We start from the raw sequence: 72,089 nt of genomic DNA on the forward strand, positions 1-72,089 counted from the left end.
GTTATGTTGACCATGTTGCTTTGAAGTCCATAAAACTTCTATAGACTGTCCAGCCAGCATCTGGGCAACCTTAAGATGAGTGTTTCTTGGAGCTGGAGAGATTCTGTGGTTTGCAACAAGGTCAGTTTCTATGAATATGCATAGGGATTGGTGTCCTTCAAGAACAAAGAAGAGGAGTACCTGCTCTTGCCAATGGCAATTACCCATTAGCTTCTGCTTGTAATGTGTTTAAGGAGTTTACAAGGTTAATCTACCACTACTCGACAAGCATGAGGCCACCTGGGGATTCGAGAAGGAATCTATAGAGACCTGATTAATCAGGTGCAAGGAGGAAGATAACATCTGGAATGGTGAACAAATACAAAAGCCAATGGTGGAGTGGGCCTGAAACAGTTGAGAATTCTGCAGAAATTGTAACTGAGTAGAGATTGCAGTTGAAAAAATCAGTCCTTTCTACACAATCTATTCCAAATTTATTTCTGCTGTGCAGAATGTAAAATGCTGGGCAGTCTCACTGTGTTCAATGATAACTTTTAAGTGTCCAACAGATCCATGGTTGTCTACTGTTGTTCGAAACAGCAATGAAATATATCATGAGGAATCCAATAGAATGAAGCCACTGCTTGTAGAAAGTTTGATATTGACTTTTTCTTTCTCTGTTTATAGAATTCGAAACATGTTATATTCTCTGAAAAGAGTCTGGAAAAGAGGTATATGTTTTTTTTTTTTTTTTAACGAATGATATAGTTTAATTTCTTGCATCCATAGGATTTAACTGGATGAAATCCTTCCCGTGAAATGGGTTAAAACTGGATTCTCACTTGCTAATCAGATCTTTGATGAAATATTACAAAGCATAGCAAAAAGGCAATTTTGACCGCATAATGCACAAAGAAGCTCTTTAACTACAGTCTACAGTAGGCAAAAATCCCATCAGCAAATCAAAGGAATCAAGTTTGACAATGATTATTTCTCAAATCGATCGACATTTTATTCTCTTTAAGTTTGAGATAATGGCCTTTTCCTTTTTCTATAATTTGCAAAAGCTCTATGATCAACAAACAATCTGCCTCCAAAGTCAAAAAGTTGCAACGAAAACATCCCAACATGCTTCTTCATGGAGGATAAAGAAAGAAAGGATGACAGAAAAAAGATCTAAAAAAGAAAAAAATAAATAAATAAAAGTGAGGCTCATAACCCAATGGCATGCCTTTGATTTACTCCCCCATTAGCCTCTATGACAAGTGGGTGAGTAATAATTTGTTTAAGGTAATTGAGAGCATAATTGTCAACGGTTGTGTACTCCTGCCTGCCTGCCCCCTTGAGGACTGCTTTGTGCCACTTTCGATACAGAAATCTTGATCTGCGATCACTTGTTTGTATACTGCAGCAATTCACGATCATAGTTTCTTCTGCCAAAATGTGTTGGCCAACTCACAAAACTAAAGATTAAGGTATATATTATTTTGAGTAATGCTATATAAAGTCGTGAAATGCGTAAGAGTCATGCAGTCGTTTTGAAAAAGAGTGAGGTCTATTATTAAAAAATTAATTTTTTTTTCATGTAGATCCTATTTTTATTCACTTTTTTTCATGTAAGTGATTACGCGGTACTTGTATACTCACGACTGCAACTTTCATTTCTTATTGATTTAACCAAATCAACTTTGAAAATTTAACACTTTTCAACCCAACTTAGCATCTATTGGCATGCTAGATGTTGTTCTTGGTATCGATAACATAATAAAAAAAAAGAGTACAACCCATCTGAAGGTTTGCCATTTTAACGTGGAAAGAAGATGGAAATCTCAGATTTGGAAGACCAATTGAAATATATTTAACTGTTTAGTTTTTATTGGGTGCCATGGACTGTAGTGCTCCATGTGCCATTCTAATAAACAATAATTCACAAAGGCAAAATCTTAATCAATGTTTTATGACTTTGTCCATTCCTGATGTGACATTTTAGAAAAATATTTGTCTGTCCTCAGGCTATTAGGGTTCAAATTATGTCTTTGACTAATCAAATCGATTTCTAGTAACATATTCCCTCTTAAATGACCTCTTCTGTCTATTCTATACCATTGAATTGACAATGACTTTGTTTTGGCTGATGAGATTGTAAATCTACAATAATCCATGAAATTGATATTCTATACTGAGTGTTTATACTGGGTATGGTGCTCAAATGCAAGTGAAAAGTTGCCTTGTGTTTGACAACAAAACCATTTTAACCCTCTGAAAGATAACCAGGGGGTTGGTGAATCTGTTCATGGAAAAGCAAAGACTAGAGGGAGTTCTTGGATATGGTTGGGAATGAATGAAAGAACTTTGACACAGCAGCAGAGAGAACAGCAAGTGCATGGATTAGTAATGGCTAATCTGCCTTGTCAAGTTCATTCATAATAAGGATTTTAGGACCCTAAAATTATTGAGGAGTTTTGATTTCCTCTGGAATTATTGAGTATTTAAACTGCTGGATTAATTTATTTATTCAAGAAAGCCATTTCCAAGTGTGTTTTATCTGGCCATCGGCTGGAAGGGCAAACTGATGGTGAACTGTACTCTCCATCATTTTGAGTGGATGTGCAGTCGACATAAATAGCAACATCATCATTCCATATGAAATCTATTAAGAACATTTCTTTACATTCTTCCAGATTACATTTTTGTAAAAATAATAAAAATAAATAAAATTGGGGTATTTTTTTCCTCTTTAAATGCTTCCCCATTCCTTTCATTTACTTGGCTTTGGCAAGAATAAATAGTTTAAAATTAAAAGGGAGAGTGAGGTCCCCAACAATCACCTGTGGTACCAACCTGCACAGTGCTAATAAAAGATACAAAAAAAAAAAAAAAAAAAAAAAAAAAAATTGAAGAAGAAAGAGAAAAGAAAGAAAATTGACCAAATATTTGGTCTGGTTCAATAGTCTCTTGGCCCACTCCAATGGGTAAGAAAAAGGCCAGGTGAGGCCTGAAGGCCATAGTTAAATTTACCCCTTTTACGTTTTGAGCTAACCTAAACCAACCTAGATTCAGAATCTACCCCTTTTTCCCTTGCCCTCCTTTTCCATCTCCCCCCTCCTTTATTAATGTTAACTTGCATAGGTTGATAACATTCTTAGAACACAACTCAGCCACAACAAGACCTCTATCCCCTTTCACCTCACTCCCTTTCATACATTCTGTCGGTAGGTAAAGGCATTCTGTTCAGAAATTAAATTCTGAGTACCACTAGAAGTAGTGTCCCTTCTTTCTCACCACTTGTCTTTCCCAATCCTCCCAGCCTGTCCCCCTTCTCCCTCCTCAGTCCCCCTCCTTCATCCATACTCCTAACTTCCTCCCTTCTAGTCTTTTCAGTATATTTATTTAAATCAGGACCCTTTTCCACCTCATTTGGATCCCTCGAGTGGTCGTTACTGGACTCTCTAGCATATCCTCCTCACAAGTGAATCTACCCTAAGCCAAGATCCATACTGCCCATCTCCACCTTTTTTCTTCATAGAACCATCCTCCATGTTAGGACACCCCCCACCATAATGAGAGATCCTTCTACAATCGAAGCAAATTCTAGGGAGTTTTTCATATTTAAATGGGATCCACAGACTCTTCCCCTTCACTGAGATCATCCTCCCTCTTACCAATACCTTTAATAGATCCACTTCCACATGAATCCTCAGGTACATATCCCATCCACAACCATCCTCACTAGTATCAACATTGATTACCTTCCCAATCACTCCTCCAATTTGCTTCCCACAATCCTTGTTCATGCAGGCCAAATGAAGGTCATGGAGCTGAACCCAGAACCTCTCTATAGCGAAAGATATTTCATCTGGCTGAATAAATCCATCATACAGATTAAGTACAATCAAACAGTTATCAAACAACCAAGGTTTTCCTTCCCAAACCCTCTGTTTATCAGCCTGTGTAGCAAATGTAATTACAAAGACATTTGATCTTACCTCCCGAAAAGAAGCAGGTCTAGAAACTCTCCATACTTTCCCCATAGTTGATTCAAGAACTCCCTTCCCTATGCTTTTTTTTTGTTGTCACCCTTCCCACAAGGTTCTTGTCCCCTCTGTCTTCCAATTCATTCGGAATACAATCATCCACCACAACTGCCTAGTCTTCTTCCTCAATGAGACAACTTCTCCCACTTCATTTCCATCTCCTCCATTGCACTCACTTTCCTCTCTGTCATGCCCAGGAAGAAACCAGTAAGTTTCTCTCCCATACTACCCCTCTGTGTCAACAGCACCCATTCTCCCTATGTCAACTCCCTTGGACCATTGAGAGAATTTCCTTCAACACCTGCTACCACCGTTAGTGAGATTATTTCAACCATTGGGACCATCGCTAGAATCTCAAAATTCTATTATAACTACCTCACGTGCCATGCACTTCCTCACTCCACCCCTTTTTTCTAGAGAGGAGAGAAGACTACTGTTTTAGTACCCTCCTTTCATGGTTAAAATATTTCTGTTAACATAGATGTGTCATTAAAAATAAAAGAGCAACAAGATAATGACAAAAAAGGAAACTAACGACAGGTAGCTACTGCCTTCTTAGATTAGAGATTTTCTCCCCAATTAGACACATCTCCCGGCATCGAGGATGATGCGGAAGATGGGCATACAATTACAAGGTGGTTGGCCTCTATCATTGAGTTCAACTAGCCTATTCATAACAATTTTGAATCATTTATTCGGTATTAATAATAAATTTATATATATATATATATATATATTACATATTAAGCATTTAAAATTATGTATGGAAGAGTTTAAAATATGAATTTATTGAATAGTTTTCAATAAGAATATGATGAAAATCTAAATAATTTCAATAAGCATATAAGTCATGTATCAGACCTTAATTGTCCTCATTTTTTTACCTTAAATGTTTGAGTAATGCTAGATTAGCCCTAGGATGTACAAGCTCCACATACTCTTAACTCTATTTAAAAAAAAGTAGAATCCACACTTAAAAAAAATATTTCATGTGGATTTTAAATTTATCCACTTTTTTCAAAGAGAGTGCGTGAGCTTTGCATATCTTAAAACTGTAAATATCATTTCTATAAATATTTTCATCTACAAAGAATATAAATTCCATGAAATTATAAGAACATGGCAACGATGGTATTTTGTGTACAATCACCCAATTTTATATTTCAACTTTTCCACCCCTTGTTAGTAAATACAAAGATGAAAAAGTTCATATATTTTTAGTTTTATCACATTTAATTTTGCACAGAAGAAAAAATCATTTATAGATACAATAGAAAAAAGAAATGAAATTAAATCAGTTGGAATCAACTAAAATTGGCGTGAAATCGGCTAGAATCGATCGATTGAATTAATTCAATGAACGTTTTTTAAAATATATTCAAATCAATTAATCAAACCGTTCTCTCAAACCTTGGTTATATAACTTATAAACAGGTTCATACAATGATACATACATGGGACAGAGCCGATAAGACTCAAGTCGTTACAACTTGATTCACAACTTTGATTCGTTGCAACCTTGAACTATTAGAAGCTTCCGAACAATTGGTCCAGATAAACTCCAGTTTAGCTCGATTCGAACTAAGTCGTCATGAACACAAAATTCTGATAAATGATACAACTGGTACAAAATTAATGAGCTCGACTTAGAGCATTCTCATTGGATTAGCTAAAAGTTAAATTTATTGAGTATTTAGCTATTAGAGAGCAAAATATGCTCATAATAGATTAGTTAAATTCTAAATATTTGAAATTTAGCCACATTGACTTTACATTTTTTTTCTAAATTTGAAAGTTACTATGTACATACATCAAATACATATTTTATTAATTATTTATCTCTCCCTTTATTTCTATCACATATTTGATCACAATTGGTATATTAATTTGAGTTAGTGATATATTAATTTAATAAGAATATGATTATTAATTAATATATAATAGGTAGAATAGTAAAATATGATAAAATAAAATAAATTAATAATTAAAAAAATTAAATATTTTTAAAATTATTAGTTATTCATTACTATATAATGAATAAATGTATAATCGAATGTGGAGATTTGATGTGAATAATTAAAATCAAATTCATCTTATATTATTTTATTGTTATATAATGAAATAATAGCTATTCTAATGTGGAGATTTATGTGAATAGAATATCCAAAAGTCAAATTTCTCTTACATTCATAAAAAATGTCATTTAACTTTAGCTAATCTAATGAGAGTGCTCTTATATGGCCTCATACAATAACTTCCTATTGATTATGAGAAATGATATTTACAGTCACAGAATATACAAGCGTCGTGCACTCTTTTTAAAAAAATTAAATAAATATGAAAAGATTAATTTTTTTAATAGTAAACTTTACTATTTTTCAAAAGAAGTATGCAATACTTACATAATCTATAATTGTATATAGCATTTCACCCTCAATCAGTCAGTCATCAAGCAGCCTGGTCATCATCACTGTAAGATTCATCAAGGGAAGATCGGGTTCGCATCCTCATGCGTCTAGGAATATACACATTGTAGTAATAGCTTAAAATGTTTTTCTTAGACTTTGATGGAAACTGCTTCGATGCTAGCTCCCAGAAGTTTTTTCCCCCCGATAGTGGGTTCTTTTTCACCAGAGATTCAAATCTACGTTGTTCTTTCAACGTCCATGACTTCGAAACAACTTCTCCCATCTCATCAAACTTCCAACTAAAAAATGCAGGACCAACTTCTGATTCCAAAACCAGCCTGCTTAAGAGAACATGGCGTTTAATGCAGTCAACAGATTTTGGAAAGGCACAAGAGCATGAGTTCCGTCTCCCCTTCCCAACTGCTTTCATCATGGTACTAGTTTCCTTGATTTGACTTTCCATGGGCCAGACTCGAGTGCCTAACCACTTCAAGTTCTCTGACTCGTTTTCATGGCGTCTCCACTCTGGAACTTCAGCCTGAAACTTTGACCCAATGGGAACAACAGGCCGTCTTGGAAGATGATCATCTCCAGAAATCAAACTCACTGCTGAATGGATGAAATCAGCCACAGATCGAGGTTTTTGAACACTATCAATGATCCCTACTTTTCGAGATTTCAGATTCGGGTCCTCTGAACTTGATGAATCTGAACTTTCCACCAAATCACTGATATCCATCAATGATGTGTCCTGTGTGGCTAGCTCTTCCACCCATCCGTCCATATTAATATTCAAGTGAGAAAGATCATTTCTTGTGGAACTGCATTTTGTTCCATCTTCCAGAGAGATTATATCAATATTCACGGGCCTCCCTTGAGAATTATCCTCAAAACTCAATGTACTGTGATCTGTATCAATATGTGAATTTAGGACTGTTTGCTGATTACAGCTTTCAGTCGTGTCGCCTGAATTTAGTGACCGCGAAACAGAAGAAAATCGGGTGTTTCCCAATTTTGAGAGGTTTTCAATATCAGATTCTCTTGGAGCCAACGAAGAAGCGACTCTCAACTTGGTACCTTCTACAAACCGTTCAAATTTCTTCTTTCTCTAAATAAAAGAGGGCAAAATTCGCTTTCTTACAAGGAATGACAAAAGTAAACAAGGATGGGCACTAAATTTGGTAGAAATAATTAATGGGAAAATAATGTTAATAAAAGGTTTTATAATAACATTATCTTTCTCTGGCTTATGTTTACAAAGTTTTGATATAGCTTTAAAGAGTTTTGCTACTTATAACTCAACACATAATGTCACTACTAACATATAATCCATTACACTAATAAAGAAAGTGAAAACACAAATACTTTTTTATATTATCTGATATGAAAAGTTTTTATATTTTAGTGGTGTGTTTGGTGTATCGGCTTAACCCAGGGCTCTGCATCTAGAACTCGAAAAATTGGGTTCTTCCGGGCAGAGATCCGCTCTGATTTTATTCCGATATGTATCTGAACTTCTTACTCCCCTCTATTCGGATTCAAATACGGTTATATAATGCAGGTCTTGGTATGTAATACTCGATACCTATAACCAAGTTTCCCATTTTACCAAAAGATTGCCTTATAAATGAATGACATATTTTCGTTGTGTTTATAGACCTCTTCTTTAAGAGGATCTTTTGACAAATTCGGTTACAATTTGGGTAACTGGATATCTTGATTTTTACAATTGGTCAAGGCCAGGTATCCACTCGGATTATATCGGATTAACCCAGACTGGTACCTGAATTTCATTATAAAATCATATACGAATCCAAGTATATATAACTAGTTACCAGGATCATCATCTAGGTTTCAAAACTACATCATTTTTGTGTTTGTAGCCCTCTTCTTTAAGAAGATTTTTCGACAAATCTTATTACAACCCGAGTAAATCAGATATCCAGATTTTTATAACCGGTTAAGGCCAGATAGCCTCCCAGGTTAACTCAAGTTGGTACTCGGACCTCAATATAAACCCGAATGCAGATCTATGTGAATACTGGTATAATCGGGTATCTGGCTCAGCATCAAGGTTTACAGCCCTAAAAGAACTAGCAAAAATACAAGTTTAATTAAGTTTGCAGCGAAATTAATGAGATAAAGAAGAATAAGCAATTTCATATTGGGAGCTTACCGGAGGAGATTCCCCATTACATGAAAACAAGAATTTCCGCACCTTGAGAGTTTGATTGCATAATCTTTTGGAAGAATATTGGGATGCTTTTGGATTGTGAGGGTCCAAGGCAAGTCCTTTGGTCCATGACAACATGTCTATACGAGAAAGTGAATTAGGCAAAATGCCTTTTTCAGTACTCCTCTTGTCGCAATTACTACAATTTCGCAAGGTTCCCATTTTAGCAATCTTCTATGTAATTCTTTTGAAATCAGTGCTGAAATCAGGACAAACAGAATCTTAGAGCATTGGTATTGGATTACTCATCCCAATCTTCAAAATTTGACTAACATGAAACTCTTTTACTTCTAGCCAATTACTAAAAACTTGAAATCTACGTTAGATTAGACATCATACTCTCTATAATAATAAAATATTCTTATTTTTTTATCATTAATATTTCTTTAATTAAATTATATAGATGAACATTACTTATATTATAATTTGTTATAAGATAAGATTATTGCATTATTTTGTACTTTATAAATAATTAATAAAAAGTTTACTTATATTTTCTCATATTATTATAACTTTTGCATGATTATAGATAGATGCACAAAATAATTTCTTAATTATTTTTATATTTTAAAAAATATTAAAAGAAAGATGATTAATATTATTCTATAAAAATATAATTAATAATAGGAAAATGCATCGTAATTCTAAGAATGAAGTTACTGTAGGGATGAAGTTATATTAGAGGGAAGAAAAAGGAAAACACAAGAAATAATAAACTATTAAAATGAAGATGCTACAGTTCCCTTCATAGTTCATACATGACTCTAGAGATGAAGTTACTGTAGCTCATCTTCTAAATGAATTGTGTTTAGCTAATTTAATGTAGCAGAAATTTAGTAGACATTCTTCAAAATATGACTTTCGCTGGCATTTGGCTAAGCCAATGCTAGTGCTCTTAGTCCACGCTTAACCAAACATTTTCAATTTTGTCTAACTTTCAAATATCAACTTTTGGCTCTATTCCAATTTTCAATCCAATCATTACTTAATCATTATCTAAATATAAAAAATAATATAATGTTTATAAGTTTCAAAACAAAAATACTCTTAAAGAAATTTTACTTCAATAACTTTTTCTACATATTCAATTTCACAAACGTCAAAACAAAACTTACTTAAAAAAACAAATTATTCAAAATTTTCTCTCACCATTACCTAAACTTAATTTAAACATTTTTTTGGAAACATTCACAAAATATTTCATAACCAAACATGGCCTTAGGGTTTAGGTATGGAGAAGAGCGGTTGAGGATTTCCTACAATTTGTTAATCTAAACACTTTTTACAATTCAGAAAGAGAAGCACGGTAGGAAAATTCAATGTATTTAATATTGAATTTCATATTGTCCATTGACAACATTTAATACTGTAGGGTATACATCTCTCCGAATTATAAAAGGTATATTATGTCTTGTTTCGTTTTCTTAAAAAGAAACTTTGTATCTACAAGAGAAGAAAAGTATTAGATCTACAAATAGATTTTATAAAAATAAATTTATAAACAGACATAGTTTGATACCTGATAAGCTATATTATAAAATAAATTTAACGTATCATATTAACCAATATCAATTTCTCTTTCATATAACTAGCTCGTTTTCGTAAATTAGAAAGAAGTTGCTTACCTCTTGGTTGGATGATGGCCTAGAATCTTCAAAACCAAGCCTCTCGCACCTCCCAAGTTTTTATTCATATTTCACTTTGTGTCTGTGGTTATATAGAGAACGGAAACCCTAGAGGAAAAAGCATTGAAGGAGAGTTTTAATGGGAAAGGAACTCAAGAGTCAAGATACTCCTGCCTTATCTATACTTTGAAATTTGAGTTAACAATTACCAAATAGAAAATGATACTTGTCACCTTCAAAGTTACTGTTTTGGTATTTTAATTTTAATTTTAATTTTTTTAATGATTAAGAAAGTGACTATTAATAAAATTATATATATATTTTCTTAATTATTAAAGATGTGAAAAAAATGTTTAAAAGAAAATTCAAATACACTAGGGGTGGCCCCAAGCATGGTTCTTATCTAATTAAGGTTGTGTTTGGATGTTGAAGTGAGTTGAGTTGAGATGATAAAATATTATTAGAATATTATTTTTTAATATTATTATTATTTTGAGATTTAAAAAAGTTGAATTATTTATTATATTTTATATTGAAATGATGAGTTGAGATAAGTTGAGAGGAATTAAAGATTCGAATGAAGCTAAATCCTTTTATATATGTGTGCGTTGGGATTCTGGAAGCTTCCAGTAAAACTAATTTCATATATATATATATATGCCTCAAGAGTTGATGTTATATTTATGATAAAAACACACAAAGAAATAAATTTTTTATTTTCATTAAATGAAGAAATTATATACTTGTGCATCCCAAAACTATCAAAAGTCCTCCCGTTTGCACTTTGCACCCTCTAACTATAAAAATTTGAAAAAAAATGCTTCTTTGACTAATAATGTAGACAGAATGGGGTTTTTATATTTTTATAACTAAAAAAAAAAAATTTATAATTGAATTTAAAAATTAAAAAAAAATTGGAAAAAAAAAGGGGTCACAATTTGGTCCCAATGTCATTACACTAAAAAATTTGCACATTGCATCTCAATCTAATTCTAACTGTTACTATGGATGGAAAATAGGTGTCTTGACTAGGGATGTAAATTCGGATGCGGATCTAGGTACCTGGCTATATCGGGATCCCATCCGAATTTATATTACAGTCCGAGTACTCGTCTGGATATCTAGATATACAAAATTTGAATATTTGATTACTCAAATTGCAACTGAATATCTGGATTTGTCAAAAAACTATTTTAAAAGAGTACACAGTAATCGCACTTGCATCTAAATAGGGACAGGTACAAAATTTGGATACTTGTCCAGATAAAATTCAATGAATAATTACCAAAATGAACCAAATTTCTCAACTTTCAGACTGGACAGGAAAAAATCGAATGCACAACCCAAGTCTTGACACAATCTCAACCTTTATGCTTTAATAAAAGGTGTAAAATATCAATTTTCTATTATTTCTGAAGTGTAATGGGACGTTTTGGTAGCTTGGAGTATAAATTGTAAAATTTTCGTAGTACGAGGGCCTGAGGCTGCAAAGTGCATGTATATCTGATTTTATAAAATTGATTATGAGATTTGTGAATATGAGACGTTACGTCGTTACCTCACATATATCTATACCTCATTAACGTCCTTATCTAATTATTTATTATTATCTTACCATGGTGAGATTTGTTTCTCTATTTCTTTTGTAAGTTATTATTTTGGAATTAAATTCTAAATTCTGTTGAGAGATAGTTCTTTTGTATCTTATGAAAGATCATATCTTCTGTAGAAGCTTTGGCATGATGCAGTAGCATTAATGGAGCTTGCTCATAAAGTCTGGGTGCATTTCTCATCGTTGTTTGGGGGTTTTTGTTGTCTTTTATAGCTAGAATGATAGTGAGATGAGATGGAATAATTTCAGATGAGTTGTATAAAATATTATTAGAATATTATTTTTGTTTTAAAATTTTAAAAAAATTAAATTATTTACTATATTTTGTATGAAAATTTAAAAAAAATTATAATAATAAAATGAGATGAGATGGATTAAAAACATTTCTATATTGAAAGAGGATCTAATATTCCTATAGTTTTCGTGGTTCTGATAAACTTCAACTACCAGCCGGTACCTGAAGTTATTATTTGGGAGATATGGCTTGCACACAATTCTGCAAGGTATGATAATGTTCTTAAAAAGGAAAAGCGATGGCTGAAAACCCAGTTTTCATACCAGCTAATAGGATTTTGCCATATAGGACATACAATAAATATCCATCTACACTCATATGCACCAGATTTCTTTTTTATTTTCCATCTCTTTCCCTCTTCTCTCTCTCTCGCAACTGGTGGTTACCTCTTCCTTGAGTATGCTCAACTGGGTTCATTGCCACACCTTTAGAGTTTGATAATTATGAAAATCAAATCAAGATTATTTCCAACAAAAACCATCTTTAGAGTTTTCATGACGGCAAGGAGATCTATGAAACACTGAAAGGGTTAAGGGTTCTTCCTATAACATAATTGTAGCTCTAACTATCATGAGACACTCAGAAATAGAGTTGTTAGAGTGATCATTATCATGATTAGATCAATTCTTCATCAAAATACTAGGAGAGATGAGCATTTTCAATCTCATGTTATTTTATTAGTCTCAATATTATGGAGCATAGATTATCGAAGATCTTTTTATAAATTAAAGTTTCATGTTAAAATATTTAACACGTGCAGGTATGAGTGCGTTACATACTATCTATGTTCACATTTATGTGAATACTTGTTCAAGATTGTCATATGGTTGTGTTTCGAGTGGATCCATTTTGGGAGAGATAATTGTTGCCATAATAATAGGGTGGAAGGTGGTGTAAGGAGGCTGTCATCGGACTGCATTGGGTGGTGTTGGTGCTGCTATAAAAGGGCTGTAAAGCCCAAAACAATGCCGGCGGTATTATTTTTATCCAAAAGAAAGGAGGCGGCTGGAAACCACATCATCGGAATGAGTCGAACTACTACACACTACTACACGTACGCGGCGGTAGCAAGAGGCTAAAAGCCCAATAGCAGCGACACAGAGAGAGAGACCAAAAAAAAAAAAAAAAACTCAAGATGTTAATTAAGACCCGACCCGTATAAGACCCATTATGGAACTAGGTCACGCAGCAATTGTCCGCAGTCTGGATCCTCGAGTTGACCCAGATCTAGATTATGATCCAAAACCAACCAAATGAGTACAATATTATTTTTATTATTTTAATATATATTTTTAATAAAAAAATTATAAAATTTTTTTTCTCTCTCTTATTATAGCTATTAGTTTTAAATTCTTAATTATTGTTTCTTATTAATTTTATTGTATGGTTGCCCATCTAATTGTTCATTTGAATGGAGTGAATAATTTGTATCAAAATCAGAGAAAATGATTGGTTGCCAAAATGTACAAAACCTTACTTGGCTTTGGACGGCAAATAATTAACTCCATAATATTGTGAATAATAATGGAAAATGATTTGTACAAAAATTCGAGAATGTATTGTTTGAACAAAGGTACAAAGCTAATTTTTTTTTTTTTTTTGATAATTTGATCCATGACATAATTAGTGAATTGGAGAGAACAATTTGTGTGTTAGACTTTACTCCTAGATGAAGAATTCTGATAGCACTACTCGTTTATCTACTAAAGTTAATGCTAGAGCAAATAATTTATATATCAGAGTTTTCTCTCAAAAGAGAATTCTGGTGATACAATTAGTTTATCCTCAGAATTTAGAATTGGAGGAAATATTTTATGTGCTGGGATTCACTTCCAAATGAGGGATCTTAATGACACTATTAATTCGTCAATAAAGTTTTGGGAATATCTCAAAAGAAAAGTTATAGAAACTAGTAAACAAAATATTTCCCATATTTATATTTTCTAATCTTAGGGTATGTGGATTTACACTAAAATAAAGCAAACCAAACAAATAAAACAAAAGATGCCATAAGGGATAAGGAGTTTCTTGAGATAATGCATATAAATATAAGTAGACATTTTTAAATGTAATGTTTTAGTGGAGATTTTTGCTATATATAAGCTGGTATGTTAACACATCACTTATAGCGGCATACATTATAACTAAAAATAAAAAATAAAAAAATAAAAAACCAATATTTTTTTAGCATGGTTGATGTGGAAAACTTCCACATTAGCAATTTCATAGATGACTTTTATGGTATGAATATAAATATATCGAATCCTGAGATTTGAATGCAGAAGGAAGGAGTTACTATTCTTAGGTAAATATCTCGCTATTTTCCTTAGCAGGAGACACCTCCAGCTATCGACGACGGTTACTATATTAATCCTGCTAGGGGTGCAATTTCCTGGCGGCAAGAATAGAGCACACCCTTGGTCTTCCAACTTATTGGACTTCCCACATGGGCCTTAATCGATACTATTGGGCCCGTCAATTAGGGTTAGAAAAGCCTCTCTAGTTATCCCACAAATTCACGTTACGTTGGCGTGGTAGGAATTAATAATTATGAATGGTTTTGCTTATCACATTGTCAATTCTGATTGGCGGTTCGTGCTCCCATGCCTTGGGGTAGTGGTAATGCCTCCGTGTCTGCTCCTGGTCATGTCACCAGATTGTGGGATCTATCTACAGTGATTTTGCTGTCAGTCCGCTTGCATTATTCCTGGAGTACTTAATCGTCGCTCCTCCTTTATAAATAACTTTCTCTCTCCTCTTTTATCCTTTCTCACTTCTTCTGCTTACTTATCTTCCCTTTGTCTGCATTCTCTATCAAAACCCTATCAAATATCCTTCGCGTCACCTATTTGGGTCAATGGCCCGCAGGAATTTTTCTCGACTTCCTTCTCGTGGATCTCCTTCTCCCCTTCCATCGAGGTCTTCAACAGCACTAGAATCTTCATCTCAACGTGACGTTCCTTATCATGAAGGTTTTGATTGGTCCTCTGTCCTTACTACGATCGACCTTAGGAAGTTAAGGAATTCATATGGAATTCCCAACTCGGTGACTCTTGAGGTTCCTCATCGTGGGGCTGTCTACTCCGAGGGCTTCGCTGAGAAGATAGCCCTTACTACTTATGCCATTTCGCATGGGTTGGGGCTCTCTTCTTGCTGGTCGGTACGTGACTTTCTTGACTTCTTGATGTTGGCACCAGTTAAGCTTCCCTCCAATGCTTGGAGAATTCTGATGGGCTATTGTGTTGCCTGGAGAATGGCCTTGGAGCCCTCCTGAGAGGAGTATCCCGATTTGACTGTTCGGGAGTTTATTGCTACACATGTTGTCAGGGCACTGGAAGGAAACATTTACAGTTTTCGTTCTAGTTCTAGATATCGTCTTGCGTGATTCAAAGGTCAGCATTCCAATTCCACATAGTGGCAGAAAAAGTTCTTTTTAGTTTCTAGCCAGGGATGGGAGTTCCTTGGTAGTGAGGGCGATAGGGCTGAATTCCCAATCCGTGCTAATTGGGGGAGAGTCCTTGATGAAAAGGTGATGCTGTTACTTTTTCTGACAATGGACTTCCACAGAAATTTGGTGATGCTACTTGCCGTGATTGTAGCCAGGGGTTTTCCTTGTGTCCACTTTGAGCCTACGACAACGACAACAAACCTCATGCCTCTTAATCCTAGCAGAAAGGGTCCCACCAGGTCAATTTCTCACTGCAGGAATGTCCAAGAGGACGTTATGGAGGTTAGCTCTTCTAGCGGGTAGTGCGGTATCAGAGCAAATACCTAGCACTTCGTGCACTTCTTGGCAAATTCTTTTGTGTCCCTGAGGGCGCGGGCCCAATAATAACCTACCCTTACAACCTTTTTTACTAGGCTTTCCCTCCGGATTGATTCTCGCACACTCATTCATGTATCTTTGTTAAGACGTATTAGGCTTCCTGTAGGGAGATGCACCTCAATAAAGGGGTTGAGAAATCTCGCTTATAAAGGACTCCATCAATCCTGGTGAACTGTCCGATGCTTCTTTTGATCATTTTCACCTCTTCCTTCTCTGTTGAGAGCTCTCCGGTATCTAGGCATCTTATCACCTCTTAAGCCCACTCTGGTTCCCCTGGTCTTACTTCAGCGACCTCAGTCCTGACAGTCAGGACTTCCACCACTCTGCTTATCACTTCCCGTGGTAGGACAAATTCCTCCATTCTTGAGGTTGTTCATGCCAACTTGTCCGCTATACTGTTATCCTCCATTGTTATTTGCTCAATGCCAAAATAACAAAATCGGTCACGCTTCTCCCACACAAATTGTTAGTACTTTTTCAAATTTTTGCCTCTAGCCGTGTATACTCCAAATACTTGGTTAACTATCACCTGGAACTCTGCTTTTACCTCGACCTCGGTGGCTCCCAGTGGCTTGGCTATCGAGAGTCTTGCTACCAATGCTTCGTACTCAGCTTTGTTTTTAATGGTTCTGGAAGTGAGTTTTTCCATGTAATGGCATTCTTGTCTCGAACTGTGTATTATGTGGACTCATATTCCCCCACCAGCATGGCAGGATGAGCCATCAATGAAGACTAGTCAGGGCTTTCTGATCGGTGTGGTCGACACTTCTTTGGGAAAGTTGGTAAATTTAGCGATAAAGTTTGCTAGGGCCTGGCCTTTCATCACGTGTCTTGTCAGGTAGTCGATGTTGAGCTCACTTAGCTCGATTGAACAGCTCACCAGGCATCCAAAGGCATTTGGCTTTTGTAATACCTTCTTTAGAGGAGTCTCTATCAGGACCTTGATGGGATGAGGTTGGAAGTACAATCGCAAGAGTATATTGGTTGTTACCAGCGCGAAGGCAAGTATCTCCATTCGAGGGTATCTTGACTCTGCCCCCAGTGGGGTGCGACTCGTGTAGTATACCGGCCTTTGAATTGCTCCTTCTTCTTTGACCAAAGCCATCAACAATGCGTGGGTACGTAAAGTGTGTCCCCTTGCTTGAGTTGGCTTAGTAGTAGAGGGCAGGATAGGCATTGCTTCAATGCTTGGAATGCTTGATTGCAGTCATCGTTCCAAGGGCGTACTTTGCATAAGACCCTAAAAAATGATTGGCACTTATCTATGGATCTAGATACAAATCTGTTCAGTGTTGCCACTCTATTGGTTAGCCTCTGTGTCTCGCCAATGTTTTGAGGGGCTTCATCTCCATGATCGCCTTAATTTTCTTCGTGTTGGCCTCTATCCCTTTCTCGGACACTATGAAATCCAGAAATTTTCCCGAGTCAACATTGAAAGCGCACTTGGCTAGGTTCAACTTCATCTTGTATTGGTGCAATACAGCGAAGGCTTCCCTTACATACTTTAGGTGTTGGGATGACTTTTTGCTATTAACCAATAGGTCATCAATGTATATCCCATACTACGCCCGATCTGTTTTTTGAACATTCGATTCATGAGCTTTTGCTATGTCGCCTTGATGTTCTTCAGCCCAAACGGCATGACTTGGTAGCATTACGGTCCCTGATCCGTTATGAATGAGGTCTTTTCCTCGTCGGCCAGGTTCATCTGGATCTGATTGTACCCTGACTAGACATCCATGAAACTTAGCCTACGTGTTCGGCCGTGGAATCAACAATCAAGTTGATGCGTGGCAGCGGGAAGCTGTTCTTTGGGAAGGCTTTGTTTAAATCGGTGAAGTCCACACACATCCTCTATTTGCCATTGAATTTCTTCACTAGTATAATGTTGGATAGCCACACGGGGTAGTGGACTTCTTTAATGAATCCTGCTACAAGTAGTTGATCGACTTCATTGGCTATGGCCGTGTACTTCTTCGTGTTGAATGATCTTCTCTTCTGGAGGACCTTCTTACTCTCGAGGTTGACACATAAGCGATGTTCAATGATTGCGTTTTCTATTTCGGGCATATCTTTGTGGGCGCAAACACGTCTCTGTGTTTGACCAGGAGCTGCTTTAGTCCATCTCGAATCTCAAGCTGGAGCTTGGTCTCGATTCGTGTTGTAGCCTCCGGTCACTCTAGATGTAATGTCACTAGCTCCAATGACTCATTTGTCTCTACTTGTTGTGAGTTTTCTTCATCCCGCACTTCTACATCTGTGATGACCCGAACTTAGTTAAGTTATCACCTATCTTTTAGTCCCCACTAATTTTAATCTTTAGGCCAAGCAGAGAGGAGGATTTCACTTAGGAACATGGGTCTTATTTTTGTTCTTAGTGCATTGGGCATCCAAGCCCACAAGAAGGCCCCAGCAGCCCATAGGGTTTTCAGCCACTAGAGGGGATTTGGGTTTAAAACCCTAGTTAGGGTTTAGGGTTGAGAATGGAGGCACCACATGATGGGAAAAACCTTTTTGTTTCCCTAGAAGCTGATCATTTGAAAACTTAGGGAAGTGGCACCCTCGATTAGCACACTTTGACACTTGGCCAACATGCACATAAGATTTTAGAAGAAGAAAATAGATTGGAAGAGGAGAGAAGGCTCAACACAAATTGGGCACACGCCATTCTCACCATGCACACGCCACCTATAGGATTTTGGCAAGTTCTAAGAAAGTGTGTAATGATTAGAAAAAGGAAGAGACGCATAGGTAAGGCACACACACTCATCGAGATTCTAGAAGAATCTTTATGAGAGGAAGAGCAAGAGATGGGGAGCTAGGACAACACTCACACGCCACTTGCCACATGGCAAGAATGCACATGCCTAAGAGGTCCAAGTCTAGGTTTAGGGTTTCATCAAAAGACATATATGCCCCAAAGGTTCAATGAACATGGACGACAAAGTAAAACACACCCTAAGGGCATTTAGAGTTTCAAAATTTTAGAGATATGACAAAACCACATGTCACTCATGCGTGAGGATCACTTGGATTTCCCAAGGAAAGGCAATCATGAAGAAGAAGAAGAGGAAGGGGTTTCGGCCAAGGTTAGAGGATCTGTGACATTTGGCACTCATGCATTCAAATCTTTGAGATTCTCTATGACATAGGAAAAAGGGGCTAGCATGGAAAATCGAGGAATTATATAAAGAGAAGCTTAAGAGGTCGACGCCCAAGGGGCACACCAAGGGGTCACTCTGCCACTTTTCATTTTCAAATCACTTCTCTGTGTGTGTGTGTCTATCTCTATCTCTGTCTCTCTCTTTGTCTGTCTCTCTTTCTTTCTCTCTCTCACACGACCACGCTAGGAGGAAGCCCACTTCCATATTTTCTCGCATTTTTCTTACCAACCAAACACTACGCATGTCTCACCCATCTCAATCTAACCAACCCCATAAGTGAAAGGATGAGGCCGAGAGTCCATCCAAGGCTGTGGAGCTCGTATGGTGAGAATCACTTGAACTTTTACTTAACCATTTCACACACACACACATGGCCACGTGAAATGGAGGGTGATGGAGGACTCGGGTCTAAGGGTCTTCCCCTGACTTGGAGAGGGGCACACAAATCAATTCATGTTTGGCCTTGCAAAAGTGTTGTTTAGAGAGCTAGGGTTTATCGTTAAGGGGAGAAACTGAACCTTCACTAGCACATATGAGAGGAAATGACCTCGTAAAGGGTGAGAGAACTTGGACCACTATTAGGGTTTCAAATTAGAGTTTTCCTTTAGTGAGAGTTTCAACCAAGGGAATGATGAGTACCATGCATGGCACGCACCACAGATGCACACCACTAGGACCAAGCCATAGTGAACATGAAAGGGCAATCGATCTATGGCAACCCCTTAATGTCGAACACGTGAGAAGCTATAAAACACAACACACACCTACTCTCAAGTTAGAGTTTCGTTGTCTAATATTGTTTAATATATTTTCAGCTTGCTAATTGTTGACTTTTAACCTACTCTCGGATAATATTTGTATGTGACGTATGAACTTTGCATTGTTTGTTAGTATTGTATTTTTATTGCTTGTTAAATCAAATAAATAAAGAGATCTTTAGTATATCATGCTTTGCATTCGATTTCACGTGATTCTTGACATATGAAGTTTATAATGTTTCGGCCATATATAGTTGACATGATTAGGAAATTGTCTCTTACCATGACAAGCACCTATTGTTATTGCCCATGTTTTGTGACAAGTCAACTGCATGTTCTAATGCTTTCAAGCCGTAACAAGAGATGCTTTGATGTCTTGTTTGATAACATGACATGATTGCATAGTACCTGACATCTACATGTTCAAGTTACACATGAAAGAAAAAGAGTCTCAATTACATGTCACATGCATTTCGGGGTTGTGCATAGTTTGTAAAAGAAAAGTTTGTACATGTTTTGTCACGACCCCAAATGTTAGGATGGAGGAATATTCTAATGGAACTTCTCTCTCTACTTTGGAGTGCATAAATTGGAAGTGGTAACCACTGGATTGATGAAGCACAAGCAGCAGACCTTGAATGAGTTGTTTTTAAAGGGCTCCATAGCAAGATAGCACCTAACGCTGGTGGGTGCCATAAGATGGATGTGGTGAAGGCGAACTGCGAACTGTCGCATAATGATAAGAACTCTGACGTAGTCACCACCGGTAGGGCTGTAAATGAACCAGTTTGTTTGATAGCCCGCTAGCTACTCACCCAGCTAAACTCTAATTGAATTGACTAGTGAAAAAAAATTCGATTGTAAAAGCAGATACTTGCTTGATTAATAATGATATATATCCGACTAAACTAGTCTCGACTTGATTAAGGCTCGTTAATGCCCACTCGTTTATGTCCGAGTCGACTCGTTAGCTCAACTCGATTAAAACTTATTTATATATTGATAAATATATACACATCTATGTACACACACACACACACACACACACACATATGTATTAGATAATAATAATATAAGCATAACACTTTTATAATTAAGTATATAATATGTAACCTAATTACTTATACCTATATATTGAATATGCTACATAGCTATATTTTAAAACTTGTATAATAATTAGTAGATAAGATTTAATAATTTTATATACTAGTATGTTAGAATCATATATGAAATAGATATATGCTATTATATTATGTGTATGTATTAATAATTTATGTAGGCACATAATATATTGTTATTATAAATAAATATCAACTATCTACATTTTAATTATTTATAAATTTATAAATTTTTAAAATCTTATAATTCAATAGATGTTCTACTTGTTAGTTGTACAAATTCAATATTAATTTTTTTACTTATCTAATTTATTAATTATTAAATCTTATTAAAAATTAAAAAAAAAAAATCTCAGCCGAGATCAAGTTGAGAGTTTAGCTTATTGAGTCGAACTCGAAAAAGGTTAAATAAAAATCTCGAGCTCGAGTTTTTTGAGTCGAGTCGCAATCCAAAGACCAGCTTGGTTCGGCTTGATTACAGTCCCAACTACTAGTCAAGTGGGCAAGGAAGTGATGTGGTAACTAGCAGGGAACCCACGATGCGTAGGAGAGCCGTGAAGTGTCCACCAATATGTTACAAGGACTATACGGCTATGAGTAATATGTGTTAGCAAAAGAAGACAATTTTTTTTTTTCTAAAAAGGGAAAAGGGTCCAACGTGATTTTCTGTCACCGATTTCTGTAACATATATGCATAAGTCAAGTTTTTGGGTCAAGTACATGTCCCTGCATACATTCTTATGGTTTGCCTTTATATGCTGATATTATCTGTTTGTATGTTATGTGTTAACTTACTGAGATTTTCTGAAATCTCACACTGGTAGTTTCCACTATCATTTTCTACTTTGAATGGTAAAAGTTGTAACAAGACATCAAGATTCTGGTCAAGATGGACAAATTGCTTGACCTCATTGAGGATGAGCTCACACTTGAGGCTCGTGACCATTTTTTTTATTACTTGTTTAAGGACTACATCACTTTACCTTAAGGAAACACAAGACATTCTGAATAAGTAACATACATCGCAAGAGTTGCTCGAATTCAAGAGGGCCTCCACTATATGAGACCGAATGGGCTATGTAACCGGTTATATAAGACAAGCTTGGGAGTACACAATGGAATTCTAGAGGGTCACTCAAAGTTTGGGGATACGATAGACGGAACTTCATATATCGCTAGGGAATTGTGTCTTTCTATGTGTTAACGAGGGTGGTGAACTTGGGCATGTACGAGAGTATGTAGCCATAAGTTAGATATCCTGACGCTTCATTCACCACTCAATCCCAAGCGAGGGCTTGGGGTATCACGACATCACGATCAAGGACGACTAGTGGTGGGGGTGGAACCTCACCCAAACTTTGATTTTCCAACGTATGAACATCCATTCCCACTGTTTTGAGTTCTTGTACATAGCACTCTCGTGCTATTGCTTGTTCACCCTGTACTTCTCTTACTCTTGCCTTTGTTGGGATCTTCATGTTCAATTGATATGTTGAAGTGACAGCTTTGATAGCGTTCAAGGTTGGGCACATCAATCTGTTGTAATATTAGGGAGCGCTGACCACTTGGAAGTTGGTCATTGTAGTGGTGGTGTGCTCCTTTTTCGGCCATGACTAGTAAGGTTCTGGCGCCCAGAGATTGTACTGCATCTCTGAAGAATCCTTTCAGTGGTGTGGATGATGGTCGCAGGCTACTAGGATTAATGCCCATTTTGCCAAACGCATCACAGTAGACGATATCGGCCAAGCTCCCTCTATTGATCATAATCCTTCTAGTAGTGTAGTTTGCAACTAACAACATTACTACCAATGCATCGTCATGTCGATATAGGACTTATTCACAATCGTCCTCCCTAAAAGAGATGCTCACCGAGTTCTTATGTCTTGGTTGCTTGGGGGCTCTCTCTGTTGTGTACACCTCCTTGTACCTGACCTTACAAGTGTGCATTTTTCTACTGGATGCGAAGGCTCCCCTTTCGGTGAATCCTCCTACTATCATGCATATCTTGCCCAAGGGTGTGCTGCTATGGATTGAGTTCTAGCGAGGGGCATCTCGATCGTTTTCCCCCATTGTTCACTGCCTTTTAGGACTTCTGCTTCGACGGGCACTTCAATCTCACTCCGGTCTTTGTCCCGTCACTTGCTTCGATGGTTCTGAATGTTCCACAATCAGTTGCTCCAACTCTCTACTTCCTTTCAACTCATTGACTCTTCTTTTCATTGTGTGGCAGTCCGTTGTCCAGTGACTCTCTGACTGTTGGGAGGCATAGAAACGTTGTCCTACTCCTCTCCTTGCTTGTTCATTTCCACTGGTCCTATGACTCTCCTTCTGACTATACATTAAGATTCTATGAATGAATATCAAACCACGCTCGTAAGGGGTGCTTGACCTATATGTGGAAAAATGATCATTTTACTCCTGACTTAAGGATTTTACATCCTAACTCTAAAAATACTAAAATTTACATTCCTCATGTAAATATTATCCTTAACGCAAATATAAATTTAGAAAAATTTAAAACCAAACACAACTATGAGAAACACCATAGAGCCGAAATTATCAATGGCCATTCTCTTTTATTTTTGCTGCAATTTTATCCAACTCTAAAACTCACGATCAAACCGAAATATTACAATAAAGATTATCATATCCTAAATTTAAAAACATGCTTAAAACATCCAACAAAATTACACTTCACATAATCGCAAAACTCTTCAGTAAAAAGATTCAAACTTTTTAACTAAAATACAACTCTTGAATCTCAAGGTTTGACCTATTTCAAAGCATTTCCAAAAACTTCAGAAATCTAAAACTTTCTTCTAACATATTCATAACACAAATCTAAGAACTAACATGCTTTGAATCTACATATAAAAGTCACCAAAAATTACAAAATATCACTTGAAGTATTGCACCATACTTAGCCAAAAACAAAATTTCTTTCCAAACTAGCTTTGAACAAACACTTGATTAAGGCATTCTATGGTGATAGCTTCAAAACAATCTAACTAAAAACATCAAACTTTTGACTCAACAGCATAATTTCTTGCATAAAAATTCACATTTTTGAAACCAATGTTAAAAATGTTCAAACTAACATCCTAACATGTATGTAAAAGGCTTAGGGTCATCAAATAAAAATATCAAAACCATTAGAATAAGATTAAACGACAAAAGACTCAAATTTTCTTAAAATAAAAATTGTTTTTCCTCTTCCGGTTTCTTAATTTCTAGATCTGAGAAAATATTTCATCAAAAACGTTAATCATGAAACTAATGTCCAATAAACATTCATATATACATGTTAAAAACACTTTATAAAAATTTCAGACTAAGATTTTTCCATTAGCTTGGTCAAAAACTCCAAAACACAACACACTATCCAGATTGACCTTTATATAGTTAAAACAACTTTTGACTAATGAAACGACCATGAAATCAAACAAAAGAGATACCCACAGAAACTAGACTCAAATAAGAACAACTTTCGTGAAGGAATAATTGTGAGACTAAACTTACAAAAGTTCCAAAAAATACAAGTAAAAAGCCACTGAAATCTGCCCGAGAGAGCTTTTAAAGGTTTATGTGCAAGAATGTGAGTGCAAAGTGATGAAGTGAATATGGAAATGGCCTGCACACTTCTTACACATTCTGAAGAGTAAAAGGAAGGCTTGAGTAACATTTGAGTGATGATGGGTTTGGTCAAAACAAGGGGCAAAACAGTGGGCAATAGTGAGTGGTTTTCAACCAAAGACATATCCAAGAGTAGGGTGGTGGTGAGGTGGCCTTGGGCATCACATCATACTTGAATTTTGGGGCATGCTTTGGGTAGAGATTGGTCTGCATGGCTGAGGGAAAACTTACTCAAGAAGTTTTGCCAGGTGGCCAAAATTCTTAAACAAATGGGTTTCATTTAGAGTTTTGAGAGGGATTGGTTGGTGTTTGAGATGTTATCAAACCCAAATCTAATTTTTTTGGCGCAATCAAATTTTCAAGATTTATATGGTAGATAATGATTTCATAACATGAATTTGAAGAATTAATAGCATGTGGAAGTGATTAAACACAATGCTAGAAATCAGATCAATTAGGGTTTGGCTTAGGTGGCTTGATCTCACACCTTGATTCGTTCACAATCCATCTCATGGTTTCTCTTGGTGGCAAGTGTTCAATACTATTCACCAAGTGTGGCTAAGATCTTGCCAAGTGTTTAAATAAAACTTCTCTAACCTAATTTGGACATTCCACACTATGATTATGAAAACACTACGCTAGGTGCTACTATTGAGATTACTATTCACTCCAGGAAAGTGTAGAATAAACTTTACATTGCAAAATCCTAAATAGACATACTAAACTATTCGTGAAATTCGTTTATCAAAATTCACCCCGAAGTGCCTTTGAAATAATCAAAATGCATTTTCGAACAAGTGTTTCTTTCGAAAACTGGCATAGGATTATTATGTCATCAATTCCAAATAATAAATTGAGTCTAATGGAGTAGAACATATCGCAATCTAACACTTGTAACTATTTCAAATAAATAAAATCGCGCTTCTGGCACCATAGTGAGTGTCAATACTGACTATGATGACAGACTAAAACCTACACGATTGGTTAAATCGTGAAAGCTTATGGGTTTTCACGAGGTTTCTAAAGCCTAAAGAAATTCCACCATTGAATTTTTAGCAAGCTGTTACAGTAAGTTTTTTAGTTAGTCAAATGCACTTTGATGTTCTGTGGTCCACTAAAAAATAGTGTCATGCATGAGCAATTTACATAAAGATTTAGAAATTGAGCTAAAACCTTGAATAAACCTCCTATAAAACCCAGCATGCCCCAAGAATGACCTAATGTTCTTCACAGTTTTAGGTATGGGGAGTTTAGAAATCAAGTCTGTTTTGGACATATCCACCTCAATACCCTTTGAGGGCACTAGGTGCCTTAATACCCTGTTTAGCCCTAAAGCGGCAATTTTCCCAGTTGAGTAGTAAGTGTTTCTCCTTACACTTGGCTAAAACAGCTTGTAAATTAGTCAAACATTTCTCAAAAGTGCTCCCAAAAATAGAGAAATCATCCATAAAGACTTCAAGCTACTTTCCTTTCAATTAAATCACTGAATATACTAGGCATGCATATTTGAAAAGCTGCTGGGGCATTACATTACACAATCCAAAAGACATTCTTCTAAATGTAAAAGTTTCAAATAACAGATCTTCTAAAGAACAAGGCTTTTTTTCTAATAAGCCAATTCATTTGGGACCCTGCATATCATTTTTTTTTCAATTTAAAAATCAGCCCTTTGTCTCTGTGTTTTCACATCGAGAACTCGTTGTAAATGAAGAGATGCCAAAGGGGCTTCTTACTTCCCAAACAGATATTCCTACATCTATATATAAACACTGGTTTAGCAAGAATACACAAGAAAAGCAATTCGAATTGTTGATTTATCGCCAAAGATGGCTTAGAACCAATAGTTCATTATCTAATGGATTTTTCCGTTCTAATACTCCATCCGAGAGTTATCAGTATTTATCAAATCTGTTCCTATCTAACAGAATGCTATTGGATCAAATGACAAAGACATGTAAAAGTAGTTTTTCTTGGTCTTCAAATGCTATTTCAACTTAATAATGGCCCGAGAACCCATCTAAGAAACAATAAAATGCATGGCTAGCAATTTTCTCCAAGATTTGGTCAAGAAATGGTAAAAGAAAATGGTATTTTCTAATGGAAGCATTAAGCTTCCTATAGTCAATCCATATTCTCCTACCTATAGTCACCCGTGTGGGCACTAACTCATCTTCTTTATTCTTTATCACAGTCAATCCAGATTTTTTTGGAACCATTTGTATGGGGCTAACGCATTTACTATCAGAGATGGGATAAATAATACCCACATCTAACAACTTAAGGACCTCATTCTTCACTACTTCTTCCATTGAAGGATTAAGCCTTCTTTGCATTTGTCTAGATGGCTTGACATCCTCCTCCAAATAAATCTTATGAATGCAGATTAAAAGGTTAATACCCTTAATGTCGGCCAAGGTCAGCCTATGGCCTTTTTATGTTTTGTTAGGACCTCCAATAGCTCATCTTCTTGTCTATTAGTTAGACAAGAAGAGATTACCACTAGTAGAGGCTTGAGATCCAATGTTAGGATCTGCTCCTCTGAGGGTCTTATTGTTGCTGGATTTGGAGTGAGCTGTTGAACCTTGGGTATCCACTCTGCCACTCCTCCTGCATATAAAACAGAAAGAAATTGGTTAGAAGTGTCCATAAACTCATAATCTTCTTCTAAATCCCTAGTGATATGGTGGAAAAGATTCTAAGATGCTGCTCTCCAACAAGTTTACTTCCTAAGCTTCTTCCACCTCTTGAGGTCGTATGCACATGTTAAAAATATTTAGCTCAAGAGTCATATTTCCAAAATGCAATTTTAAAACTCCACTTCTACAACTTATCAAGGCATTTGAAGTGGCAAGAAATGGTCCTCCTAAAATTATTGGAGCTTGGAAAACAAAATTGGCTAACAGTTACATATCAAGGACAACAAAATCTACTGGATAATAGAATTTGTCAACTTGAACTAACACATCCTCTACCACCCTTATTGGTATCTTGGACCTATTGGCTAACTGCAAGGTGATTGAGGTAGATCTTAACTCTCCGAAATCCAACTTTTCATACACAGTGTAGGGCAGCAGATTAACACTATAGCCTAGATCCAGCAAAGCGTTGCCAATTTTGGAATTTCCAATTGTACAAGCTATAGTGGGAGAGCTAGGATCCTTATATTTGGGAGCGATATTATTTTGGATGATGGCACTAACTTGCTCAGTGAGGAAAGCCTTTTTTTTTTTACACTCCACTTCCTCTTGATGGTACACAGATCCGTTAAAAATTTAGCATAAGTGGGAATTTGCTAGATGGCATCTAGCAAAGGTATATTAATCCTCACTTGTTAGAAAACTTCTAAAATCTCAGCCTGGTTTTTATCTTTGTGCAAAGAAGCTAGTCTAGTGGGAAAAGGCGCAGGTGCTTGCCAATTTTCTTTTTCAGCTTCAATATGCAATGGATTAGAGTTATTACTAGTGGTGTCTCGTTTAGGAGTGGGGTTTTCCAGAATTTTAACACTTCTCAAAGTTGTGACAGCTTTCACTTGTTTCAGGGTTGAGTCTTCAGCCATTTCTGACACTTGGTGGATTTGGCCTTGATGATTGGGTTGTGGCTGTGCTAGGAACCTCCATTTCTCCTGAATACTCAGAGTTGTTGTTAGCCTTGTTAGAGATCATTTAATGTCATTGATAGCTTGTGAGTTTTGGTTATTGATAGTTGATTGCCCTTGCTTGTTGGAGGTTTGCTGTCATTTGGTGGACAGTTTCCTCAAGGTTCCTCCTCTGGCCCAAGACTACTAGTGCAGGGTATTGGGATGGCCCCTGTCCCATTAGGGCATGTGCATACTGGTGAGGCACTGGTGCATGAGGTGAGGAATAAGTTGGTTGCTCATTTCTCCGGCTAAAGCTTGGATGACTCCTCCAGTTTAGATTGTATGTATTTGAAAATGGACCCGCAAAAGGTTTAGCAACCATGTTAACAGCATTAGTTTGATCCAAATTCTTTAAAAGTTGAAATTGTAGGGCAGTCACTAGTTGCATGCCCTACATCTTCACAGATATTGCCTTTTTCTGGAACTTTTTGTATAGCTTGAATCTCATTGGTTTTGTTCATATCTATGGTTTCTAATTTCCTAACATGCACATCATCCACCTCCCTTAAATTATACTTAACCCCTCTAATGATGGTTTTTAAAGGTTCAGTTCTATCATATATATCTGAAGTGTCCTAAGATTGGGCATTTTCAGATAGATAGTCAAAGTACTAAAAGGCCTCTTCTGGTTCTTTGTTGAAGAATTCTCCATTGCACATTAAATTGCCTCATCTTGGGTAGTAAACCCTTATAGAAAAAATTGATTATTCTCCAATTTTCATACCCATGGTGAGGACAAGCATTAAACAAATCCTTGAATCTCTCCTAACATTGGTAAAAGGTTTCAGTATTTTTTTAGCAAAATTCATGATTTGTCTTTTTAATGCATTAGTTCTATGCATTGGAAAAAACTTTTTTAAGAACTCAGTTTGCATTTCCTGCCATGTCCTTATTCATCTAGGCCTTAAGAAGTTCAACCAGGTTTTGGCCTTGTCCTTCAATGAGAATGGAAACAACTTAAGCCTAATTACCTCTTCAGCGGAAGTTCTCTTTATGAATGTGGAACATACCTCCTCATATTCTTTGATATGCAAGTATGGGTTCTCAGACTCCATTCCATGGAAGTGAGGTATCAAAGGGATAATGCCAGGTTTAAAGTTGAAATTGTTTGCATTTTAAGGGTTTGATGATGCATGAGGGTGAACTAGTCCTAATAGGTCGCAAATAATCCATAAGGGCTATGTTATGAGTACCCTCTCTCCTTTCACCTTGCTCTTCTTCAGCCATGGTACTAGATTTATCAAAGGATGAATCAAATGAAAGGGATGCACAGTCAGAGTACATCATAGACTTTGTTCTGACCAAACGAGATGTGTGGTCTCGATTCCAAATAGACATACAATAACCCAAATGACTTCACTAGACAAACACCAGAGGTGTGCAACATAAAGGAAGTAATTGATAACAATAGAAAAGAAATGTATTTAAAAATTAAAAATGTAAAAGATAGAGTTAGATGTCACCAGAGTGTGAAGAGGTTCACAACTCAATCACACATCCTCACAGCAGCAACTTGGTTGTTTTGTAAATTGCGTTTAATCCCTGGCAACGGCGCCAAAAACTTGTCTCTCCAATTAAAATATCTCCCAAGTGCAGAAGGTGTGTAGTTGTTATCTAGGGAGAGTCTCAAGGTCGAATTCACATGGATTAAAGCATTTGAGAATTGTGATACCCTTGCAATTAGAATGATGATGCTCTTATTTACCAAAAGGAACTTGGAACAAAATAATAGTGAAAAGGATCAAAGAATGACTCCAAATTCTTGGCTATTGAGTCTGAACCAATTTGCACAGGTTTAAAACAAGAAAAAAGAATTAGAAATAATTCTTTCAAAACAATGTATCTAACTTTGATGAATTTTTCAAATCAGTTTCAACAATACTTAAAGCTCAATATATTAAAGAATGGGATTAAAAAAACTTTGAAATTTCTAAGAAGAATTTTATCGAACACCTAAGCCACAGGTTTCCCTGTCATAGGTTGGTTTCCAAAGAGGACTTGAGACTTCTCTATTTCCTTCAAACACAATTTCGATCAAGAACAAAGTGTCTGGGTAGCGTATATAATTCATGCATTCAAAGTAACTTCTGAAATAACCTCCATCAAATTAATTCCAAATTGACATTAAGAGTGCTACTAAAGACCACAGTCCTACAACACCCAAGAATCCATCGCGCCCTTTAGTCGATGATGAACCAAGGGTAGGTAAGAAAACCCTAAAAACAGCATCATGCAACATATGGTAGAAATTCTCTAGATACAACTTTACTAAACAGAATGGAAGCAAAAAATCCCATGAAACGCAACCCATTCAAAGGATTCCTGAGCTTAGGTTTAGAAAATTACTCACATATAGTGTTTATGACATCAGCCATGCAAAACACAAACATAACAAGCTTGAATCGAAAAGGAAAGAAAAACAAAAGATGCAATCTCCGAAAACTGCTCTGCTAAAAAACCCTTCTTTGATTTTCTACCTCTCGAATGCTTCTTGCTATCCCCTTCTTATCCTCCAGTCGTGCCTCCTCTGTGCTCCCTCAGATCCCCCTTCAAATATTCCATGTGTAGGTTGGTTATCCTCTCTTGTTTCGTGCGGTGCGTGATCTGGAAGGCTAGGGCTGTGAGGGATGAAAAGGGAAAAGCAGAGAGAGAGAGAGAATCAGTCGAAATTGCACTTAGAATACAAGTGTGAAGTATGTGGTCGTGTCCCTTAAGTGAGAATAATTGAATAAAAAACATTGTTTCACTTGGTCCGGAATCAATTACTCTTACTTTTTTTCTAATGTATAAATAAGCATATAACATATATTTTTAATTTGAAATTCCTCAACTTCATGCTTATTTAATACATTATTTTCACTCCATCAGAACACGAGCTGTTAAGTTAAACGGATCAAACCTTCAAGCTCTAACACAATCTATTTAAATAACAGATCGTGTCGTATCACCCGTTTTGATTCATTTAATAATTAATTAAAAATGAGTCAAAACGACACGACTCATTTCAATCCATTTCATGTAAAGGGGTTGAATTAATCTACATAACCCATTTGACCTAATTAATATAATTTCCCATAAAAGTTAAAATATATATATTTATTAGTAGCCGTAATATCTCTAAAAAAAGCAATAGGACTACCTACTAAAAAAAATTAATATTTATTAGATTTTAACCTATGATAAAAAACTAATCTAACAAACCTAACAATAACAAATATAAGTATAGGTTTAAAAGTACAATCTTGATAATAAAAATATAAACGTATTAAAAAATACCAATATCATAATCTAATAATAATAAAACTATACTTTATAATAAAATTATAATTTTAAAATAAAGTTTAGACAAATTATTACATATTAATCCATTTATTAATTAATTAATATATTAATGAATCAATCCGTTTTTGCCGAACTTATTTATATCATACTAAAACACAAAATTTAAACCAACATAGAGCATTGACAATGGTTTATGCATCTTCATATTTGTATAATATCTCTCTAAATTGGTCTATATTAGATAATGCAACTTTAAAATTTTGCATAGTTATGAATAATATTTCTTCAAATTTAAAGAAATACTATTCACTCTCCAAACATTATTTTACTATTTTTTCTCTCTCCTACCCATTAAAATTAACTTTGTGAAAGTTGTATTAAGATGATTTTAATATATAAAATTTATATTAAGTTGATGATACAAAGTGTTTTTTAGTACTTATTAATATTTATTGATAAAATTGATTATTTTGATATATAAAATTGGTAATATTTAGATATATGAAATTTGTATTTTTGAGCACATGGTGCTAATAGTAAAATATATAAAAATAATACTTTTAAGAAAATAATGAAAAAATAAAAATATTTTATTATTATTTGGTTTAAAGATGCATATCCAAAGCGTGAGTTTTTCTTGATATACAAAATCAATCTTAAAAAAATATGATTTTAAATATGCATATGGAGAAACCAATGCTAATGCTAGAGCAGGTAATGACTTATCCATATTCATATTCATATTTGTATAATATCTCTTCAAATTAGTCTGTATTGAATTATGCATCTTTAAAATTTTGTATAGTTATGAACATTATTTCTTTAAACTTGAAGAAACGTTGTTTACTCTCCAAATATTATTTTACTATTTTTTCTCTCTCCTACCCTTTGCTCCCTCTCAACAGCAATGCAAACAAAGAAATCAAAGATGATCGAATGAGATTGATAATTGCTTATTTGTAGCATATCAAGAAAAAATAATTTGATAATTGTTTATTTGAAGTATATAAAAAAATAATTTTAGAAAAAAAATATTTTATTATTATTTATTTTAAAAATATATAATTTAACGTGAGATTTTTTTATTTATATTTTATGCATATATAGTGAAATCAATGCTATTGATCTCCGAACTGGTCACTGGTTTTATTTTTGAGTACTACTGGAGCCATCGTTAGTGACTCCCGCTGGAGCTACAGCTCTGGCATGTGTTTTTTTTCAATTATTTTTTATAGAAAATTTTTTTAATATTTTTAAATATTTAAAAAAATAAAATAAATTTAAAATATTATTAAAAAATACTTTCTTAATCATAAAGTAAAAAAAAAATCATTAAAAAATAATTTTTTAATAACAAAATAAAAAAATTATTTTATTTCGTAATTAAAGAAATATTTTTTAATGATGTTATGATTTTTTTTATTTTTTAAAATATTTAAAATTCTTAAAAAAATCTATATAAAAAAAATTAAAAAAAAAAACACATAAAAAATTACACACTAATGCAAGCGCCAGCGGCTCTTGGCATTTTCCTTTACTTCTACTCCCTACTCATATCTGGAGTTCCGACTTTCCCGTTCTTCTGAAATGACTCGAGCCCTAAGGAAATTGCCATCTCCTTCCTAAGGATGGCATCCACTCGTAGTCGTAATGATACTCGATGTCTGAAAGGGGATAAGACTTTCTGAGACTTCTATAATGCCTTCTGTTTCTTGAGCTCTCCCTCTGGCTGGAAATCTCTACTGTTCATAAGCGGTGCCGGGAAGCTCATAAAAAATGATATAAGAATGAGTCTGATAATTCCAACGGATAATCATCTCTTCAATGGCCGAGTTCCCCAGATCCCTCTCTCCGAAGCGAGTTCTGAAGCTCCTCAAAGCGGAGAAAAACCCTCACTCTGCGCTCGCTCTATTCGACTCAGCGACTCGCCACCCGGGTTACGCTCACTCCCCCAGCGTGTTCCACCATATCCTGCGCCGACTCGTGGACCCGCGATTCATTGCCCACGTCAGTCGGGTCGTCGAACTGATCCGAACCCAGAAATGCCAGTGCTCAGAAGACGTTGCGTTGACGGTGATCAAGGCCTATGCGAAAAACTCTATGGCCGATAAAGCTTTGGCTGTGTTTCAACAAATGGACGATATTTTTGGCTGTAAACCGGGTATAAGATCGTACAACTCCCTTCTCAATGCTTTAATTGAGTCACGCCAGTGGGACCGAGCCGAGTCGTTTTTGGCGTACTTTGAGACGGTTGGTGTGACCCCGAATCTACAAACGTACAATATCTTGATCAAGATTTCGTGTAAAAAGCAGCAGTTTGAGAAGGCAAAGGCGTTGCTGGATTGGATTTGGAACAAGGGTTTGAAGCCTGATGTGTTTAGCTACGGCACTTTGATTAATGGCCTTGCAAAGGCTGGGAATCCACGAAATGCGTTGGACTTGTTCGACGAAATGCCCATCAGAGGGATGGAACCTGATGTTATGTGTTATAACATTTTGATTGATGGGTTTTTCAAGAAAGGAGATTTTGTCAAGGCAATGGAGATTTGGGAGAGGTTATTGGGGGCATCTTCAGTGTATCCAAATGTTGTTACGTATAATGTTATGATCAATGGATTGTGTAAATGTAGGATGTTCAACGATTGTTTGGAAATATGGAATAGGATGAAGAAAAATGAGCGGCATTGCGATTTGTTTACTTACAGTACTTTGATACATGGCTTGTGCGAAGTGGGTAATGTTGATGGGGCTGAAAGAGTTTATAAAGAGATGGTTGAGAGTGGGGTCTCTCCTGATGTGGTATTGTATAATTCAATGCTTAATGGATTTTGTCGAGCAGGGAAGGTTAAGGAGGGATTTGAGTTATGGGAGATGATGGGGAAGGATGGTTGCCGTAATGTTGTCAGTTATAACATATTTCTTAGAGGGTTGTTTGATAGCGGTAAGGTTGATGAAGCAATGTCTATTTGGGAACTCTTGCCGGAGAAGGGTTGCAGTGCAGATTCAACCACTTATGGAGTGTTAATTCATGGGTTGTGTAAGAATGGGTACCTGTCCAAGGCTTTATGGATTTTGAAAGAGGCTGGAAATGGGGAAGGTGATCTCGATGCTTTTGCGTATTCCTCGGTTATCAATGGCCTAAGCAAAGAAGGGAGATTAGATGAAGTGGCTCAAGTTGTGGATCAGATGGATACGCATGGCTGTAAAATGAATCCTCATGTTTGCAATGCACTTCTTAATTGGTACATCAGAGCTTCCAAACTTGAGGATGCAATTCGCATTTTTGGGGAAATGGGAGCTAAGGGTTTCTCTCCAACTGTTGTCTCCTATAACATTCTCATAAATGCATTATGCAAAGCTGAAAGATTTAGTGAGGCGTATTCTTTTGTGAAGGAAATGCTGGAGAAGGGCTGGAAGCCAGACATAATCACATGTAGCTTGCTGATAGACGGACTCTTTCAAGGCAATAAAATGGACATGGCCCTCAACTTGTGGCACCAGTTTCTCAACAAAGCTTTCAAACCTGACGTAACTATGTACAACATTATGATTCATGGGCTCTGCTCTGCTGGGAAAGTTGAAGATGCTTTGCAGCTCTATTTCAAGATGAAGCAGTGGAACTGTATTCCAAATCTTGTAACCCACAATACCCTTATGGAGGGGCTTTACAAAGCCCGAGACTGTGAGAAGGCATCAGCGATCTGGGCCCTCATCTTAAAAAATGGGTTACAGCCGGATATCATTTCCTATAATATTACTCTGAAGGGGCTTTGTTCTTGCCTGAGGATATCAGATGCTATTGGGTACTTAAACCATGCTTTGGATCACGGAATTCTTCCAACTGCCATTACATGGAACATACTTGTAAGAGCGGTGCTTAGCAATGGAGCTTCGACATGATTATCAAAATAAGTAATGGGGCTTCGACATGATCTGTTTTGACTTAAAATGGCTTCGAAGTAAGTTTAAGCTCCTAACGTTTCATTACGTATATCAGCTGCTTTTTGAGTTCATATGTATGACCGGAAAAGCTAATTAACGATCATAGTAGTTTTTTTTTTTCCACATCTAGTAGACAAGAAGTTGCTTACCATCCAATGGTCCATAGGGATAATGTCTTCTCAACAATTAACAAGAAAATAAAAGTCAGGATTGGATGATCGTACATATAGATACATGGATCTCCATTCATCCAGCTACCAAAATGTGAAACCTTTAGCTAGTTCTTTTGTATCAATTTTACAGTGGAGAAATGTGTTCATAAAGCATCAGATAGGGTAACTTGGTTGCCCAGGTCTTGGTGGTTGTAGTTATATCACCAAGTTCAGATGTTGATGATGCCAAAGTGAAGTAGCTTGATGTATCAGACCCAAATCGCTAGTATCAGCTTGGGGTTATTGTATCATGCCACATCAATCAATTATGGCTAAAAGTCTTATATTAGAAATTCTATCAGCGCGTAGCCAAGGAGAAATGTTCATAAAGCATCAGATAGGGTAACTTGGTTGCCCAGGTCTTGGTGGTTGTAGTTATATCACCAAGTTCAGATGTTGATGATGCCAAAGTGAAGTAGCTTGATGTATCAGACCCAAGTCGTTAGTATCAGCTTGGGGTTATTGTATCATGCCACATTCAATCAATACAATTATGGCTAAAAGTCTTATATTAGAAATTCTATCAGCGCATAGCCAAGGATATTCACTTCTTTTCTTCATCGGTCTTTCCCTTCTACTTATCTTCTGTTTCTGATAAAATCCTCTGCTCGTAGATGAACTGAGAGAGCAAAGCCACTAGAATTGCTCCAAGAACAGCGACCTTTCGCCAATCAGAAGAAGAGGACAGGAAAGAATCTGCAATGCTAATGACTATCAGGCTTATTAATGCAAGGTAAATATTCCTCCTGGTTTTTGATCCGGCGTTCTCTTTAGTAACCTCTTTTATCTTCTCCATTTCCTCTTTTGCTTCTGATTTTTCTGCAGGTGTCCTTTGCCTCAGGTTCTTGAAGAACAGCCCTTCATTCCGGTCTTTCTCCATTTGGCCTTCAAACTCTGCTACCTCGTTTTCATTCTTCTCAATCTCTAGTCTGTTCAATTCTGAGGATTCCTCAAAGGCCTGCATGCGGCTCTCTATATTCTCCATTATCTGCCAAACAGAAATGAAAATTGAAAACAAGTGGGTTATATTTTTTGGTCTATAATCATATTGCATGATTTGCAGGGCTATGCCTAGTTCATTCGAATGAATAAAATTTACTTCTTACTTATATAAAAAAAAAAATATCTTATGATTTGCATGCAGAATTAAGAAGTTCAACAAACCCTGGCACTAGCTTCATCCAGTCCTTTGAGGGCATCTTCTCCAATCTTGTCAAACTCCGCATTGGCTTCTTCGCCAAACTGTGAGAGATAAGCTGACCTTTCATCCAAGTAGTCGGTGAGACGGACTTTCTGAGCCTGAAGCATTGCTATTCTGGCAAGCAGCTCTTGCTTGCGGGTATCTCCTTTGGGCGAAGAAGCCTCTGAATTTGAGTCATCGTTGGGCTTGCTGAGGCACAGGAAAGAAATCTTTGTGTTGAGGGGTCTTTTTGTGTGGAAAATTCCATGTTTGGTTGCAGTGAAAGAGGTTTGAATGGTTTTGATGGCTACCATCTTTTAATGGCTTTCTTCTTCACGAGAGATAGAGAGATATATGGTATGAGATGTTTTATACGTACAGTATTTAGTATTAAGCCTTTTGAACCTCTCGTTTATTTATGCGTTATCCGTTTGGAGCCTCATAATGTTTATATTGTTAAAGAGGCTGTGATGTATAGGGCGTCATTTCACCTTGAGCGACGTGCCGTTCAACAGCTCTATTTCTTGAAAAAGAAAAATATTTTCTTTTTTAATAATTACATAGAATCACTGCAAACATGTCCACAACATATATATATATATATATATATATATATATATATATAATATTTGCACTAGGTGAAAGCAACGTTGAATGTACGTTGGCTTAGTTTATATTTATTTATTTTTATTAAGAACTAATTTTTTATTAATAAGGACGTAATATTTTAGTTAATTAAATAACGATGTAATGTTTATGTAATTTATAAATAATTACACGTTGTGATATATTATAAAAGAAGAGTATTAATAGAAGCTTTAACATGATCTTATAAATAAACATCACAAGTAAAATAGATCATTGCATACCTAAATAATTTAAGGCATAGTGGAGAAAATAAAAACATTAGTTCAAAATATCATTCAATTCAATACATGTTTATAACATCCATAATTTTAACAAAGCTTCTTGCGATAAGTTTCATTTTGTGTCATTTTATACCGGATCAATAGAGACGACGTTAAAATTTTTGTGCTGCTATTGGTTGACTCAGTTAAAGTTAAATCATCTATAGTTGACTTGTACTGACTTTACTTTTTGAAATGGAGGGAGAAACAAAAAATGGTGGAAAAGAAAGTTTGTTTTGATTATTGCTTTTGAAAGGAAGTAATCTTTTATCAATTAAAAATCTTTCATCTTTTGTTTTGAGTGTCTTTTTTACTAACACTACTGTATGATGGGTGTTGTTGCATTTTTTGGCCTTAACAATATGAATGAGCCTCTATCAATAATTTAAGTATTAAATTAAATTATTAATGTATATATGGTTAGTGTAATTCTAAAATATAAAAAAAATTAAAAATATTTTTATTAAAAAATAATATTATATTATTATTTTGTTTAATCTAATGGCTAATTCAATGTGGGTTATGTATAAATAAGTTTTAAATTTATGAAAAATATGTACTTTTCATCAAATTTTAAAAATGAATTTGATGAAACCAATACTAATACTCTCATATGTAAAGAAAAAAAAATCTGTTTAAATCCTATTAGGTTTATTAATTGCATTAGTTTTGAAACTATCCGATCACAGGAATTAATTGCATACTCGATGGATCGAACTATATATATATTATATATATATATACATATATATATATGAGCTTTATTATAATTACCCATTACGTATAATAATATTATAATATATTTTATAATATTATCTATTATCTAGCTTATACCAACTCATGACTTGATAAGCCGGCTAGCTTCTAGTGATCTTGTAGAATCTAGATTGCAGATCATCATGATGCTCATATGAGATACACAGTTGGTGACAGCATGTCACCAACAAAGTGCCACTCACACCTCTATTCCCTCTAACTACGTTCTTTCTCTCTCCCTCTCTGCTCTCGCCCTGCTCTCTCTCTCCGTGTGAATAAGGCTTTTCTGATATTGTTTTGCAATTCTCTAAAGATCTGAGTGGTTTTAAATTTTTTTTTTTGGTGATGTAAGTCTGTGATGTTATTGTATGAGATATTAATATTGTTTCTTTCTCACTGCAATTTTTTTTTCTATTTTTTTTCATTCTCCATTTTTCTTTCTGAGATGTAAATCAAGTACTTGACGTGTGAGATGTTAATATTGTTTCTTTCTGAGAGACTTGTCCTTATAACAAACATGGTGTCCAGATCTGAGTGGTTTTAATTTTTAATTTTTTTTACTTTTTGGTTGATTTGCAAATTTCTTTTTTGTTTTTGTTTTCTGTTATTTCATTTTTTATTTTTATTTTTCTTTCTATGGTGTGTTTGGATGTAGATGAAGAAATAGGTGGATACTTTTTTTTTTTGGTGATTCAGTTTATTTATTTTTTTATTTTTATTTTTTTATTTTACTTCCACTCCAATATTTGCTGTGTTTTATTTATTTTGTTTGTTATCTATTTTTTTGTTCTCTTTTTTTATTCCTATTAGGTTTGTTAACAATATGAACAGATCTTCATATATGCGAAGAGGTCGTGTTCAGATCTGACTATTTTATTTTTCTTTCAGTTTTTTACAGATCTGTAGGTCTTTAGAAGGGAGTTAATGTTCATTTGTTTTAATAGGTCTGAATTTACTCGCAGAGAAATTGAGGGAGACGCAGAGACAGAGGACGAATTAGGCATTTTCCTTCTTGGTTCTACATACTCTATATAATCACGTCAGATGGGTATTACTCTTGCCAATGTCGCCACATCATTTAATTTGCTCTGTAACAAACAAAATTGCTCCTGTCATCCAACTTTATAACATATAAATAAAGTGTTTCATTTCCTCTCATAATTATAATTTTTTTAAATTTTTATATAAAATATAATAAACAATTCAATTTTTTCAAATCTCAATTCAACTTTTTCAAATTTTAAAATAATAATAATATTAAAAAAATAATATTTTAACAATATTTTTTTTAACTTTCATCTAAAATGATCTCATTTTACTTCTGAATCTAAACCAGCCACAACTTTTTTAAATTTTCACATAAAATATAATAAAAAATTTAATTTTTTTCAATTTCAAAATAATAATAATATTACTAAATAATATTTTAATAATATTTTATTTTATTTTTATCTTAATTCGTCGCATCTTAATTTAGCATGCAAACGGCACCTTAAGTTTTCCTATCATTTTATTACTATTTATTTAGTTAAAAAATAGAAAAAAGACTTCTCATCTTGTCGTAGTTATTACTTCTCCGTTATTCATTTGACTTCCTCCGCCACTTAACTCTTCTTGTATTTTATTATTACTTTTCTAGTATAGTAAAAAAGGGATCATCTTTATTTTATTATTTTTATCGACTCTCCATTATTATCTATTTGGCTTTTTCATTACTAAACTCTTCTAATTTGAGCTTCTTGTACTCTCACAAGTTAATTTCGATATTTGTAGCGATAAAATTCGTCATCCCTCCCAATGCTCTCACTTCAGTAAAGTAATTTTCATGCTCTCCTTATACTTAAAAAAGGCTATAATGTAAATAGTAATAAACAGTAATAAACAGTGGTGAATACGGCAAAACCACAAAATCATAGCAAAATCACTATATCTCCGCGTCCCTCTCTACATCCTCAAAGTAAAACCACGGTAAAATCACCACAAAATCACAGCAAAATCATCACAAAAATATCACAAAATAAAAAAATCACCACAAAAATGCCACAAAATAAAAAAAATCACCACACAAATCACGGTGGTGGAGGGGAAACTGGCTATGTGTAAGAGGGAGAGATGCCGTGAGAGAGTGAGGGAGCCTAGGTGGCAGATCGGGGCCATGGGTGGTTGGGATGGGTCGGTGGTGACTCGAGGATGTCGGAGAGGGTGGTCACATGCCGTGGGTGGCGGCGTACGGTGGTGGAGGTGGCCTAAGGGGAAGTGGGCATCCGTGAGGGAAGGTGAGCATGCATGGTGGCTTGGCTGGACGTGGGGATGGCTACGAGAGGTGGTCGGTGGCCAAAGGAGGTCCCGGTGGTGGTGCAGTGGCTAGAGGAGGTGGAGCTTCGCCGTGGGTGTGGAGAACCCGTGCAAGAGAGAGGTGGACTTTGTGGGGGCAAACGGCATGGAGATGGAGGCCGAGCTCGCTGGAGGAGGATGGCCGATGGAAGGGGAGGCTACCATGGAGGTGGTGGCACCGGAGGATGGTGCACGGCGACACAGCAACATCAAGCCCATTCGGGCTGTGCACTGCCGAGAGAGAGGAAGAGAGAGCGTGAGAGAGGGAGACCGGTGTGGGGGGACTCGCCGGAGTGAAGTGGTGCCGGTGGAAGGGGCGGTGAGGCTCACCGGCGCACGGTTGCGCCGGGTTGGGTAGTGGAGGAATTGGGCATGGGGAGAGCTGCGTACGACGTACGCTAAAGGAGAGGGAGGAGAGAGAGAGCTGGGGGGAGAAAAGTGAGGGAGAAAGAGAAAGGGTCTGGGGTTTTATTGTAAAATCCAACGTCTGGGATCTAAAATTTGTTTAAAGATATTGTGCAGATTTTACACATTTTAAAATTATATAAATAATTTCTATTAAAATTTAGAGATACAATTATAAGACTGTAATAGTTATCACTATAATAAATAATTTCTCTTGTTAAAATTTATATATAAATAATTTCTCTTATTAAAACACTGATTTAAACTAATTTAAAATTTAAATAATTAAAATATAAATAACATATCATACATAAACTATCAAATTTAATTTATAAAATACTAATATTTCATCATTAAATAAATGATGAAATTTTATTAAATATTTTTAAGAAATTAATCTCTACCCTTCATTTTAAGTCCTTAGATGAATATTTTAAGTCTTATTAAATATTTTTCAGAAATTAAAACCATATAAATAATTAGAGTTTTAACATAATTTAAGTATGATAATATCCTTAATTAACTAAATAAATAGCATATGATACATAAACTATCAAATTTAATTTAGAAAATACTAATCTTCCATCATTAAATAAATAATGAAATTTTACTAAATATTTTTAAGAAATTAAAACCATATAAATAATTAGAGTTTTAACATAATTTAAATATGATAATATTCTTAATTAACTAAATTAGGCAAATGTGCGTGGGGAAGGAGAGAGAGGGAGAAAGGAAAAGTGAGGGAAAATGTTAGTTTTTGGGTTTTAAATCCCAACCATTCATATTAAATTTTCAGATTTAATCTAATGGTAGAAGTTTAAATATTGATTTAAACTAACATAAAATAGATAATTAAAATATAAATATTATATCATATACTTAAAATTAACTTTAATTTATAAAATATTAAATTTTCATCATTAAATAAAAGATAAAGTTTTATTGAATTAGGCAAACGACCCTTGGACGTCACTCTACTGCTAGTATATGTATAACTTTCCAAAGTTTAAATGCTTTTCATGGTTAGTTTTCCCGTTTCTAGAAAAAAAATATTATAAAAGTATTATTACATCTTCGACTCTTTGTGATAGAGATTTTAAATGATTAATGCACAATGGTCAAACAATTATAGATAAATGAGTTATGCAAATCATAAATAGATAAACTTCGCGCAAAACTTTGTAAAAAAGCAGACTACATCTTAAAAAAAGTGTAAAAGAAGTTATTCTTTATTAGTAGAATTCACTTTTTTATAAAAGACTTACACAAGACTTGTTTAGGGCTGAGTTCTGACTCCGACTCGGAGCGAAATTTTTGCTCCAATTCCAACTCTGAACGGAATCGGAGTCTGACATCGATCAGAGGTCGGAGCTCCGATCAGAGCTCCGAACGGAGGTCAAAACTCCGACCGTCTATTGGACTAAAAAAAAAAAGTACTTAAATAAATAATGTGGTCAATTTCTTTTGTTAAATAAATTTGATCCATTACATGACATAGCACTATTAACAAAGGTAGATGTGTCTACGACTTTATCTAAAAATAAATATAAGACATTAAGACTAATAAGAGTATCATGTGCTATGTGGTGGGTCTTTGTTTCAGTTTTTGCTCGGATAGAGCACAATGTAATGTAACTACATAAATTATTAAATATGATCACCAAAGCCCAAGTTCAAACCTGTGAAAAAAAAATACTGAAAAGATAAAAAATTAAAAAAAAAAAGCTTAAATACAATAATTTTAAAACTAAATAAAATGTATGATGTAACTATAAGTTATAACAGTCTCATTTATAACGTAATAACAACATTATTATAAATATTAAATGCTCATTTCACTCAAATCTCAATGGTCCATTGATCTGTGATCATGCTTGAAATAAAGATAGAAAGTTGCAATCAATAAATGAAAAAAAAAAAACTGAAAATGGTAAAAGTAGAATTTCATTCTTACCAAAAAAGGAGGTTCTCTCAACTCCATCTCAACTCTCAAGGGGTGTCCGTCTTAGACTCTCAGTCATCGGCAATTATGTTAGGGTTTACAATCAGATCTATAAAATCATAAAAAGTAGAAATTAGAAACATTAAAAATAATTAAATAATTATTTAAAAGCATATAAACTTACTCAATTCAAGCCTGAAGCTCTCGGCATCAACGCCAACGATATCTAGTCCAATGAGCGTTTCACTTATCCAATTCTGTGTGCAAATGAGGGCCTTCACGGTTGATGGTGATAATGAACTCCGATAAGCATCCAACATGTGACCTCTAGTGCTAAATGCCGACTCTAAGACAATCGTAGTGACAGGAATGACTAGCACATCTCGGGCTACACGGGAAATGACTGGATACTTAGTGGAATTAACATTCCACCAAGTTAATAGCTGAAATACATTCTCAGGTGCCTCGACAGTTTCTATAAAATATCGTTTAACCTCATATGTACAATGCATAATATTCCTTGTTGACATGAGTTGATGATACTACTAGATAATACGATGGCCTCTAACCCCTATAGATGGGTCAGTATCACCTGAGGAAGCTGTTGACCTTGTCGGCCTCGAATGTGAGGAGCTACCAGCTACGGATGAAGGTTGACAACTATTGCTGTAGTGATTATATAGGTCATCAATATCACTTTTTAGCACTCTAATAAACTTTGTAGCCTTCACTACCTCGAGGACGGAATTTATCCAAAATTCTAGAACAGTCAGCTTATATTGGGGGTCAAGGATCACAACTACAAATAACAATCTATTTATCTTCTCAATATTCCCCAATATTTATGTACAACTATTTTCCAAGTGAAAGTGAAACTCCGAGAGCTCGCTGAAGAATGAGTTCACAGTCGTATATTCGGATCCAGATAGCCGCATGGTTATGTCATAAAAAATTCTTAAAAATTCAACAAAGTAGCTCACACTGGTCCAATCATGTGCATTCGGCGCACCGAACCCCTGTCCTGCTTGCTCCAACAAAGCATACCTCAGGCCCCCATCCTCGACCTCTATCTGCTCGAATGCTTTTTGGTACTTCTGTGCCACATCCAACATCATGAATGTAGAGTTCCATCGAGTCGGAGCGTCCAAGCACAACATATTAGAATATTTAATCTTAAAATCTTTTACTATTGCCTTAAATTTGGCAAGCCTTTGATGGGAACCCCTCACATATCGTACAATGCTGCAGACTCGGGTAATGGAATCATCAACCTCTTTTAAGTCCTCAACAACTATGAGGTTGGTGATAAGAGCACAACATCGAACGTGAATAAACTCGTGGTTCCAAATGACATCATCTCTCACAGTTGTGTTCCGCTTAAACCAATCAATTGTTGTTTCATTAGCATTGGCATTGTCAACTATAATACATAGCACTTTTCAAATTCCCCAGTCCTTTAAACAATTATCCATCTTCACCCCAATGGATGCACCTTTATGATCCACAATATCTTTAAAACCAATAATTTTTTTATGCAAAATCCACTCATTGTCAATGTAGTGTACTATGATACACATGTAGCAGACGTTCTGTATGGAAGTCCATGTGTCAGTCGTAAACGACACTCTCTGGCCAGTGGTAATAAACATCTTCCTCATCTCCGCCTTGTCTTTCGCATGCCTCTTCATACAATCTTGCATTACCATATATCGTGATTGAATGAGAAATCGTGGCTCAACAAAATTTAGAAACTTTCGAAAGTCTCTTTTCTTGACTGTGGTAAAGGGCATCTCATCAGTAATTATCATATTTGCATGCATGTCCCTCAACATCTTCTTACTGTATTGAGGGATGACCAATTTCATAGTCTGTGTACCATCATGTAGAAGTTTGGTAACTGAGGTTGGTCTGATCAGTGGCTGCCAAGCCTTTCGATATCTTATATCGTTGGCAAACAGTTAGATGTGCTATTAACACACTGGTGCCTTGCTTCTTCGAATGGCATCCACAAAATGATCCACAGTAATATCACCAGGAATTTTGGTGAAATGCTCACATGTCCACGACCTCTTTTTAGAAGGCCGTGGTGGTTGATCTTGCTCAAAGGGCATCTCCTCCTCTTCGTTGAACATATCCTCATCATCTATATCTAATGGGAGTGAGAGTCGACTACTCACACAAGATGTAGCTGCCCTAGATGTGGCTCTAGGGGTGCAAGTATCCACCGGTATAAGAGTTGTAGCATTGGCATCCGTCACATCTCCTTGTGGACGATCCATATCACAATCAAAGAAGCTGAAAAAATAAATTAGAAGCAAAAAATTAGTTTAAAAAATAACTAGGCTATATTAAACATTTAAATTAACGCAAAGATATATGTGGTCTTCCAATATAGACTCCATTGGAAACATTTTTTTTTTACTTGAGTTTCGTATTTATTTATTTATTTTCAAAAAGATTATATAGCGCTTGTGCATTTAACGATTACAAATATCATTTCTTTTATCTTTATTATTTTGTATTGAATTTGGGATGAACCATGAGTATCTCTTTCTAAATGAATTTCAGTTGTAGCCTGCTCGGGAATAGATTATTTGTTTTGTTCGTAACATGGTATTTATTTAATATAAAATATAAGGTATTTTAATAATTCTATTTAATATAAAATTATTCATTGCAAGAGGGCATGTGTAAATACTATTCATGTCAATGATGGTACGTGGGTCTCATGCACCAATAATGAGGCATGCCAAAAGACCCCATTTGATAAAGCAAAATGTTGATATCCTTGCCGAGGGACGTGTGAGAACTGCACAACAATTAATGGAGGAAGGTAGATCAAAAATATATAACACAGAGTATATAATGTTTGTAAAAAGCATTATTTGAATGTAAAGTGGGATGTCTTGTTCTGGTTTGTAATATAATGTTGGTAAATATTGTGTTACTCTCAAATATGTAATTAATAGTTATATTTATCAATGTACATAAGTAAAACTTAACGAGCATCGATAGACTAGTACTTAGAAAATAATACTACACAAAATTTATAATGTTCAATACTTGCTCCAATATACAAAAAAATAAAAAAGGCCTAAACTCTTCTCCATTGTATCCTTGAACCGAGCATGACGATCTAAGGGTCTTCTAATATTTACCCCATATTTGAGCTATGGCCATATTTCTTGGAAGAAATTATAGGTGAAACATCATTTAAATCTTGGAAGAATTTTGCCCAGCCCGAAATCACGAAGTTACACTTTGACCAAATTTCATGTTTGAAAACTACTAAATTAAGATTATATTATAAAGAACATATATGAATTTAAAGAAGAGTGTTGAGAATTATACTTGCAAGTGTTCATTAAAGGAGTAACATCTCTTACACATTTTATCAAACACTATGCATGCATACAACACAACTTACAAACACATCATTCATTTCATTAAACACATTTCCTTACTACAAATTTACAAAATCAATTCACAAGAATCAAAACAAAATACCAAAACGATGCCGTTCCACATTAAGTAGAACGGCGTCGTTTATTTTTGTTAAAAAAAATCCAAATGTAAAACGACGTCATTTTACATTTGGGTTTTTTTTTTTTTAAATTCGGAGTCGGAGTTCGGAGCTCCAAGAAGCTCCGAACTCCGACTTTGAAATCCAACCACTCCGACTTAGTCGGAGTCGGAATCAGAGCGGATGTCGGGCGGAGTCGGAAATTTCAGAATTTTGCCTAGCCCTAGACTTGTTTATTTGAGACTTATACCTAGCATTACTCTTAATTATTTTCACTCATTGCACAGTCTGCGACTAGTTGCATAATTAAACCTAAAACATAATACCATCAAGTGTCTTCAGCTAAGCGAGCATGTCTATCCAACTTATGGGATACCCTTGCATCATCTCGTCCCACCCACATGGATACTTCACAAGAATTAAAAGACTTGAGCATGTGTTTTATCTCCTCAAACAAAGGACCTTGTCGTGAGCAGTTTGTCGACAGGAATTAATCTATCAATCGAGCATGCTATGAACATAATCGAAAAAGGTAAAACGATTTGTCATTAAAGGGATGACAGGGTCTGCTCATGAGAATGATTCTTAACATTCACACTACTCACAGTTTATCTTTACAAGATCGGATTTCTCGGGTGTTTCTGTTTTCTTCTTGGATTTCTTTTAGTTTCATTATGTCACTTTTACACATCACCCAGAATATAATGTTCTAGACAGACAATTATCTGGCATAAGTAATGGGTGCTAATTTGAAGTATTGTTGAGATTACATTGGAATTACAGTGCATGAAACATAATATTATTTAGCAGTTGGCAATTTAATATGGATTTGTCCATGGTTGTCAAATGAGGTACTAAATATATATCATTTTCCTTACCAATATTAATTGGAACTCAATAGCAAATTTTTATAAGGAAACTGAGGAACATTATAAATTTATGCAGGAATAAAAAACCTAATAACCAACAGTATTTACAAACACAAGGAAAAGAGATAAATAAAACCTTCAGAAGACATCGCAAAGACTAAACAGGCTCCAATAAGGGAACAGATAGGCGGGTTGGAATCACACTAACAATCAGTCGTGTCAGTGACTTGGCCCTGTGGTCTTCTTGTATGTATACCACTTAGCAAGAAAGAGATACACCAAGAAGTTCAGCAGGCTGAGAATGGCCAAGAGCCAGTAGAAGTAGTCAAGATGGCCCCTGTTCAAGTTGTCTGGAATCCAACCAAGCTTCCCATTCTTTGTGGTGATTTTTGTCACAATGGTTACAAGCAGAGTGCTCAAGTAATTCCCCAATGCCACAGTTGTTAGTGACAGAGCCGAGCACAAACTTCTCATAGCATCGGGTGCTTGGTCGTAGAAGAACTCTAACTGTCCAATGAAAGTGAATACTTCTGCACATCCAATAAGAAAATACTGTGGTACTTGCCAGAAAATTGACATGGGAATGTACTCGAGGTCATAGTAATTGTTCCTCTTAACAATCTTTAGACGAACAACCTCCAAAACCCCAGCAGTGACCATGGAGAAAATGGAAATGACAAGGCCAATGCCCATTCGTTGCAGCTGGGTGCATCCCCTTTCGTTGCCGGTAAACCTCCTTGCATATGGGACTATAATTTGGTCATAGACAGGAGCCCAGAAGATGACGCTAAGAGTGTCAAAAAGGGAAAGGGATGCCGATGGAATTTTGAAGCGAGCACCCATGTGTTGGTCCATTGTGTTGCCTTGTAAAACGAACATGGTGCTCATTTGACTATAAACCGTAGAAAAGACTATTCCTGATGCCCATATTGGGAGCAGCCGAATGAGAATCTTGAGCTCTTCAACTTGTGTCACTGTGCAGAGTCTCCAGGGGTTTGTAAAGCCCTTAATATGGTCACTTTGGATCTCCACAGCAGCCTTGTCAAAGAACCTGGAAATCGACAATCTTGATTAGAAATCAATCAGATTTAAAGACAAATGATCAAATATAAAAGGATCGACAACAAGTACTTCCTCCATGGGAAGTCAATATGAGCATATAAGACTTAATCTCATGTTGCATCATGACAAGAAACTTAAATGCAAAGATTAGATAACCACTTTGAATCACTAAATATCAAATTTGTGGAGGCAAGAAGATCATTATTTCAAACCGGTCAAGTGATCACATCTGAATTGATAAGCTTATGATAATCCTGGTGCCAACCCACTCACCTTAGCTTGTCAGTGTGTTCAAGCTTGCGACTTCCTTTGATATTACATTCCTCATCTGCAGTCTCATAAAGGAGAGACTTATCAGCAGGTACTTCAACATTATGTTTCCCAAAGGATGCAACAATAACCTGGAAAATCCTTGAAAGTGGGCTCCCTCCAGGTTTTTGAATCCGGTATAACCGGCTAACTGAGAAAAAAGACACAACTGCTATGGCCATTGCAACTGCTGGGATTCCAAACCCCCATCCCCAGCCAACATTCATTTGTATCCAAACCAAAACTGAGGAAGCAATAAGTGCACCTATATTGATGGAAAAGTAAAACCAATTGAAGAAAGAGATCTTCCTTTTCCTCTCCATCTCGTCAGTTTCATCAAATTGATCAGCACCAAAAGAAGAGACACATGGCTTGATTCCACCAGTCCCAAGAGCGATCATGTAAAGTGCTACAAAGCAGACTGCACTTTGTGTTGTTGTTGGATGGCAACCATTCTTATCGCATGATGGCTCTAGTCCATGGACAGAAGCACTTAATGTTAATAATGTCATCCCCTACAAGAAAAATTGGAGTTCTTCAAACATTTCTGGGTAAGTCAGCATACTAGGCAACACGGTTTATGCTTATTGGGAAGATAATCATCACTTGAGATAAATTTGAAACCCACTGAGAAAGAGGAACCAAGTCCTCCTACTTTTTTTCATATAGTTTTCTCTGCAGGGAGACTGTAAATTGGAAGAAATTGAATGATAAAAGTTTTCATAACAACTCAAAAGGAAGAGAATGACCAAAATTGAAACCTGATGCTGTTAAAAAATTGATACATGTATCAAATTTACAATGAACCATGCTAATATTCACATTCAAAACCTTGAGAATTCAAGCTTGACAGGAACCCGGCCACCACCATTTCCAATTCAAGCTTTCATGTACATGTATAGATGAGGAGTTTGTTTGAAGAAACTTACAAATATATAGATGATTGAGAAACTAGCAATCGTCCAATATCTTCCCAAGTAGGCATCAGCAAGAAAGGCTCCAATCAATGGTGTGATGTAGCAGGTCCCAGACCAATTGGTTACATTGTTGGAGGCTGTCACATTTCCCTGATTGAGACGCTGCTGAAGATAATTCACCAGATTGGTACTCATCCCGTAGTATGCCAATCTTTCACAACACTCAGTTGCTACAAAAAATCACTCAGTGTCCAAAATCTCAGGATCATCATCACATATCATAAATGATTTAGCAAGGACTAATGAAAAAAACATTTAAACAATACCAAGAATAAAGCGGCAAGCTTTCCAGTTTCCTGTCTTTCTCTTGTCAGCAGGATTCTTGTTGATGTCCACGGTGCCATCCTGTGTGTAGATATCATCCGCTGCCATGTTATGCTCGTGCTTAATTTGGGCCTTGTTTTACTTTAGTATTTTCGCTCAAAGGCTTACCTACAATATCAATCAACGTTCAAATGAATTAGGCATGCATGGTTGCAATCCCAGACATTATGACTAAATACTTGTCTTAATTGTACGTGGCAAAAAACATAGACATATATTTCTCTTGGTTGTGGTTGAGTGCGTTGCTAGTGCTTTGTTATGTAGTAGAAAGGTGACAAAAAATGGAGGAAATTGGAATGCTAGATAAACCACATAGTCCTAGAAGCTCAAAATATTTAGGACAATTCTCATCCGATTTCTCTGAAAAGTTTGTAAACTAGAAGCACACAAACTGCATATAATCTTAAAAGCCAATCAAGAACTCGGACCATATGGATCAGAAAAGGGATCAACAATGCTGAAGATCTTTTCACACGGATGGAACCAACAAAACTGAACATACATATCACACGAGAAAAGTTACCAGAAACAAGATTTTATGAGATGGGAAGTATCATTACCTAATATTAGTAGCAGAAACTCAGAGAACGGAGAAAAGTACAAAGAAATTCTAACCATCATTCGAGTAGTCCAAGACACATCATTAGCTCCAAAATGGTTTAAGTCACGCGATGTAATGATTTATGAGGTTGACCCCTCGACGAATGGACCACATAAAAATAAGATAATGTATAAAAGCAACTACGCAAAAATCATATAATGTTCAAAAGGAACTACGCAAAATAATATAATTTACTCAGAGCAACTTCAGAAACTTCAAACAGACACCATACATACCTAGTAGAGCAGTATATATGATTTATTCAACACTCATGAAAATACGTTAACAACTCGATAGCACTAGAGAACAAGATGGCCATTGTCAAAAAATCCAAGTGTATCTGATTTTGCCATTTCAAATTAAAGAAACAAACAAAAGATGCGTCAAAGTTTAAAAGAGTTTAATTTGGGAGGGGAAAATTTTTATTTCTATAGGATTTATCTTATCAAGAAAATCTTCAAAGATTACTTTTTCATAGTTTTTTTGAAATTTCGGATACATCTAGTTCCGACCTTGCGTCAAAACCAAACATTCTACCATAATTTTAAAAGCCAGCCAGGGCCCATGTGCAGAAAGCCAACTTTTATTGTTTATTTCTTTTTTTATTATATGATGAAAGAATTAATATGGAATCAGCAAAAAGTATTGGAATCGAAAATGGTATCACAGAAAAAAAATTGAGGTTTGATTCCAGGAAAAAAAAAAAAACAAACAAACAGAGAGAGAGGGTGATAAAGAGTAGATGAAAAGAGTCTCGCAGGGTCAAAAACCCATATTCTAATAAACAAAAACTCTATATTACAATAAACAGATGACGACAGAACAAGATTACGCATGTAGTTAATATTATAATAAAGCTTGAAAAACGAAGAAGCAATCTTGATACAATGAGAGCCTTATAAATCTGAGTATAATTATGGATCTAGGAAACTGGGTTGAAGCCTCGGGAAGGTACAAACAGAAACCCCCAAGACAGACAAAAACAAGAACCAAAAAACGGAAGACTGAAGATATAGAACCCACAAGACTGGTCCCTGGTCATGCCATAAAAGGTTTGTAGTTGTAGATACCTTGCATGAATGTATGCAGATGATGATAACTCGCACACAGGGAGGGGGGAGAGAGAGAGAGAGAGAGAGAGAGAGAGAGAGTTCTCTTATAGTTTTGATGAGGCTGTCACATACCTGAGACCTACAGAGATAGATGATCGTCAATCCGTGATCGTGGAGGAAACGAATATCAAAATACGGAAGAAAGGAAACAGAGAGCAAAACCAGGAGAGGATGAAGAGCAGTTCTTCTCGGTGTCGCGCACAGCAGTAGGGGGGGGGTGGTATCTGGACTTTGGCCTTTAGTGGTGTACGCATTGAATACTGATAACTTGATTGTAAAATTCACTTCTCTTTATAGTATATGTAGTACGATTCAAAAGAAGTAATATCTTTTAAGAAGTAGAAATAACATCATGATTGAATGGATCGTATTTGATGAGTTAAATCTCATTTAAAGTAAATTAATCACTTAAAAATCATTACTATTGTTGCATAACACAACTGTGTACTCCCCCCACAAAAAAGAAAAAAAAAAATTTTTATTTTTTTTACATATTTTTTTAACATCTTTAAATATTTTTTTTTTAAAAAAATCAATTCACTGATAATCACTTTCTTAACTATTAAATTATTTTTTTATTTTTTAATTGAGGGTCCAATTCATTCGTCCCCCAGTAGTTTCCTGATTAATTAGGAGAAGAAGTGGATGAAACCCACTCAAATAGATTATTTTTCTTCCACTTTTAAAATCCCGACCAAGAGCTTGATGATGATGATAATAATAAAAGAGCATCAAAGAACCATGCATGACCATTACTGAATTAATTAAAAATTAAATTCACAAATTAACATTATTCGATACGATATGTTAAATCATAATATTATTTTCATTAAAAAATAGATCGAATAAATTACATAAAAAGAGTTTATAAATTTAATTTAATAAAATCACTTTCCAACACTACCGTTGCTTTTATTTAATAAAAAATTCTTTTCATCAGTCATTATTCATTATCTCACTTCATATTCTATTCTATGAAAAATCATATAAAAAAATTATAAGTGTATAATGTGAGGGTAAATTATTCTTATTCAATAGCTAGACATATACCAAGTAGAGAGGCCTCTTGTAAGTGTACCACCTGGCCACCAAAAGATAAATCCCCAAGTTCAGCACACTTAACACTGCCAGCAGCCAGAAAAAATAGTGAAGATGACCATAATTCAAGTTGTACGGTATCCACCCAGACCCGCGGCCATCCCTAGTGCTAACCTCCGTCACAATATTAACAAGCATTGTGCTCGCATAGCTTCCCAGCGCAGCGGTCGTGAGCGAGAGAGCCGAGCACAGGCTCCTCATCGCATCGGGAGCCTGCTCGTAGAAGAACTCCAGCTGCCCGATGAACGTCAAAACCTCTGCGCATCCGATGATAAAATACTGAGGCACTTGCCAAAATACCGACATGGGTATGTGCTTGAGATCGTAGTAATCGTGATTTCTCACCTCGCGGAGCCTCACGAGCTCTGAAGTCCCTGCAGCTAGCATAGCGAAGACTGAAATCACGAGGCCGATTGCTATGCGTTGGAGTTGGGTGAATCCGTTCTTGTGGCCGGTGTGTTTTCTGGCGAACGGAACGATGAAACGGCCGTAGACGGGTACCCAGAAGATGACACTAATGGTGTCGAAGATGAAAAGGGAAGCAGAGGGGATTTCAAAGGAACGGCTCATGTGAAGATCCATGGTGTTGCCTTGAAGAACAAACAGGCCAGGTGCCCATTTGACTGTTAACTGGGGAAAAGATAATGCCTGTGGCCCATACTGGGAGCAGCCTTATTATGGATTTGAGCTCCTCAGCCTGCGTCACTGTGCACAGTCTCCAATCATTCACTGAGCCTTTGATTCCATCTGATTGAGTCCCCACTGCAGCCTTGTCAAAGAAACCGAGAAAAAGAAATTATGAATCAGCAACGACATATATATCTGAAATCGGATTAAGCTAACTAGGAGACATATTTTATTATTTATATTATATTTTTAATACTTCCTTTGCGTGTCGGTCAGACTATTTTTTAATGAGTGAGTTCAACGTATAAAATATTTAATTAAATAGAATATAAATTAGAGTTAGAGTTCAAACTAAAAATCTCTATTGTGATACTATGTTAAATCATCAATTATCTTAAAAGGTTAAATCAATAGAAATAGTTAGATTTTATATTTGTATTTTATTCTTAACTATATGTATATATTGCCTAACAGAAACATATATGTATACATGTCACTGCAGATTACCAAATCATGAACAAGACCTAATTAATGGAAGGCCAGTAAAGAGATCAATGCGTGTGCTAACGCAAGTAATTAGAAACCGAGGATGCATGGTACTGTTAAAAGAAGAAGGGTTAATGTAAATCATGTCGACTACTTGTGAAACTGTTCACGATCGATTCAATCACAATCGATCACTTCGGCTCAATTCATTGACTACGTTTGGGTAGTGAGAATACCTGAGAAGTGTTGAGAATGTTTGTGAATAGTAGTGAAAAATTAATGAAAAAGTAATAATAGAATAATGAATAGTAGGTAAAAAGTAATGAATAATAAAAGAAGTAGGTGAAAAGTAATAATAAAGTAAAGAATAGTAATGAGAGTACTTGAGGTACTCTTAATACCCAAACGTAGCCTACCCATCCGTGAATAAAGATTGTGATTAATGATTATTGAAAGATATAATTAATTAGCACAAAATCGAATAACTTTGTATTTATTAATTTTATAGTATTTGTTTTTTAATTTTACAACTAGAACATTTTTAATATTTTAAAGTATAAGCAGAAACAATCGATATTTTTAATATGATGCAGATTGTTCAAATTTTCATAATATAATAATTGATATATATATATTTAAACTATGTAAAGATATATACTTCCAAAATCCTAAAGATTATTTATCATAATTTGTAAATAAAGTTATATTATAATGTATTTTTATCAAAATTTATGGGAAAATAATAAACTGACAATTAAGGGCAGGTTTGAAGCATGAGATGAGACATAAAATTCTCATATAATCTTATTTTATATCATCTCATCTTATTCCTAAACATAATTCAAATATAAAAATTTTCAAACTAATTATTACAACTTTTTCAAATTAATCATTAAAATTTTCTTAAAATTTTAAATGAAAAGTAAAAAAAAAATTCCAACTTTTTCAAACTCCAAACAAAAATAATATTATAAAACTATATTCTTTTTTAACTTTATAATATTTTTTATTCAACTTTTACTCTATCTTTTTCCAAAACCCAAAAAATATCCAACTCAAACTATTTACTACTATTAACAAACTATTTTACTCCTATTTACAAAAAAATAATGTTAGAGCTCCCGCTGAAGCTCTAGCATGTATTTTTATGTGTTTTTTTTAAGTTCTTTTTTATATAAAATTTTTTAATAATTTTAAATATTTTTAAAAAATAAAAAAAGTTTACAATATTATTAAAAAATACTTTCTTAATCACGAAATAAAATAAAAAATATTTTTTTAAGATTTTTTATTTTACTTCGTGATTGAGGAAGTATTTTTTAATAATTTTTTTTTTACTTTCTAATTAAGGAAGTGTTTTTAATAATGTTTTTAATTTATTTTATTTTTAAAAAATATTGAAAAAAATTAAAAAATTTATATAAAAAATAATTTAAAAAAAACATATAAAAATATATGAAAACACATGCTATAGCTCCAGCCGGAGCTCCTAGTGAGAGTCCCCAGTGGGAGCTGTAGCATCGGCCTTTACAAAATTTTTATCTCATTTTACTGTCTACAACTGTCTACAACTAGTTTACTACTCTACTTAAAATAAATGTTAGTTAAGTAAAATTGAAATTACCTTTTAATGAAGTATCACGATTATATTAATTGATTTAAAATGAGTTAATGTAAATTAGTTGTAAAATAATTATAAGTGTATTATTATCCATATAATATATATATAAAGCTAGCTAGCTAGCACTGCTAGCTACAGTGGTGATCACCAATTTCAAGAGTTAAAGTCAAGCAGGCTTCAGTTTCAAATTAAAGGACATTGAAAGTACGAAACTAATCATACAGCTTGCTTGCATTGAAGGATTTATGAGTCCATCACCATGCCTACATTTTACGTCTCCCACTTTTAAAAAGTTATATTAAAAACCAGTATACTTTATAAATAACATAATTCTATCGTATATAAAACAATCAAGTGATCTCAATCATCTCGAAACTTGACTTGATCTTTTTCCTCAATTGTCTTGTAGTATCCTTGAAACTAGGTTAAACGACATGTTTTGGATGGAGCATTTCACGAGGAAAAAGAAAAAGGTGGACAGATAGAACGTCAAATTCATGAATACGATGCGATATTAGTTGATTGGTTGACCGACATATATTAATTTATTCGAAGATTTTTGGTACTGCAGCTTCCAGGTAATTAAACTAATTAAGAAAAAAATTAAACTAATTAAGAAGTACTATAGAGGAGAATTGTTTAGGATGTGTTTGAATGTTAAAATAATTTTAGATGATTTGAGTTAATTTGTGAATATTAATATTGAGATATTATTAAGTTGAAATATGTTTGAATATAAATAGATTGAGATATGTATTTAAATGTATAAAATCAAATTGCATAAGGACTGTATCCAACCTTTCAATATATTATATTCACTTTCGGTTCTTCAGCTCTTTCATGATCTCTAGCACACCTTCTTAGGATCGACTAAAAAAGAAAACATTTTAATTTCTACTAATTTTGTAAACATATCACACACATGCATATGAGTAAAGTCACGAATTGACAGTATTTTTATCAAAAAGTATAATCTTACAAAATTTCTTTTTGATATTATTTATTTTGTGAATTAATTTTTCGTATTAATTACATATTAAGAAATAAATGATGTTACTTCGGTTTGTAAATATACATAAACCTCTAGGACTGTAATCGAGTCAATCCGAGCTTGACAATCTACTGGTCTTTAGATTATCAAGCTCGGCTTAATTCAAAAAAACTCGAGCTTAAATTTGAGCCTGAGCTTGGTTCTACTCAAAAAATTCGAGCTTAAGGTTTTTATCTAATTTTTGTTTGAACTAGATTTGGTGAGCTAAGTTTTCAACTCGAGCTCAATCCAAAAATGAGCTTTAGTCGAGTCAAGTCGAGCGAGCGGAGTTATTTTTTTAGTTTTTTGAATAAAACTTAATAATTAAGAAATTACATAAATAAAAAATCTAAATTTAATGAAATTTTTATAACTACCAAGTAGACCCATAATTTATTGAATTAGAAAATTATAAAAAATTAATATGTAACTAGTTAATATTTATCCATAATAACGAATGAGTATTAATGTTATATACAATCTTAGAATGCGCAAACATAATCACTTTAAAAAAAAGTGGGATCTATTATTAAAAAATTAGTTTTTTTATATGGATATTATATTTATTCACTTTTTTTTAAAGAGATTGCACAACGTTTATACATTCCATGACTGTAAATATCATTTGTCATAACGATATATTATATGCCTAAATAATTTACCAATACATATGGATAATATGATATATCAACATTTCATATATGGTTCCTACAAATATATGTTAGTATTTGAGATTATTAAATCTTACCGACTAACTAGTATACAAATTATAAAATAGTTATGAAATATATTTAATATATATGCATAAGTAATTAGGTTATATATTATATATTTAATTATAAAATTTGCTATGTGAACCAATATACATATATACACACACATGTATATAATGTACACATTTATAGATATAGCCCAGTACTTATATCGCTAATAGAAGGCCATCTTTCTAATAAACTCGTAGTATATGAAGTTATTTTTAAACAAAAACTGCATGCATAGGATCCGAACTATAATTTATCGTAAGGTCAAACATTGAAATAACTGCTGGAGATTTGTTTGGGATACGCGCAATAGAATTCATGGGTAGTCGCGTTTTTGAAGTGCAATGAGCTTTTACATGTGTGTGGATCATATCTAATCCCGCTTGATTTTGCATATGAGATCATGAGATAAGATGAGCTGATATTAAAATTAAAAGTTGAATAAAATATTATTAAAATTTATTTTTTAATATTATTTTTATCTTGAGATTTGAAAAAGTTGAATTGTTTATTTTATTTTGTCTGAAAATATTGTGGGTGAGGAAAAACTCGCGCGCTCTGTGAGATCTGGGTAATCAGCCTTGACTTTCTCTAACGCACGACACCAGATGACGCAACATGACACAAGGATCCTCCATGCGCTGAGAGGGAGCTGAGCAGGCGCCAACTCGAAAAAACCCAGCACTTCTCACAATGGTCGATAGAAGGCCAATTTGAGGCCACAAGAGAACATTGCGGGGCACACTACAACTTTGGTGGCATAACCCTTAGAATCTACCATCCCTTCGGTCGGAGGGGGCACCACGAATTCCACCATCCGACGAACCTTATAGGTCTCCTTCAGCGACTCCAGTTCAGCGGAAGTCACCCGCGAACGCCACGAGAAACTGGCAAACTCTTTCGGAACAGTGTCGCCCTGACCGTTTGTGGCACGTATAGTTTTGAAAGGTCTAGCCAATCCAGAAGGACATGAGGATTTCTTGGGAGCCATTGGTAACCAGAGGGAAAGAAGACAAATTAAGGAAAATGATACGAAGAGAGGTGTTTGAAAAGGAAAAAGGACCTAGAATGCCAAGTAGAAAAGGGAATGAGCAAAGTAACCTATAGTTGAGAGGGAAAAGGACTATATATAGGCAAAATTGACAGTTGATATCCCGAGGCAATAGGAACTCTCGCGCCCCATGGAGTACCAGAATCTCCCGATCACAGTGAGTCCAACAGAGCGTACCCAATGATGCGACGTCGGAAATAAATAATCGCCTGATGTGGAGTAATGATTAAGGGACTGAGGGGGTACCATTTAATGCATAACATAATTGTCAAAACACAGCTAAGAAAGCTAGAGACGAACCAATGCAGGTGAGCGCCAAGAAGTTTGCGAACCCTACTCCTGGAAAGAAAAAACCGTGCAGTCTCAAGTGCAAAAGGTAATTAGCCAAGGGAGTGAAGTCGGAATTCCCCTCGGACTCGTTTGAGAGTAATTGGCGGGGTAACTGTAAGAAGATTTTTCCAACTCCACAAGCCCACTGGGTCTAAGCTTACCCATGAAGAAAGGCGCCGACAAGGAAAAGCAAATGGGTGGCTGATGGAACGGACAAACATGACATATCTCGACCACACTCCGATCGTGGGAACTTGTACAGGACAGAGTGAGAAAGACAAAGAACCCTTGATCCTCTGACATGGGAACATCGACGAACCACAAAAAATTAAGCAAGATCAGGGAACCACACCGCAATAATAACACCACTACCCGAGCTACATGCTACATTAATGATACTGTTGCAGAGTTACGCTACATTAAACGACTCTAAAAAAAGGAACAGTATGAAAGACACGGACTCATAGGGGCAGACACGATCTATCCCCCTCCTAGACTCCTAGTATAAATAGTAACTCCTAGATACAAGAGACTCTCTCTGACCCTAGACTCTTTTACTCATTTACAAACTTCTAAAAGATTTTACTGATTTTGGCATTGGAAATTCCCTGGCCCGAAGGCCATCCTCTCCCAGTTGTTTTCTTCTTTATTTTTGCAAGCCCAATTCTAAAGATTCGAGTTGCTGAAACCTAGATTAAAAGCATATGAAATACAACGCTAACACTTATATTATGAACCAAAATATATATATATATATATATTTATATATATATACACATACACATGCATACATTTATAGATATAGCCCAGTACTTTTATCGCTAATAGAAGACCATCTTTCTAATAAACACGCAGTATATGAAGTTATTTTTAAACAAAAACTGCGTGCATAGGATCCGAACTATAATATATCTTAAGGTCAAAAATTGAAATAACCTCTGGAGATTTGTTTGGGATACGTGCAAATTCGGAATAGAATTGGGTAGTCGCGTTTTTAAAGTGCAATGAGTTTTTACATGAGCGTGCTGATCTTTAAGATGCGTTTGGTTATTAAACTCATCTCAATTTATCTCAATTCATTATTACAATTTTTTCAAATTCTAATACAAAATATAATAAGCAATTCAATTTTTTCAAATTTTAAAATAATAATAATATTAAAAAATAATATTCTAATAATATTTTATCATCACAACTCAACTCAACTCACTTCAACATCCACACACACCCTTAAGCTCGTTTGTTTTAACTTATAGACAAAATGAAATGAGATAAATTGAGATTAAAGTTAAAAATTGAATAAAATATTATTAAAATATATATTTTAAATTATTTTTATTTTAAGATTTAAAAAAATTGAATTATTTATTTTATTTTGTATAAAAATTTGAGAATATTATAATGATTAGATGAGATGAGATGAGAGAAATTATAAACAAGCAATGCTATATTTGGAAAAAATTGGAACTCACGTTTAAGGATATATATATATTTTTTTTATTTAACGGTGCTTCTTATTTTCTTTAAAAAAAAAGATACGAGAGATATGTATTTTAAAATTGTATCTAATATTTTTTTTATAAGTTTATAGAATCTCGAAATTGCGAGCAATTAATAGTACGTAGACTTTTTATTTTTATTGTTCCATTCATGAGTAGTTATAGAGACTACACCGGCAATACTAGAATATAATCTAAATTAATCATTAAATGTTGTTGTCATATCCATATAGTTGTCATGTACAATTTGCCAAAACATGAAATAAATCTGCCCTTTACGCCAAATAAATAAATAAATAAACATATGTAGACAAACCTGCGCGCCATCTGATGATGATGAGATATATAGCAATTCGCGGATCATGAATCTGAGACAAATTAAACACGTGTATGTTATGGTAATAATTATCTTTTTAGAAGATCATTAGATTGACATGCATGCAAGTAAAGTTATCAATAAATTTTATTTTTACTACAAATATATATGTATACGGCCTTCAACACTCTAATATATATATATATATATTAGCTCTTCAAAGATAGAATATATTAATATATTTTTAGAGTGTTGAAGGCCGTATACATATATATTTGTAGTAAAAATAAAATTTATTGATAACTTTACTTGCATGCATATATATATATATATATACACATACTAGGGAATGACCCTGGGTGCGTTATTTCCGGAATGCACTTGATATAATGATTTAAATAAAAAAATTGAAAAAGTCTGTAATTTATTTGTCTAGAAAAAGAACATAAAAGGTTAAAGAAAAACAAAAAATCAAGATTAATAAAAAATTTAAACTTCAGCAAAATATGAGCATTGGTCTGCATCTATATTGGATTATCTATTTACTATCTATATAATAATAAAATATTATTAATTTTTAATTTTAAAAAAATTGAAACAAAAAGAAAGAAAAATGAGTACACTGTCAGAACAAAAAGGACATGAAAAATAGAGGTCAATTCATATGCGCCGTGGGGCTATTAAGGATCTTTTGGTAAAACATGATCTTTTATTAAATTCTATAAGGGAGTTATACGTTAAATGACTAAGGGTCTTAATGACCTTTTAGTAAAATATGATCATTCATTAAATTCTACAAAAGATCTACACGTCAAATGATCAAGAATTTTAAAGGCTTTTTAGTAAAATAAGATTTAACAGATCAGAAATAACAAAAGTTAATGAAAAAATAATAAAAATTACTATTCACATTTAGATAGCCATTTATTATAATAGAGTAGATATATATAATAATTAATAACCAACAAGATTCAAAGTAAATCAAATATACTAATCCATTAATTGATCTTTGAAAAGAGCCAATTAAATTTTCATAGAAAATGACCATGCAGTATGATATTGGAGTAGACAGCTATCATATAAAATACCTGATCTACGATAAAGAAAATTAATTAAGAGGGATAATTAGAAAAGAGGTGGTTGCTGTGTTGGCATCTCTGATGAATCTACTGATCATCATGAATAATTACGTATAACCTCGATCGTTATATTTTAATTAATTAAAGACTAATTAAATTAATTATATAATATATTACCTTTTTTTTTCCAATATCAACATTAATTAATTAATTGCTCTAGAAGGGAGAATTAATTAGGAAAAATATTAAAAAGAAAAAGAGAGAGCTAGGGTGTTGATCATCAGTAGCTGGTACTTACCCACCGTTAGTTTAATCTTGGCTTTCAAACAAACCATAAAGTCCGTCATGTTGGGCTGCTATCTGATACAGTACGACCTCTGAAAGCCATTTCTCAACTGTAAGTTATTTTATTTGCTAAGCATCCATCCCGGCCAACTTATTTATAATTAATTAGCACTATATAATTTATTTAATTACAATTAATATATACTGAATTAATTTTGACAGATACATCAGGATCATCTAGTATATTTAATTAGTGAATATTAATTAATTAATTTATAATAAGGCCAAGCTGGTGAACTGATCGATCTCCAATTAATGGGACCTCATGATCTTCCTAAAATATGTTGACTTCCAGCCACTTGATCAGCTTGTACGTTAAAATTATGTCCACAAAAGAAATATATAAAAAGAAATATATTATATATATATATATATATATATATATATATATATATATATATATATATATATATATATAATGTGGCCGGATGATCGATCGACTGCCCTCTTATACTTAATTCTCGTATGACATATATATGGATAGTTACACGTAGAAGTAGCTTGCTAAGAAGGCCAAAAAATTGTAAATAATTGTCCCGACCTACTCGTTGATTTGACCCAAAAAATTAAAAAAAAAAAAAAGGAAATTTGACTAGGCTAGCTTTTAGGGTAAAAAGAAATAATAATTATATTCTGCTGATAATTGCTAAATTTTAATTAAAAGGTAATTAGTTTGCAATATTCTAGTGTAGGGTTTTAATCAGAAAATAGGACTGTTGAGCTTAAAAACCTTAAATCCAAAACTACATTGGTCCAACAATAGAAACAAAAACAACTTTATGTAACATGCACGATTTCATGAAGGGATCGAAGCCGCTTGTCGTCCATGATGATCGTGATAATCAGCTTCTGAATCAAGAATCCCTTAGTTCACCTAACCAAGTTAAAACGACATTTGGGGAGCAATGCCACTATGATCGCCCACTTTATAAGGATGCATGCGTTGGCCTGTCTTTCATGACTGCAACAAGCTAAAAGGAAGAACAAAAAACTAGGACCAAGATCGAACTGGCAGCTAGCTAGTGAGATATTGAGAAAGAGAGCTAGCTAGAAAAGGGGTTCATCATCAGCAATTAATGGGTTTTTGGGTGGTTCGGATTCTGGCTCTTTTGGTCGTGTGCCTTTTTCGGCCAGCTTTGATCGAGTGCAGGGTTCGCCATTACAAGTTTAATGTAAGTACTTACAGTACTAATATATATTACGTGCTGATGATTCTTCATCATTCTAATTATGATTGGCATGCATACAATATTGTTTGGTGCTGAGGAAAGTTGTGTCGTTACGCAGCTAGCTCAAACCATACATGCAGCATGCTACAGATCATGGAAAGCCAGGCTTCCGGCCATGAACATGCATATATATATGGTCGGATATATATAATATAAAGAACTTCGATCTATCGTATTGGCCGGAGTTTTCCTTGATGATTTTGTTCTATTTTCTCCTTTCTCATTTAGTTTAGTTAATGTGATATGCATGCCTGACATTGAAAGCGCAATAATTAATAATTATCATACTGTGAGATTTACAAATATGAAACTTGTCACCTTTTATAATTTCTCTCCTTTCTCTTGCATGCATGTTATCTAGCTTTATCCTTTACTTTTCTTTTTGAGAAATGTTTCCTAGATCATTTTTTTCGACTTTTGGGTAAGTACTTAAGTTAGAACAATATTTTTCTTTCATTTTTATTTTTTAAAATTTCTGTCACATTTAGCTAGCTAACTGATGTGAAAATTTTAAGTGGTTTCATAAGTTAATCACTTGTCCTGCTAAATGGTACCGATAGCTAGACCGATAAGTGTAAAATCTTTTTCTTTACATATTTCTTAAACATTTTTAAACGTATATTTTTTTTTAAACAAAATAATAATAAAACAATTGTATCGGTCAATTTGGGGGGTCCAATTCATCGGTTCCCCAGCATTTTCTAACTACTTAAGATGCGACACGCCAACCAGTGTGATTGAGAACAGTAAAATTGAGAATGAGAAATGAGATTTCTCCTTAAACCAATATAAAACTTGTCACCTTTCAAATTTTGGAGTGCCAATTGATTTTGCACTAATATTCGGTACTAGTATAAGTAATCAAAATTATGAAACACATTTCTAAAGCATTTTTTTATGCCTTTACGTTATAATTTTCTATAATAAGATTAATGATATAATTACTTGTACAAAATAGAAAGCCAATTTTAGTAATGTTTGATCACTTAATTAGTGTGAATGCTAAAGTACTCCTCAATCATTTTCGACAATGAACTAGAAGGTATAACATGATCTATTTGCTACCAAATTAGCTGTAAATCATGAATAAAACTTTGCAACAACTTAATGCATATATCGCAGACTTTTAATAACATTAATTCTAAAAAGTTCGTTTGCTGGCCTTGTGTGAATTAGGTGGTGACTAGGAATACCACCAGACTATGTTCATCCAAGCCCATTGTCACAGTGAATGGACAGTTCCCAGGACCCACCCTTTATGCTAGGGAAGATGACAATGTGCTTGTGAAGGTCGTCAACCATGTCCAATACAATGTTTCCATTCACTGGTAAGCTCCCAAACTCTCTATTTCATCGTTCTAAATTTCTCTTAAATACCCAATTATAATTAAGAGTAGTGTTATATACAGTTTTAACGTTTGCAAGCTCTGCGTTGCACTGATCTCGATCTGTTTGAAAAAAACAGATTTATCAACTTTTTTTCAAATAAGTTTAGATCTTACACACCTTAAGACTGCAAAAGTCATTTATATATAATTAATCTTGATCACGCCCAACATATATATTTACTCTCTTAATTATAATTTGGCAGGCATGGGGTTAGGCAACTCCGAACGGGTTGGTCAGATGGGCCAGCATTCATTACTCAATGCCCTATCCAGCCAGGGCAAAGCTATGTGTACAATTTTACTATCACAGGCCAAAGAGGCACACTTCTTTGGCATGCACATATTCTCTGGCTAAGGGCGACAGTCCACGGTGCCTTGGTCATCTTGCCTAAGCGTGGCGTGCCATATCCCTTCCCAAAACCCCACAAGGAAGTCGTTGTTATATTAGGTGAGTTCGAAAACAAAAAAACAAAAAGATAATACCCATTTTCTCTATCTGCTAATAGTATCTGGGGGTGGTTGGCACAATAACATTTGTACTGATCTCCTCAACTAACAACGTACAAGAAAAGGGCAGTATATACGTAACATGATGTTTGATTTTGTTCTAAAAAATATATAAATTGCAGCTGAATGGTGGAAATCAGACACTGAAGCTGTGATCAATGAAGCTCTAAAGAGTGGATTAGCACCAAATGTCTCAGATGCACATACCATTAATGGTCATTCAGGGCCAGTAGCCAATTGTTCCTCACAGGGTACGTACTTCATAAACATAGCTAGCTTTGGAATCACATATGAAACTTCTACTTTGATTTGGATTCATTTTTAAGAGCTTTCTAGAAATTAACTTGCCTAATGATCATGTGCAGGTGGGTTCACATTGCCAGTCAAAAGTGGTAAGACCTACTTGCTACGTATAATCAACGCTGCGCTCAATGAAGAGCTGTTCTTCAAGATTGCTGGGCACCAACTCACCATAGTGGAAGTGGATGCTACGTATGTGAAACCAGTGAAACTTGACACAATAGTGATTGCCCCTGGCCAAACCACTAATGCCCTTATAACAGCTGATCAAAACTCTGGCAAGTATTTGGTAGCTGCCTCTCCATTCATGGACTCCCCCATTGCTGTGGATAACCTCACTGCAACAGCCACTTTGCATTATTCAGGCACACTTGCTAATGCCCCCACAACTCTTACTACTCCACCTCCACAAAATGCCACTGCAGTTGCAAACAATTTCATAACCTCCTTACGAAGTCTTAATTCGAAAAAATACCCTGCTCAGGTCCCATTAACAATTGATCATAAACTGTTGTTCACTGTCAGTTTAGGGATCAACCCTTGTCCAACATGCAGAGCCGGGAACGGAAGTAGGGCAGTGGCTAGTGTCAACAATGTCACATTTGTTATGCCTACCACTGCTCTACTTCAAGCACATTACTTCAACATTTCGGGGGTGTTCACTACAGATTTTCCTGGTAACCCACCAAATGTATTCAACTATACCGGCTCTGGACCATCGAATATACAGACCACTAATGGCACTAAGGCTTATAGGCTGTCTTACAATTCAACGGTTGAACTTGTTCTACAAGACACTGGGATCATTGCCCCTGAGAACCATCCAGTCCATCTTCATGGCTTTAATTTCTTTGCCGTTGGTAGGGGACTTGGGAATTACAACCCAAAGACAGATCCCCAAAATTTTAACCTTGTTGATCCTGTGGAGAGGAACACAATTGGTGTGCCATCTGGTGGATGGGTAGCAATCAGATTTCTCGCAGACAATCCAGGTACCACGTTGATTCCAGACCAGATTTTAATAAACATTCTCTCTGTAGCTTTTTTAAAGTATCTTATACATGTTTTTGTACTTGGTATGATTGTAGGAGTTTGGTTCATGCATTGTCATCTGGAAGTGCACACAACATGGGGGCTTAAGATGGCATTCTTGGTGGACAATGGCATAGGACCTAGTCAGTCACTTGTACCTCCTCCAAGTGATCTTCCACAATGCTAAGCCACCCCCAAAATATTTATTGCTATATATACAGGTAGGGAGGTCTCCAAGTCGAAAAAGATGAGGGAGAGACAGATCGAGATAACATGATGGGGGAAATGGCCGAAGACGAAAAAGAGGAAGCGTAAAACCATAGCTAATTAATAAACGAGTGAGATCTAAGATTCAATTGTTTTAGAGTAATTGGAGAGAAATTTCCATGCAAATGTTTGAATAAAATTGTACAAGCATTCTAGTTATCTATTTTTTTTTTTTTTTTTTTTTGGAGGGGGTATTTATAAATTATGTCAGATTTCGAATGTATAAGCTTTTGTTATCCTATGGAAGCTCCGAAGGATTTTCATTTGTTATATATACAAAAACTCTACTCGTACACGCCAGGGGAACCCCCACATACCTGTCCCTCCAGGTGTACAAATGAAACGGTGTGTTTCATATACACTAAACGATTGTGTCTTTGCTTTCTCCCTCCCTTCCCTTCATCTACCATCAGAGTAATACAAATTCCTTTGAAGCCTTCCTCCCAAACAGAGTCTTTCGTCTTCACAGCTTCGAGTTCGCAGCTTCTTCTTCTCAACTTCTTTGCATCTTCCAAACAGAGTCATTCATCTTCACAACGTCGTCTACCATGTGAGCAAGCTCTGGTTTTCCACTTCGTATTCTCCTTTGTGTTCTAGATCTGCGATTTCATCTCCCTTCGTGGTCTCTCTCAACCTTCCTCACCTTCCTACCCCAGACGCCTCCATGAACCCACAAACGCCTCCTATCCCCTTCGTCTTCTCCATGAACCCATAACCACTCCCCCCTTCCTCGTTCTATAGTGAAGTCAAATGTTGGTCTTCTGCTTTTTAATATTGTCTTCTCATTGTTTGAAAAGTACACACTAACCACTAAGACACATCTCTTAACATCCCATAAGTAGCAGATTGATATGTAAACATATATCAAGAAAGAAATGGAAGTCTAGTTCGTATAAATTTGAGGTCAAGTTCTTGTCTGTAAAATTTATCTTAAAAAATTATTTATAGCTTCTTTGATTACATTTTCCTTTCTAAAAATCTTTCTTGGTACAGAGGGATGGTTAATCCACAAGCTGTAAACTAATGTACTATGAATTCTATCACTTGTTCAGTACTCACAATTCACTCCCCTTTGAAGAGTGAAGGAACATTTACTCATTTAGTGGGAAAAAAACTAAGCTCAAAGAATGATATTTTACAGGTACAATCACGAGATTCATACTAAGTGAATTAATAATAATTTGGGAGGTTCTCACTGATTTGGAGACTCCCAGATCGAATCCCAGAAAATCCCAAGTTGAATCCAACTAATATAAGCCATTTCCTCGAGTGATGGCACTCTCTCTCTTAGAAAAAGTTTTTCTTTGGCTGGATTTCTTGAGAGATGCTAGATGTTTTTCTTCTTGGACATAGATTCGGCTGGGTTTTCGTCTGATTTTGTTATTATTTTTTTAAAAGTAATTCTACAATCGTGAAGTGTGTAAACATCGCGTAATCATTTTGAAAAAGAATGGAGTCTATTATTAAAAAATTAATTTTTTTTGTGTGGATCTCATGTTTTATTCACTTTTTTCAAAGCGATTACGCGACGGTTACACAATTTATAGTTACAAATATATATTTTTTTCTAGTATATTTGCTACGTGGCAGTCGATTCCCCGAAAGATCCTCCACCCCGGGTACCTGTAGCAGCTTTGTATATATATTTGGCTAGTAAGAATTTTCCATCTTTGCATCAAAGCCGTTACTTTATTGAGAGCCCAATTTGTGCCGATAAATGAATGTAATGTGGATAGGCCCATTTGTGAGATGCTTCTGTCCCGACCGTACCTTTAACAGTGAAACTTTGGACAACCATTTTGTGAGGCTCTAACCCATAAATGGATGATATTCTTCAAAGCTGGGTAGAATCTATCTAAATGAATTCTAGATTAATTAGACTAAATTGTATTGTATGAAGGATGCGTAGCGATTTTAGTTTGGATTCGATGTCTGAAGTGTTACCTACCTAAACATTGTAGGTAGGTAGCCACCCTCAGGCCTCCTGGCCTGTACCCTACCCCCATAATCCCCCCTACCCCCAACCACCCGAATCAGTAGGTTTGCACTACCACCGTTTGGCCGTAACCTCAAGAAATCACACAAAAAGTTTATGCAACCAAAAGATATCACAACCCTTCGACAATCATTCAAACATTACAATCAACTATTACTTTTGCTAAGTATATGCCTTCTGGTAGGCGTCGCGAGTTGCTGCGGTTGATGGGTTTTGGGGAAGGCTTTTTTCCTTTCAAATATCTGGGTGTTCCTATTATTTCTGGTAGGCTAAAGGCTATTCAGTTAGAAGATTTGGTGATTAAAATTAAAAGGAAGTTGGAGGGATGGCAGCATAAACTGCTTTCTAATGGGGCTCGGCTTCTACTCTTACGGCATGTGCTAATGAGCTTACCAATTTATTTGATGTCTATCTTGCATCTACCTTTATCGGTATTAAAGAGTATTAATAGGTGTTTCAGTAATTCTTTTTGGGGGTCTGTTGCTGGAAGACCCAAGAAGCATTGGCTGGCGTGGTCTTCTTTATGTCAACCAGTAGCGGAAGGAGGAGTAGGGCTGAGAAATTTACAGGATATTCAAAAATCCTTGCATATGAAATTTGCTTGAAAAATTCTTGTGGATAACTCTTTGTGGTCTAATTTTTTTACGGCTAAATACATTCGGAATAAGCATGTATCATTGGTGGATTGTCACAAAGGAACACGGTTTTGGAAATCAGTTATTCAATGCATGCCTGATGTTCTTAGGTTGACGAAGTGGAGGATAAAGGAGGGGAATGTATCTTTCTGAAGGGACCTGTGGCTTGATGAGGGTCCGCTGGTGCAGCTACAGCCAATTGTGGAGAGACCAAACCTTATGATTAAAGAATGTAGACTTGAAGCAGGTTGGGATACTCAGCTTGTTCGAAGTCTTGTGGGAGATGGTAAAGTTGAACAAGTTATGCAGGTTTTGAATAAGTGTAGGAAAGGGGCAGATTTACTAGTGTGGTTGGAGAATGTGGATGTCAAGTTCTCGTCTAAAAGCGCTTGGGAATGTATAAGGATTAAAGCACCAAAAAATAGATGGTCCGATTGGGTTTGGCATCCTTATATGCCAAAAAAATTTTCGGTGACTATGTGGAAAGCTATTCGTAATGGCCTTAGTGTGGATGACAGGATACAAAAGGTTGGGATTCCTATGGTGTCAAAATGTAACTGCTGCACAGATGGGGGTTATGAAGACCTGGAGCATGTTTTGGTGGATGGACAGATAGCTTCAGAAATTTGGAGACGAAACTATGTGCAGGTGGGGATGTTTTATGTGGCAGGTGGGAGTTGGAAGGAAAGGGTGGAAACGTGGCTTCGTAAAGCTACCAAGGAGTCTCAAATGGGACAAGTGTTTGGTCTCTTGCCAACAATCATCACATGGTGTTTATGGATTAGTAGGTGTCAAGCTCGTATGGAAGGCATTCAAGATCCGGTAGACAAGGTATGGAGAAATGTTTTATTTTGGCTGGCTTGTATAGGGGAGAAACTTAATGCTGGACAGAGCATAACGCGTTGGGGTGAATCCACATTGAGAGCATTTAATATTCCTATCAAATCGATTAAAAGAACGCTCCCAAAATTGGTGTATTGGATGAAACTGGAGGAGGATTGGTTAAAGCTCAATGTTGATGGTTGTAGCTATGGAAATCCTGGTTGTGCAGGAGCAGGTGGTGTGGTGAGAAATAAGGATGGGAAAATGTTGTTGGTATTTACAAATTCACTAGGGAGGGGTTCGAATAACTATGCTAAATTAATGGGTCTCTTACTTGGTCTTCAGCTTGTGAAAATCCTAGGGGCCTCTCGGGTGATTTTAGAGCTTGATTCCATGGTGGTGGTTAACTAGATCAAAGGTGCACGATGTAATATTTGGTATGCTGAAGATTATTGGGAGGAGATTATGGAATTGTTACAATTGTTTACTTATCAAGTGCAACATATCTACTGACAAGGTAATAGCCTAATTGACTGTTTGGCTCGTCTGGGTGCGGATGGGCAGTCGAAAAAGTGGAATAATATAATAGAGGTGTCGAGGGTGGTGAGAGGTTTGCTAAGATTGGATCTCCTGGGATTACCATATATTAGAGTATAATGTTTTTTGGTGCTTTTTGCTTGTTTGAAATCTTTAATTGATTTTGTGTACTGAGTTGTTAGTTGTAACCATAGTTTTCCTCCGTCAAAAGTGAGGACAATCAATAAATCAAACTTAAAAAAAAAAAAAAAAAGTCTAAAAAACGCAACAAAACAATCAACTCCTCTGCATATCCAAAAAACTTGACCAAAAAGAGGCAGACTATAGGGGCTTGTGGGTCTCTTTGCTCGAGGGCTCATGCATGGGTACCTGTCCGAGCAAAAGTCATTTATAGATCAATAAGTTTATTATTTTTTTAATAGCTTTAACAAAATTATTCAACTTATGGTGACCATACAAAATGCAGACAGGAAGGATAAGAGACAAAGTTAAAAAAACAAAAAGTGGAATAATTACGTGTGACATGAGATTTACTTGATTCAATAACGTACTTATAATTACAGAGTACGTGATATAAATTTTACACAAAAAATTTTACCCCTTCATATCACTTAATATGTAAAATCTACTTTACAATTTAATGAATCTCATTAAAAGGCACTAAGGAAAAATGGACAAAATTCATGGATATAATAGAGTTGATGGTAAAATGCTCTTTTTCAAATAAATCTTGGGAGGACAATGGGGTTTATTTAATTTTTTGGGACAAGAAAATTTACTTTTGTAAATTTATTTTAAGAAAATTAAGAGAATAGAAAGCTAAAGGAAAAATACATTTTTCAAAAACTTTTGGAGGACGATGGTGTTAATTTTAATTTTTTGTGGAAAATATAATTACTTTTTTGAATTTGGGAAAAAAAAAGAAAAATAAAACGGGCTCCCTTTTTTTTTTCCAGATTTCTTTTTTTATGTTTTTTAGTTTTTTTTTACTTAGTTATTAAAAAAATATTGTTTAATAATATTATGATTTTTTTTTCTTTTTTAAAAATATTTCAAAGTGTTAAAAAAAG

General features: G+C 35.1%; 5 protein-coding genes, 1 non-coding gene and 1 pseudogene across 14 annotated transcripts; 3 read left to right on the forward strand and 4 right to left on the reverse strand.

Annotated features, from left to right (window-relative positions):
- Positions 1 to 6,358: 6,358 nt before the first annotated feature.
- LOC121265264 lies at positions 6,359 to 8,876 on the reverse strand. Of its 2 annotated transcripts, none has more exons than XM_041168830.1 (2): positions 8,598 to 8,876; positions 6,359 to 7,529 (listed from the first exon to the last, which is right to left on the reverse strand). In XM_041168830.1, the coding sequence occupies exons 1-2, from the start codon at positions 8,814 to 8,816 to the stop codon at positions 6,462 to 6,464; spliced, it is 1,287 nt and encodes a 428-aa protein (XP_041024764.1). In that variant the 5' UTR covers positions 8,817 to 8,876; the 3' UTR covers positions 6,359 to 6,461. The 2 variants fall into 2 exon arrangements, 1 of the variants encoding a protein (XP_041024764.1); XR_005940643.1 differs by lacking the exon at positions 6,359 to 7,529 and adding an exon at positions 8,257 to 8,514.
- Positions 8,877 to 29,043: 20,167 nt separating this feature from the next.
- On the forward strand, positions 29,044 to 29,150 carry LOC121266658. The gene has a single exon (XR_005940879.1). It is a non-coding gene; the product is annotated as a small nucleolar RNA R71 (small nucleolar RNA).
- A 3,999-nt stretch (positions 29,151 to 33,149) lies between these two features.
- Positions 33,150 to 37,352, forward strand: LOC121265582 (pentatricopeptide repeat-containing protein At3g09060). 3 transcript variants are annotated; one of them, XM_041169260.1, is made up of 4 exons: positions 33,150 to 35,563; positions 36,373 to 36,491; positions 36,584 to 36,776; positions 36,903 to 37,352. In XM_041169260.1, exon 1 carries the CDS (start codon positions 33,429 to 33,431, stop codon positions 35,502 to 35,504), a length of 2,076 nt encoding a protein of 691 aa, XP_041025194.1. In that variant the 5' UTR covers positions 33,150 to 33,428; the 3' UTR covers positions 35,505 to 35,563; positions 36,373 to 36,491; positions 36,584 to 36,776; positions 36,903 to 37,352. The 3 variants fall into 3 exon arrangements, with proteins under 3 accessions (XP_041025194.1, XP_041025195.1, XP_041025193.1); XM_041169261.1 differs by having other exon boundaries at positions 36,600 to 36,776; XM_041169259.1 differs by having other exon boundaries at positions 36,373 to 36,776.
- LOC121265583 lies at positions 36,025 to 37,252 on the reverse strand. The gene is made up of 2 exons (XM_041169262.1): positions 36,923 to 37,252; positions 36,025 to 36,746 (listed from the first exon to the last, which is right to left on the reverse strand). Exons 1-2 carry the CDS (start codon positions 37,250 to 37,252, stop codon positions 36,333 to 36,335), a joined length of 744 nt encoding a protein of 247 aa, XP_041025196.1. The 3' UTR covers positions 36,025 to 36,332.
- Positions 37,353 to 47,714: 10,362 nt separating the features above from the next.
- On the reverse strand, positions 47,715 to 52,340 carry LOC121266166 (protein NRT1/ PTR FAMILY 8.1-like). 6 transcript variants are annotated; one of them, XM_041169910.1, is made up of 6 exons: positions 52,226 to 52,340; positions 52,136 to 52,142; positions 50,293 to 50,458; positions 49,979 to 50,196; positions 49,014 to 49,564; positions 47,715 to 48,729 (listed from the first exon to the last, which is right to left on the reverse strand). In XM_041169910.1, the coding sequence occupies exons 3-6, from the start codon at positions 50,396 to 50,398 to the stop codon at positions 47,898 to 47,900; spliced, it is 1,707 nt and encodes a 568-aa protein (XP_041025844.1). In that variant the 5' UTR covers positions 50,399 to 50,458; positions 52,136 to 52,142; positions 52,226 to 52,340; the 3' UTR covers positions 47,715 to 47,897. The 6 variants fall into 6 exon arrangements, with proteins under 6 accessions (XP_041025844.1, XP_041025842.1, XP_041025841.1 ...); XM_041169908.1 differs by adding an exon at positions 50,966 to 51,046 and having other exon boundaries at positions 52,136 to 52,310; XM_041169907.1 differs by adding an exon at positions 50,911 to 51,046 and having other exon boundaries at positions 52,136 to 52,310.
- A 761-nt stretch (positions 52,341 to 53,101) lies between these two features.
- Positions 53,102 to 53,942, reverse strand: LOC121265918 (annotated as a pseudogene).
- Positions 53,943 to 63,251: 9,309 nt separating this feature from the next.
- LOC121266450 (laccase-4-like) lies at positions 63,252 to 67,194 on the forward strand. The gene is made up of 6 exons (XM_041170267.1): positions 63,252 to 63,478; positions 64,712 to 64,863; positions 65,127 to 65,371; positions 65,553 to 65,681; positions 65,796 to 66,722; positions 66,819 to 67,194. The coding sequence occupies exons 1-6, from the start codon at positions 63,383 to 63,385 to the stop codon at positions 66,947 to 66,949; spliced, it is 1,680 nt and encodes a 559-aa protein (XP_041026201.1). The 5' UTR covers positions 63,252 to 63,382; the 3' UTR covers positions 66,950 to 67,194.
- Positions 67,195 to 72,089: the final 4,895 nt, after the last annotated feature.

This window comes from Juglans microcarpa x Juglans regia, chromosome 5D (assembly GCF_004785595.1).
Source record: "Juglans microcarpa x Juglans regia isolate MS1-56 chromosome 5D, Jm3101_v1.0, whole genome shotgun sequence".
Classification (NCBI taxonomy): Eukaryota; Viridiplantae; Streptophyta; class Magnoliopsida; order Fagales; family Juglandaceae; genus Juglans; species Juglans microcarpa x Juglans regia.

Excerpts from the sequence above, each read along its gene's own strand:
- LOC121265264 (XM_041168830.1), bottom strand. The coding sequence starts at position 8,816 with ATGGGAACCTTGCGAAATTGTAGTAATTGCGACAAGAGGAGTACTGAA. Across the intron at positions 7,530-8,597 it reads GTAATGGGGAATCTCCTCCG|AGAAAGAAGAAATTTGAACG; the intron begins GTAAGCTCCCAA and ends TCTTTTATTTAG.
- LOC121265582 (XM_041169259.1), top strand. The coding sequence starts at position 33,429 with ATGGCCGAGTTCCCCAGATCCCTCTCTCCGAAGCGAGTTCTGAAGCTC.
- LOC121265583 (XM_041169262.1), bottom strand. The coding sequence starts at position 37,252 with ATGGTAGCCATCAAAACCATTCAAACCTCTTTCACTGCAACCAAACAT. Across the intron at positions 36,747-36,922 it reads TGGATGAAGCTAGTGCCAGG|ATAATGGAGAATATAGAGAG; the intron begins GTTTGTTGAACT and ends TCTGTTTGGCAG.
- LOC121266166 (XM_041169910.1), bottom strand. The coding sequence starts at position 50,398 with ATGGCAGCGGATGATATCTACACACAGGATGGCACCGTGGACATCAAC. Across the intron at positions 50,197-50,292 it reads AGCTTGCCGCTTTATTCTTG|CAACTGAGTGTTGTGAAAGA; the intron begins GTATTGTTTAAA and ends GATTTTTTGTAG. Across the intron at positions 48,730-49,013 it reads GAACACACTGACAAGCTAAG|GTTCTTTGACAAGGCTGCTG; the intron begins GTGAGTGGGTTG and ends GTCGATTTCCAG.
- LOC121266450 (XM_041170267.1), top strand. The coding sequence starts at position 63,383 with ATGGGTTTTTGGGTGGTTCGGATTCTGGCTCTTTTGGTCGTGTGCCTT. Across the intron at positions 64,864-65,126 it reads TACAATGTTTCCATTCACTG|GCATGGGGTTAGGCAACTCC; the intron begins GTAAGCTCCCAA and ends ATAATTTGGCAG. Across the intron at positions 65,682-65,795 it reads AGCCAATTGTTCCTCACAGG|GTGGGTTCACATTGCCAGTC; the intron begins GTACGTACTTCA and ends GATCATGTGCAG.